Source organism: Lolium perenne, chromosome 2, assembly GCF_019359855.2.
Source record: "Lolium perenne isolate Kyuss_39 chromosome 2, Kyuss_2.0, whole genome shotgun sequence".
Lineage (NCBI taxonomy): Eukaryota > Viridiplantae > Streptophyta > Magnoliopsida > Poales > Poaceae > Lolium > Lolium perenne.
In genome coordinates this window covers 10679196-10749561 of record NC_067245.2, presented here as the reverse complement: position 1 = coordinate 10749561, position 70366 = coordinate 10679196, and the positions used below count along the sequence as shown (strand labels likewise).

The 70366-nt window shown below is 44.2% G+C and overlaps 6 protein-coding genes across 7 annotated transcripts; 5 read left to right on the top strand and 1 right to left on the bottom strand.

The window, feature by feature from the left end:
* Positions 1 to 3647: 3647 nt before the first annotated feature.
* On the top strand, positions 3648 to 6117 carry LOC127331143 (sucrose:sucrose 1-fructosyltransferase). Its single transcript, XM_051357203.2, has 4 exons — positions 3648 to 4011; positions 4127 to 4135; positions 4238 to 5082; positions 5213 to 6117. The coding sequence occupies exons 1-4, from the start codon at positions 3675 to 3677 to the stop codon at positions 5876 to 5878; spliced, it is 1857 nt and encodes a 618-aa protein (XP_051213163.1). The 5' UTR covers positions 3648 to 3674; the 3' UTR covers positions 5879 to 6117.
* Positions 6118 to 13624: 7507 nt separating this feature from the next.
* Positions 13625 to 49517, bottom strand: LOC127331128 (UDP-glucosyltransferase UGT13248). Of its 2 annotated transcripts, XM_051357196.2 has the most exons (14): positions 48774 to 49517; positions 48153 to 48537; positions 47040 to 48050; positions 42768 to 43011; positions 40154 to 40278; positions 39269 to 39304; positions 36992 to 37615; positions 36259 to 36385; positions 32071 to 32848; positions 25936 to 26000; positions 24682 to 25836; positions 24215 to 24440; positions 23980 to 24015; positions 13625 to 14035 (listed from the first exon to the last, which is right to left on the bottom strand). In XM_051357196.2, the coding sequence occupies exons 1-3, from the start codon at positions 49434 to 49436 to the stop codon at positions 47695 to 47697; spliced, it is 1404 nt and encodes a 467-aa protein (XP_051213156.1). In that variant the 5' UTR covers positions 49437 to 49517; the 3' UTR covers positions 13625 to 14035; positions 23980 to 24015; positions 24215 to 24440; positions 24682 to 25836; positions 25936 to 26000; positions 32071 to 32848; positions 36259 to 36385; positions 36992 to 37615; positions 39269 to 39304; positions 40154 to 40278; positions 42768 to 43011; positions 47040 to 47694. The 2 variants fall into 2 exon arrangements, with proteins under 2 accessions (XP_051213156.1, XP_051213157.1); XM_051357197.2 differs by lacking the exons at positions 13625 to 14035; positions 23980 to 24015; positions 24215 to 24440; ... (2 more) ...; positions 32071 to 32848; positions 36259 to 36385 and having other exon boundaries at positions 37142 to 37615; positions 47040 to 47115; positions 47497 to 48050.
* On the top strand, positions 25430 to 30575 carry LOC127331118 (U-box domain-containing protein 33). The gene is made up of 9 exons (XM_051357186.1): positions 25430 to 25793; positions 26431 to 26555; positions 26636 to 26748; positions 27170 to 27274; positions 27406 to 27787; positions 28368 to 28499; positions 28650 to 29120; positions 29230 to 29958; positions 30182 to 30575. The coding sequence occupies exons 1-9, from the start codon at positions 25430 to 25432 to the stop codon at positions 30368 to 30370; spliced, it is 2610 nt and encodes an 869-aa protein (XP_051213146.1). The 3' UTR covers positions 30371 to 30575.
* Positions 31807 to 36632, top strand: LOC127331119 (U-box domain-containing protein 33). The gene is made up of 9 exons (XM_051357188.2): positions 31807 to 32280; positions 33221 to 33342; positions 33440 to 33561; positions 33686 to 33790; positions 33894 to 34083; positions 34269 to 34409; positions 34655 to 35116; positions 35222 to 35989; positions 36218 to 36632. Exons 1-9 carry the CDS (start codon positions 32046 to 32048, stop codon positions 36404 to 36406), a joined length of 2334 nt encoding a protein of 777 aa, XP_051213148.1. The 5' UTR covers positions 31807 to 32045; the 3' UTR covers positions 36407 to 36632.
* On the top strand, positions 37971 to 42204 carry LOC127331120 (U-box domain-containing protein 33). The gene is made up of 10 exons (XM_051357190.2): positions 37971 to 38097; positions 38240 to 38404; positions 38855 to 38976; positions 39254 to 39348; positions 39489 to 39566; positions 39669 to 39786; positions 39899 to 39976; positions 40275 to 40403; positions 40689 to 41021; positions 41402 to 42204. Exons 2-10 carry the CDS (start codon positions 38263 to 38265, stop codon positions 42107 to 42109), a joined length of 1803 nt encoding a protein of 600 aa, XP_051213150.1. The 5' UTR covers positions 37971 to 38097; positions 38240 to 38262; the 3' UTR covers positions 42110 to 42204.
* LOC127328205 (senescence-specific cysteine protease SAG39) lies at positions 45596 to 46755 on the top strand. The gene is made up of 2 exons (XM_051354821.1): positions 45596 to 46037; positions 46169 to 46755. Exons 1-2 carry the CDS (start codon positions 45596 to 45598, stop codon positions 46753 to 46755), a joined length of 1029 nt encoding a protein of 342 aa, XP_051210781.1.
* Positions 49518 to 70366: the final 20849 nt, after the last annotated feature.

Genomic DNA, 70366 nt, shown 5'->3' with positions numbered 1-70366 from the left:
TCTTTGGCTCCTAGGCTGAATGGGCACCAGCCCGGATGACCTATCTTTTCCTTTTTCTTTGGGAACATTATTAAAAATGATCTAATGGGGTTGTTTGAGGATTGGTTTAATGGATCTCTAGATATTTTTAGATTAAATTTTGCTATGATCACCCTCATTCCGAAAGAGGATGATGCAAAAGAAATCAAGAAATTTAAGCCTATTAGTTTGCTGAATTGTATCTTTAAGAGTTTTACCAAGGTGATCACTAATAGGTTTGCTAGGATAATTGATGGGCTTATATCCCATTAACAATATGCCTTTATAAAGGGTAGATTCATTTTCAAAAGTGTAGTTACTGCTCATGGAATTATACATGAAGTATATAGGAATAAAGAGCAGGGTTTAGTGTTTAAAATAGACTATGAAAAAGCATATGACAGGATTTAACCGTGACTTCCTTTATGAAATTTTGGCTCTTAAGAATTTTGGTCCTAGGATTATTTTCTTGATTAAGCAAATCAAAGCAAATCACTCAGGGAGGCTATGTTGGGTTTTACGATGTCACGTTACCTTCTAAAGAAAGCTAACCAGCTCAAGTTTACTTCTATATTTTTGAGGTTTATGATTTTGAGAAATAACCAGGGAAAAAAACGCGTGAACTTACATGAGCAGCTTCCTTGCCATCCACCGCGTGCATTCCTAAGTTGAATAGCACTACTAGTAAAACAAATCGAGTTCATAGTTTTGCTGAGCTCCCTGTCCCAACGAAAAAAAAGGCAGAACAGAACAAAAAATGAACCTGCTTGCGCGGCACTCTGCTGTAGATAAATATCGTAGACCATATATGACTTGATTATCAAGCCTTTACGGTTTCATTTGAAGCATTCCCATTCCCTATATACCTTAGTTTGTGAATCTTAGACTCAAATGACTTGAAAAGTTCATCTTAGTCATGTGTCCACATTTATTTCTTGTGCAAATATGTTTGCATGTAATTGGTGAAAACCTCAACGTAAAAGGTTATCTCGGTGGGATGACTCGGCACACAAGGGCCGGCCAATGCCCTTTCATTATATAGATCAGTATTACAAGGGTTATGTATAAATATGTCAAGGTTTATGCACTAGCCAACGCAACTAAAAGTCCAAACTAATGAAAAGGGCTAAGCAATTTACTTATACACTTCAACACACCACCTCACCTGTGATTGGAAGACAAGTTAACACGTGTAGCGTCAGAGGCAGGCTAAAGAGGCATCTACACACGAGCACACCGAGAGGGTGGCAACAATTTTAAGATAAATTGCGAAAATCTGATTCAAATTCTACATGTACATTCTTTTAAACATGTTTAGTATCAATTGGTGCTGAATAAGAAGGAATACCTAACACCTATATAAGAGTAAAATACATGTTTGCACATCGGTTTACCGGTTTAGTAAAAGTGAAATTCTAAATACATATTGAGATCGAGCTACTACCTCTGGACTTAAAAAATCGGCGCACGCACCTGCCAAAAACGTACATGCACATGCCTCCCTCCGCGTCGATTAAATCCGACCGGAGGGTGTAGAATATTATTTCCAACTATGAGAAAATATCTTTAAATGTTGATCATATTTGATGGATCATATCATTAAGGTGCTCCGTATCGCAAAAAAGATTGTTAGTGCGTAGCGTAAATCTGGCTAACAAAAGGACGACTAATTGAGATATGTTGGTTTACCAGTAAGGATAGACCATATGAAATTCGTTCTTTTCAGGCGTAGCATGTTCTTGCTTTTTATTGATATTTTCAAATATTGCTTCATTTGATATTTTTCTGCTTGACTTATAATTTCCTACCGATTATTCAGTAAAATCACCTATGATGATGCTAACATTTTTCTGGACATTCTTGTTGTTATTACCTCCGTTCTAAAGATTAAGGCTTATACAAATTATTTTTAGAAAGTCAAATTATACTAAGTTTGACCAAGTTTTTTACCAAAAATCATTGACATGCAAAATGTAAAATCATTATCATTAGATAGGTAATGAAATATATTTTCATATGGTATCGACAAAATATCATATTTGCTGTTGATGATAGATTCTTATAAAAGTTTGATCAAATATTATTAGGTTTTACTTTTTAAAAAATATAAGCCTTAAGCTTTGGAACGGAGCTAGTACCTTTTTGTTGAATTTACTATTAACACATAATTCAGCTTAGGTACAATAGCGCTAACATTTTGTGGGATGCTTGATTTTAAGGCTTGGTCGATATGCACTAGTTACACGCGGTTTTTTTTAATAATATGTTTTTTGAACTTTTTTTTCCATATAATATAATTTCAATAATTTTCAAATCTAGGACTCGATTGGCCGACCAGACGCTGATCAGCAATCTGATAGCCGATCAGCCGTGAGGCCTGGTAGCCATCATACAGTATATACAGTATGCATGAAAAGCAACGTGAAGCAATACTGTATGCACCAAACCAGCACCCTGGACGGCAGCCAATCTGCCCAGCGGCGGACCTAGAAGAAAATTCGAGTGGCGGCCAAATATATGAGTGGGGAACCCTTCTTCGCAAATTGAATTATTCAAGGGTTTTTCTTATAAAGCTGTAAATATTTTATAGCAATTCAGATTTAGGCCTTCTTAGTTCCGCCCCCGAGTCTGTCGATCGGCAGCTGGCCGGCCGGCCGTCTGGGCGACCAGGTCCTAGTTTTGATTTTTTTTTAAATCTCGTATTATTTATTTATTTATGAAAATGATGAAAAAAATCGTATTGTTTAAAAAAAAATCGCCTAGTTACACGTGCATGCTTGGAGACTCCATCATATATGTCGCCAGGACCTGTTTTATTGCATTAGCTTTCAAATAAAGACACTTAAATCTACAGACAACACAAATGATTTTATAACCCGTGTAGAAGAATTAGTGGCTTTTATTTATTTATATTTTATAATTTTAATAATATAATAAATCCGAGGACTAGTTTTTTATTTGGATCAAATCTCTCGGATAGCAGTTATTGTAGAGTACTGGTTATCTAGAGGATTCAAAATATCTGTTTTGATCGATCTATTGGCCGGCTAAAAATTAATGTTCACTATTTATTAGTGAAGTATAGATTTTTATTTAGGCATCGATGTTATTTTTCTCTGGCTAGCAGTATTGTGGAAAGATTTATTTGCTTGCAAAGATCTCCCAGGCTAGTACTAGCATTTTTCTGCGGAGCTTCCTAATTGGGGAGTACGTGCCCATTTTTGTTTGAAAATACTATCTCTCTCATCAAACTGTGTATCGTAGAGTACTGTACTTAGCTTAGTACGTGGGACTCACGTGAAGTCGTGGGGTATTGATACGTCGGATCCTATATATCCGTATAAGGCTGGTACTGGATTTGGATATGGATTTCGGCGGGCAGAAAAAAAGAAGCAAAATTGAGACCACGTACCTCTTCGGCAAGGAGATGACGGTTTGAAGACGGTGCGCACTGAACTTAATTGAGCACACATTTTCGATTGGAAAGATATCTGAGCTAGCTAGCATTAATATTGTGCAGCTAGAAGATAAGCCGAGTATTAATATTGCCCAGCTAGAAATCGGTCGGGCCAAGTATATAAATCCCTCGAGATCGACCAACGGAGAAGTCAAACACATTCGTTCTTTGAACAAGTTTCAGAGTCGCGGCCGTCGCGATGGAGCTGCACCACCACCAAACTAGCGGCGCCGTGAGGTGGCGCGTGTGCGCCGCCGTCCTGGGCGCCTCGGCTGTGATCGCGCTTCTCGTCACCCATGCGCTCACAGCTGGGTCCGCCCGGGTGGGTCTGGCCGGCGACGTGCATGTTCCAGTCCGCATCCTGACAGCGACGACGGGGACGGCGAGAGAGGCCGGTGCGTCGCACAAGGCGTCGGGGTGGCAGGGCGCCGCCTCCGGCAAGGACGCGAGCGCGGACAGGTTCCGGTGGAGCAAGGCGGCGCTGCAATGGCAGCGCACCGCGTTCCATTTCCAGCCAAAGAAGAACTATATGAATGGTCGATGTTCATATTCATTCCAAGATTTCAATTCTCTTCAAATTTACTGACTGACTGACATGGTTTTTTGTTTGCCTGTGCGCGGCCGGCGATCTACATACGTGCATGCATGCAGATCCCAACGGTTAGTAGTTCATCGATCGCTAGCTTGCTCCCGCGCGCCTGTGGTCCGGCTTTCTGCTGTCGACTTACTAATAATACACAAACAAACATTGACATTGATCAGGTCCAGTGTACTACCGTGGGCTGTACCACTTCTTCTACCAGTACAATCCAAAGGGCGCCGTGTGGGGCAACATTGCGTGGGGCCACGCAGTGTCCCGGGACCTGGTTCGGTGGCGCCACCTACCACTGGCCATGGTCCCCGACCACTGGTACGACATCAACGGCGTCTTGACAGGCTCCATCACCATCCTCCCCAACGGCACCGTCGTCTTGCTCTACACGGGGAACACCAACACATTGGAGCAAGTCCAGTGCCTCGCTCTCCCTGCAGACCCCACCGACCCCCTCCTTCGTAGCTGGATCAAGCACCCCGCCAACCCCGTCATTTTCCGTCCACCCGGTGTCGGCAAAAAGGATTTCCGTGACCCCACCACCGCATGGTTTGACAAATCCGACCACACATGGCGCACCCTCATCGGCTCCAAGGACGACCACGGCCACGCCGGCATTGCCATCATGTACAAGACGAAAGACTTTGTCAAGTACGAGCGGATCCCTGGGGTAGTCCACCGCGTTGAGGGCACTGGAATGTGGGAGTGTGTCGACTTATACCATGTCGGTGCCGGCAACAACTCATCAGGAGAGCCTTTATATGTGATGAAGGCGAGCATGGATGATGAACGACACGACTACTATGCGTTGGGGACATACAACGCGCCTGCCAACACGTGGACACCGATGGATCCGGAGGCAGATGTGGGTATCGGACTAAGGTACAACTGGGGAAAGTTTTTTGCGTCCACGACGTTCTACGATCCGGTGAAGCGGCGGCGCGTCTTGTGGGGGTATGTCGGTGAGACCGATTCGACGCCTACCGACGCCATCAAGGGATGGTCTTCAGTGCAGGTAATTGGGATACGACACCATTGCTTAACGAAAATATCATTGTGTGATGTCAATGTGCATCCAGATCGAGGGACTTACCGTGCTTGATTTGTTGAGCTAACTAATTCATGGTGCACGATTGTGTGTGTAGGCGATCCCAAGGACGGTGGCGTTGGATGAGAAGACCAGGACCAACCTCATCCAATGGCCTGTGCAGGAGTTTGATACCCTCCGCCACAACGTGAGCTACCACAGCGGCATCACCATCGGTGCCGGCTTCGTCTCACCGCTCCACCTCGGCCAAACCGCTCAGCTCGACATTGAGGCCTCCTTCCGCCTCGACGCTTCCGCTGTCGCCGCCCTCAACGAGGCTGACGTGCTGTACAACTGCAGCACCAGCGGCGGCGCTGCCAACCGCGGCGCCCTTGGTCCCTTTGGTCTCCTCATCCATGCCGACGTTGGCCGAAGGGAGCAAACGGCGGTGTACTTCTACGTATCCAGGGACATGGACTGGGGCCTCCGGACCCACTTCTGCCACGATGAGTCGCGGTCGTCTCTTGCCAGAGACGTCGTGAAGCGGGTGGTGGGCAGCATCGTGCCGTTGCTCGAGGGTGAGGCTTTTTCTGTCAGGGTGCTCGTGGACCATTCGATCGTGGAGAGCTTCGCGATGGGTGGGAGGTTGACGGCGACATCACGGGTGTACCCGACGAAGGCCATCTATGCTGCGGGTGGGGTGTATGTATTCAATAACGCCACCGCCTCCACGGTCACGGTGGAGAAGCTGGTGGTGCACGAGATGGGCTCATCCTCAATATGACATGATATTTATGCTCAGGATTAGTTTTCAAAGGGATTTCATTCTCTGGTGAGTGAAATTTGGTGAGTGAGTAGGAGTGCACACATAATTTGGTGAGTGAGATTTTGTGCTTTGTACTCAAATGATTACTCGATGTGTAAGATGTGGTGACTGGGTTCGAGTAGCTGTTATGGTGTTTCTAGCTTATTGCTTCAGGTATCTAGCCATCATCCTAATATGAGCGTGTTGTTTTGTCCCTATCAATTGTGTCTCTACCACCTAAGACCACAATTTCAACCTAGGGTTTCCCTTTTTAACGTTCCTGCCAGCGTTGCCCTCCTTCGCACATAGAATTCATTTATCTCTAAGGTAGAATTGCACTAGTTATGTGATTATGCTACCATATTTTTCCGTGTTTTTCTTACCGTCATTTGGTTAGAAAATGAACTTATGTTTCATGTCAAAACACCACGTATGCATTTTTGTTGTGATTCGGCTAATACATTATTTTACTAGGTGGGGATTATAAGTTTCATAGTTTTTGGATATTAGAAAATTAGCACCGGTCTTCCGCAAATATTGGGTCCGCAACGTGAGCCTTTCAAACGGTTGGGATCGCTATCATCCATGCCCTAGACAATAGATCCTATCGTTCAAGTTGTGGATGATAAGTTCCTTTTTCGTCTAGGCCTAAGAGCATCTCCACTCGTCTTCCCACAGAGCCCCCCACGGCCACTTTTTTTTTCATCCGGACGGCGAAAAACGGCCCAGTCAGGCCCCCGGTTCCTCGTTTTGGTCCGGATTTGAGCCTATTTTCGTCCGGACTCCCCATGCCATCCTCGGTTTCCCGGGGGTCTCCCGGGGACTCCGGATGAAGCTAAACCAACCGCCCACGCCCACGTGTCTCCTCTTTCGTCCGGATTTCCCGAGCCATCCTCTTTTTCCCCGAGAAACGCCGCTTGGGGAGCACACGACTGGGAAACTACTCCTCCCCACGCCAAATCTTCCTCCAATCCGGACGAAAATTTCGCCGGATTTGGGCGTGGGGAGCGCCAACGAGTGGGGATGCTCTAAGACGGCATGCATATCTCCTGATAAGTTTCTTTTTCGTCTAGGCCATGGACAGGGGCGGAGCCAGGAATTGAGTATAGGGGGGGCGAAGAAAAAAAACTGCACAAGAAGTGTCTCACAAATATATATCAGGTCTTAAGTTAATATTGGTTAATTGATCAAATTATGATAATATAGTCTTTGCATTTGAAACAATGCTACGTTCTATTAGTTTGTAGCTATAAGTTTGTAGCTATAGGTCCACTGGACTTATGGAACAAATCGAAATTCTCACCAATTGTGGAAGTTTTGCTACAGTTTATACACAATCTATACTATCTTTTACTACCTACAATTTACCTCGCAGTTTTTCTTTGGAAAAATAGATAAATTTAACCTTCTATGGAACTTTTAGCTTGGTAATTTCACATATAGGGACAAGATAGTATGTTGTATCACCGATCTATAAAATGATACGGAGTAACTAGCAATATACCTGTGGTATTGTCTCCGGCAGACGGAGCAGCCGCGCCCCGCGCCATCAGCCCATCGCGGTGCCGGAGTTCGGCAAGGCGTCTGACCTACTCCAAGTGGTAGCTGCTGGCTATGCCCTATCGTCCGAGGACGATGGTGATCAAGCAAGCCGAACCAAAAGTCGATGGATGAACGATCATCTAGCGTGTAAGGTAAAGGCTTGCGGCTGGGTCCATCTGAGCCCTCTAGGCTATAGCTAATTCTGTACCTGATGCTTCAATATACTGATCGTAATGGGCTGGTGTTGGCCGGTTGGGCTTTGTCTCGCGTGGGTACAGGAAGACACGCTCTATTCTCCTTGAATAATGGTCGAAAACTGATCGTAATTAACTGCTTCTTGCCATACTTAGAACTATACTGTATACTGAGATTTGTTGAGGGGGCCGAAGGTTGGAGGGTGCTCGCCCCCCCCCCCCCCCCCCCCCACCCCCCCGCGCCCCCGCCCTGGCCATGGATGGTTACTTTCCATCGTCTATGTTAGAGACGACTATGTATTATTTATCATATTGTTTTGTCAAGTATTATTTCTGGAAATTGTAAAAAATATGAAAAATATAAAAGGCCAGGATGAGACGTAATTCTGTAGTGTGCAAAAGGGTCTTTGCACGAATCTCAAAGCATTATTGGACGTTCAGAATAAGCCGGTAACCTGACGTTTTTATAGAGTTCGGTATTCATTTTGGATCGGAGTTTTAGGAGGCCAAAACAGAAGTGATCTCCAAGGACATGCAGCAACAACCATGGATAGCAAACCCTCCGATGATCTGGCCGCCATCTACCCTGGCTGGGTGATGCTCAACCACCACGGCCTGGGCAGGAGGCACTGCTTCCCCGCCGACGCAAACAACACTGTCGCGTCCTGCCTCAGCTCCGCCGGCAAGCGCATCCACGCCTCCTTCCATCTCGCGGCGCCGCCCGGCAACTCCGCCCTGTTTCTCGACTGGCCGGACGTGCGCGACGCCGACCAAGTGCAACGCACTGAGGTCAGCGCCGCCCATGGCGACTCCGTCCTCATCCAGTCCAGGGACTGCACCCATCTCGGTTCATCTGCCCCGTTCGAGTACTTCGTGTACAGGGCAGGAGGCGGCCCGCCGTCCATGTCGCCTCTCCCGCCTTGCTGCCTGCCCATGCCATGGGAGGGAGCCGACTCGCAGCGGAGGTCGCGACTGATGGGCTCGACAGACACAGGCCTCCTGCGCCGCGGGGAGGACGACCTCGTCGTGGCTCAGCTGATCGTTATGTCCGCCTCGGCTGAGTTCTGCGTCCTCCGCTCCGACAGCCTCCCCTTTGTGTGGGAGAGCAAGCGGCCCTCGGTCGTCTACGCCGAGGGCGCCAAAGGGGACGAGCTGAACCAATGGTGGGGGACCGACGCGGTCGTCCCCATCGGCGACCAGTTCCTCTGCTGGGTAGACTACTTCCGCGGCCTTCTGCTCTGTGACATGTTCGACTTGGACAACGAACCCGTGCTCCAGTACGTGCCGCTGCCCCTCGACCCCAACCAAGGACGGGCCCGGCGTGATCTGCAGCAGCCTTTCAAGAACGCCCGAAACATTGGCACCACCACCAGCGGCGCCGTGAGGTTCGTCAGCGTCGACCGCCGCTGCTGCTGCGGCGGGCTCCTAGAGAGCAGCTGCCCGCGCTCCCGTTTCTCCTTCACGCGGTCACCACCTGGACCCTGGGCATGGACAGCATGACGTGGTCCACCGACGGCATGCTCCACTCCGACGAGCTCTGGGCCCTCCCAGGCTACGAGGGCCTCCCGCGCGTCACGCCCGAGTTCCCCGTCCTCAGCATGTACGACGACGCCGCCATCTGCCTCATGGTTCGTCACTATGACGTGGATGCCGACGACATCAGGATATGGATGATCAAGGTCGATGCCAAGAGCAAAACGCTGCTATCCATCGTCCCTTATAACAGTGCGCGCTACAAACCAATGGACGACGACGAAGACGAATCTCAAGATCACTTTGACGGGATCGGCTTCATCCCGAGCGAGGTCTCCAAGTATCTAAATTACAACACCTGCAGAATGCATGCAAACTAGTATAACTAGTTGACTGCCCACTCTCCACCAGGTTACATGTACACCACATTTTTACTTTGGCCAACGTCTTATTTTGTTACATCTCTTCATCTCGTGCACAAATTTTAGTAATCCATGAATATACACGATTAAATTCTTCTTCGGTGAACTCATCATGTAAGCTCTGGATTTAACTTTGGCTCCGTCGTTGGTATTGCGCCATCGTGCCATCGTTGTCTTCATTATCTCCCCATTTCTAAACTTGCCGAGGGCATAGGTGTTTACCATATTTTTTGTGAGATTCTCGTTGTTGTGAGGGTGTGGGAATGTGTACCGTTTCATGTAATGATCCATGATCAACAAAAAAATATGAAATGGAGGAGTACCTTTGTTTATGGTGAGCCGCGCAAGCATCGGAAATATCTGATGTGGGATTTGCTAAAAAAAAATGAAACCTATGCAAAATACTCCATGACTTATGTTGGAAGACTTCAATGAAGTCATGTGGCAATCTGAGCACTTCCCTAGAAGAAAAAGAGGAGAAAAACAAATGGCTGAGTTCAGGGAGATGCTTTGCAATCTCTTTGACCTTGGCTATTCTGGACTTCCTTGGCCTTATGACCACAAACAGGAAGGCCCCAAAAACGTCAGGCTAGATAGAGTTGTTGCATGCCCTGACTAGACCAACGCCTTCCAAGATTTCTTTATAAAGCATCTGGTAAACTCACGTCCTGATCATTGTCCCATTGTCCTTTGCTCTTGAGTTTTGATGAACCGCATAATGTGGCCTCGCAAAATCATTTTTTCAGGTACGAAGATCACTGGGAAAGGGAGTGCTCGCTCCAGGAGGAAATCCAAACCTCTTGGAAAGGTCAACCTCGTGCCAATGATCTGGGTGACATAGTAACCAAGCTCAATTCTGTAAAAGAAAACTTGCAAGACTGGAGCAAGAAGATAGTGGGATTCATCCCTAGAAAAATCAAAAAACAAAGAAGAGGTTTGGAAAGAGCTAGAAGAGGTAGAAGATATCAGAACAAAAACAAAATAAAAAAAGATAGAAAGTGAGTTGGATGAGCTTCTACAAAGAGAAGAGATCTTTTGAAAACAGAGATCCAGGATCATGTGGTTAAAAGAGGGTGATAGAAACACCAACTTTTTTCACAGAAAAGCAACCTGGAGAGCAAAAAACAACATGATTAATAATCTGAAAAGAAAGGATGGTTCCCAGACTCAAGACCAACTCGAGATGGGGGTTCAGCCACAAATGTTTACCAGAAGCTATTCACGGCTGACAACAGTGTCAACCCAAGCGTGATTGTTGATGACTTGCAGAGAAAGGTTACAGCTGAGATAAATAAATCCCTATGTGAAGAAATGACCGAAGATGAAATATCTCATGCTCTCTTCCAGATTGGAGCACAAAAAGCCCCCGGTCCGGATGGTTTTACCAGCCCAATTTTTTCACAAAAATTGGGACATTTTAAAAGATGAAATCGTTTCTGCGGTACGGTCCTTCTTCAAGACCGGTATCATGCCAGAAGGTATCAACAACTCGACGATTGTGCCAATTCCGAAAACCAAGAATCCCTCCAAGCTCAAGGATTTCAAACCTATTAGCTTATGTAATATCTTATACAAAATCATTGCCCAATGCATCATCAATAGACTAATGCCCTGTCAAATTGTGAGTCCGGAACAGAGTGCCTTCATCAAGGGTAGACAAATTGCTGACAATGCCTTGGTGGCCTTTGAATGCATCCATACTATTCAGCACTCAAGAGATAAAAAAAAGGTACCTTTTGTGCCTACAAGCTTGACCTCTCTAAGGCTTACGACAGAGTTGACTGGGCCTTCCTAGAATCTGCTCTGATTAAGCATGGCTTTGATAACCACTGGATCACTAGAGTGATGGCTTGTGTTAAATCAGTTAAGTACTCGGTCAGGATGAATGGAGCTCTGCAACAAACCTTCTCGCCCTTTAGAGGCCTGAGGCAAGGAGATCCCCACTCTTCCTTCCTCTTCTTGTTTGTTGCCGAGGGTTTCTCAAGTTGTTTCAAGAAGGAAATCGAAAGTGTGGGAGACTACATGAACTCAAAATTACCAGAAATGCCCCGGGCATCTCTCATCTTCTATTCGCGGATGATAGCCTCATTTTCTTTGAGGCCACAGCTCAGCAGGCCACTGCTATTAAAGAGACTCTTGATAAGTATGAAAAAGGTACAGGTCAGCTACTGAGCCAGGAGAAATGTTCAATCCTTTTTGGAAATAACTGCCAAGAAAACAACAAATTTTTTTGTCAATAACATCCTTGGAAACCTTTCGGTAAACTTTGAAGAAAAGTACCTGGGACTCCCAGTACCAAATGGAAGAATGAAAAATGGGAAGTTTGAACCAATTAAAGAAAGATACAAGAAAAAACTCAACGATTGGACTGAGAAGTATGCTTTGTGCTGCCAAGGAAGTGCTCATCAAATCAGTGGCTCAAGTCATTCCCCAACATGCCATGAGTCTCTTTAAATTCTCAGTTAGCCTTTGTGAGGATCTAATGAGGATGACCAGAAAATTCTGGTGGGACGATGAAGATGACAAGAAAAACATTCACTGGTCCAGCTGGGACAAGTTGACTCAAAGAAAATCTAAAGGGGAATGGGCTTCAGATATCTTAATTGCTTCAATAAAGCCCTGCTGGCTAAGCGAGCGTGGAGGCTTCTTGACCAACTAGATAGCCTATGTGCCAGGTTACTTAAGGATAAATACTATCCCTTTGGTAAGCTCACGAAGACGGCCTCTATCAAGAATTCCGCGCCTTATTGGCAAGGTATCACTCATGGGCTCAAGCTCCTCAAACAAGGTGTAGTCTGGAGAATTATAAATGGAAAGAAGACAAGGATTTGGAGAGATAATTGGATTCCAAGAGGGCAGCTAAAAATCACTAGAAATCCCACAAAATCAAGACTCGGATGGGTAGGCGATCTCATTGATCAAGAACCCAATGACTGGAATGTTAACCTTGTTAGATCCATTTTTATCCTCATGATGCTAAGGAGATTTTAAAAATAAGAATTCCTAGTATCCTTTGAGAAGACACCTTGGCATGGCATCCTGACAAATATGGTGTCTTCTCGGTTCAGAGTGCCTACCACTTGGCTCTGGAAAGTAAATCAAATTCTTCATCTGCGAGTTCTAGCTCACAACCGACACGAGAGAGGAGGATTTGGGACCTCATTTGGAAATCTAAAGCACCACCTAAGATTAAAAACTTCGGTTGGAAGCTTGCCTCCAAGGGTTTAGCCGTCCAAACAAAGAGATCCAAAATTGTTAAAGGTAATGTCCCTACCTGTAGTATATGCGGTATCGAACCAGAAACTGAATATCATGCGACCATGGTCTGCCCCAAGGCTAGAGCCCTTCGGCTGGACAAAGTCTGGAACCTACCCAAGGAAGAGGATCTTACAGAAACAGGGCCTGAGTCGGCTCTGAATATTCTGGCTAACCAAGATGACAGTATGAGATGCCAAATCTTGTTTCTCTGGTGGAGAGCATGGCACCTTCCAAATAATTCCATTTTTGGTGACGGTAAAGCCAAGATTCACGATTCTGCCTGTTTCATAGAAAATTATTATAACACCACCATGCAACTTAATGTAGGTATGCAGATACCAGACCGGACGGGAAAATCGTTGTTCATTCCTGTGATTGCTTCTGGTGAGAAGAAGGACAAGGTGAACCCTGATGCCTCCTTCATCCATGCAAATGGCACGGCTCATTGGGGAGCCATCGGGAGCCATCGTCAGAGACGACCACGGAAATACAATCTCCTCGGCTTGGAGCCCCATTCCGAGGTGCGCAAACCCTGAAGAAGCCGAAGCAATTGCAGTCCTTGAGGGTCTTCGGTTGGCTTCCGCGTTGGACATCCGTGTTACTTGGAAACTGACTGCAAATCCATCATTGACTCCTGGAATGACAAAAAAATTGGAGATCGCAAGCATGCATCATGATTAACGAGGCAAAACAGGCTGCTCTGTCTTTTCAGAACCTGGAGATTGAGTTCATCCCAAGAACCGCCAAGAACCGCTAACAGTGCCGCTCATCGCCTTGTTGAATTCAGCAGAACTACTAGTTGTAAAGGAGTGTGTTTTAGATCAAGTGTTGAGTGGTTGTAAACAAAACAATATTACTTGAGTAATACAAAACATGTTCAAAAAAAATCTGCATTTTTCCTAATGTTCTTCTTGTCGACCGAAACTGTATCTAGAAGAATACATCCGTATTGGCCGTCACACCATTGGCAAGGCTTACTTCCAAGACATTATCTGTTATATTGTCGAGCTTGTTTCGACGCCTCTCGCCGTGTTTTTTCTTCAGTTTTGTTCCCTCGGTGCCAGTAGTGATCACGTTGCCATTACTGGCACCGTCGTTGCCATCAGTGCCACTAGTTTCTTGCAAAAACTCCAACGCCTGCTTCTGCTTCTTCTTGTATTGCATCTTCTTGTACTACATGTCCTTTTTCTTGCACCGGAGAGTTAGAACACGTCGCATTCTCATTGTGGTCTCCCGACATCTTCGACCTAAAATTGAAGTTCATATAGTTGGTAACATATAAATTAACGGAAAATTTCAGCATGATCTTTGCTAAAAATGGGACATAAGGAGCTAGTAGAAATTTTCCGAAATGGGAATTAATCGACAGTTCAGCAAAACATCAGCAACTCATATCGACACACCACGTAATCATCAATCGCAGCATTACAACACAAGTAGTAAAATTAAGAGAAAATTTTAGCCCGACCTTTCCTAAAAATGGGACATACGGAGTTTGCCAGAAATTTGCCGAAATGGAAATTAATCGACATTTCGGCAAAACATCAGCAACTCATACAACGTAATCATCAATCACAACATTACAACACAAGTAGTAGTAAAATTAACGGAAAACTTTCGGTATGACCTTTGCTAAAAATAGGATATACAGAGTTGCAAGAAATTTGCCAAAATGAAAATTAATCGACATTTTGGCAAAATATCAATAACTCGTATCAATACATACCACACAACCATTTCATCGAGCATGTTAAGGGCGCACATACATACCACACAACCATTTCATCGAGCATGTTAAGGGCGCACTGGATCATACCGGGAGGTGGAGGGGCGAGCGCGGCGTGGGCGGTCGATGTATCGCTCGGGCGCGGGCGTGGTCGGCGACGAGGTCGAGCGGCATCGGCGGAGAGATTGAGATCGAACAACTGTGTGCGCGTGGGGGAAACTGCTTCGGCACGACGATTGAATTTTTTTAAGTGAAAATAATAGCAGCGGACCAAACCAAACGGGCACACACTGCCACTATTTGGCGCCACACAGTCCAAATCTAATAGCCGTGTGCGGGCCCAGCGGCACGCTGTCGACAATAGGGTACTAGCGATAATATTATATTATGTTTTTATGGACACACTTGGAAATCCACTAACTACTAATTCATACCAATATTCAAGGTGCTGCTGGGCCTTCTCCACTGTTGCCTCCGTGGGGGGCATCGTCGTGCAGCTGAGCATCAGCAAACTTGTTTCTTTGTCAGAGCAGGAGCTCGTGGACCGGGACACCTCAGACAACGGAAGCTGGGGGCGGTCTCATGAGACTAACTACCCCTGATGCGGGGTGGCCTTCGGTCACTCCCACACCAAGACCAACAAGTCCCCCAAGTGGACCAATGACGAGAGCCCGAGTTAAAGCTCTTCATGATGAGGTGAACTCGCTCCTTACCACCCTTGATCTCGGTACCCCTTTGGATGGATTACTACCTCATGCCGACGTGCTATGTGTCATTAGGTACAAGGAGCATCAAGATCACGGAGTGGAGGACACACCATGGTCAAAGGGAGGAGAGGAGCGGCTGGACGCGAAGATGGACATGGAGCTGGTCCGGAAGTCGCCCGAAGAGCACAACGAAGAGAAGTTGGCCGGCCGGTCCAGAACCCGGTCTGACCGGCCTCCTGACCGGGCCCCCGGTCCAGAACCCGGTCTGACCGGCCTCCTGACCGGGTCACCCGGTCCCAAACCGGATTTCCCGCTTGTGCCATCCGGGCGCTATCCAGGGGCCCCGGAACCTCGTCCGGTTGCCGCCCGGTCCCAGGCCCGGTCTGGACCGGCCTGCCCGGTCCCAGGCCCGGTCTGACCGGCCTCCTGACCGGCCTGCACGACTTAAGTCGCCAAATCGGCCCGAACTTGTTTCACTTGTACCTTTTCGGCCTGTGACGCCTTGTAAGACTATATAAGCACCCCAGACGTCCCTTTACCTCTTTAGACTTGTTTTGAACTCAAACCTACATTTGAGCTTAGTCTCCCTTGGGTATCATCCCTCTGTAATCAAGGCATCTTAGTTGTTGACTTTGAACTTGTTGAGTGAGATTCTAGTACAAGTTACACTCTCTCCCTCACCAAGCTCTTCCTCTCCAACTCCAATCTCTCACCGGGAATTCTGCCACGTGCCTCTTCCGGGTGATTCTATTGGCGTGGTCCATCGAGCCACGGAGGTAAGCATCGGGTGTATCGGGTTGGTGTGCGTGCGTGAGTCTCGGAGTTCCTCGTGTTCGTCGTGTTCTTCGTTTTCCTCGCGTTCTTCCATCTTCCCCCTTGGTTTCGAAGTCAATCCGCGAGATCGGGCCACACACGGGGTCTTAGACCTCATCATATGGTATCAGCAGCTCTTGGTTACCGCGGATTTGACCTCCCACCCACCCGATTTCGTTCCTAGAAAATTTTCCAAAAAAATCCTCAAAAATAGCCCCAAATTGCCTCTTGACCGATCTGTGATTTGGTTGCGTTTTGAGTGGTTTTGGTCCATGGATCTGGTGTTGTTGTGCTTGATCTACTATTTCCCCAACTTTGAGCCTCCGATTCCATCGTTTCCCTTCGTTTTGGTCGATTTGGTTTTGGTTTGGGGAAGAACAGGAGAGAGAAAGCTCAAGCTCGCGAAATCCGGTTGAGCACCCGGTCAACCAGGCCCACGACCGGCCGAGCCAGCCCAGAACCCGGTCGACCGGGCGGAAACCGGGCAAGCCGGTCCAGGATCCGGTCCGACCGGGCCCCAGACCGGGCGCCTCCTCGCGCCCTCCTTCGACCTCGACTTCCGGCGATCTCCACCACCACCACCATCGCAGGTATAACTTGCAGTTTTCACCTTGTAACCCCTCTTCCTTTTGCGATCTATCCCATCGAGCATTGCTTGTCTAGTGTTGCGAGACATTGCACGTGGCCCCGCATTGTGAGGTGTGTGTGTCGCGTTGAGTAAGGCATCCAAGCAAACACTCGTGTGGCAAGATAGCAAAAGCGAGGCTAACGCTAACATAGTGCGTGAAAAAGCCCCAAAAACACAAAAAGAGTGCGAGTAGCACCATACATCCATACATCCATACATCCATACCGCCATACATACAAAAGTGTCCACGTGCCACCAAAGATACAAACGAGTGCAAGTGCCACCATATACAAAAGAGAAAAAGCTTTTAAGCAAAGAGAGATAGGAGAAGAGAGGCCGCGTGTGAATCTTGTTGTCTCTTCCTTTGCAACCAAAGCTTTGGCTCTCCTTGTGTTAGTGTGACACCGAGCACTTATACATACACTTTTCCGCTCACTTTTGGTTGCACTAACCCCGCTTATCTCGTGTGTGTGTTCCACAACTTTTTCCGTGTTTATAGTGATCTTCACATTGACATTTGGATTTTTGGACCTCACCCACTTTTAACAACATACTCGATCTTGGATTTGTCTTTTGGCTTTCCACAACACTCGCCTAACACCATATTTGCTAGCTTTTGCGTGTGGTTTTGCGTGTGTTCCCGATACACTTGATCTTGCTTTCGGCTTGGTGGATTGCCTCAATACTATCTTACCTTGGTAAGGGTACGAGGTAGTCTCCTTCCACTAACATACACAACATAGTTCTTGTCTTTCCATCATGGATAGGAACGGAGATACCAATAGGGATGAAGAGATCCTCCGCAACACCGAGAGGTTGGCTACTCAACACAACCTATGGACGCAACGACAAGAGTTCAAGGAGCAACTCACCCTCTTCGAGACGCGCATCGATGAGCAATACGATGAGGTGGCTCACAACTTCTCCACCGTGAACCAAGACTTGGCTCTTCTTCGTGAAGCTACGGACAACTTGAATGGCCAAATGGCGGCCAATGATGCCAACATGGAGCGGCGCATGGATAGCCTCGAGCGCGCCATCACCAACTTGGGTCGCCATCGCCGACACCGCTCTACTTCCTCTTCATCAAGCTCGCCACAAGACTATTACTCTCAGGGTGGCCTTTCGTCCTCAAGTTCTTCCTCAAGGCATGAAGACCATCATCGACCTCATCGCTCACAAGCTCGTCATGAAGACTCTCGCTCCAACTCTAGGCGCGGAGAAATCCATCGCCATGCTCGCCCACATGAGCGTCCTCCACAAGACCAAGTCCTACAACAAGATCATCACCAAGCGGATCGCCATGACCACCATGGGCGTGATGGCCATCCCCAAGACCAAGGTCCTCAAGATCAACCTCGGCGAGATCTCCGCCGCCACCCTCGCCATGACCAACGTGGACGAGGAGAACCACAACATGACCAAGATGAGAGACCCAACATTGAGCATCGTCCTCAACCGCGACAAGATCTTCAACCACATCCTCACCGTGAACCAAGTGAAGCAAGCGTTCATCTTCAACGCCAACCCAATGCTATGGTTGGCCGTAGAAGACCTCCTATTCCTCCTCTAGCCGCAAGAGATGAAGGCGCCCCTCCTCGTCGAAGAAACTTGGAGGATGAAGAGAACATGTATGGCAAACTCAAGTTCAACATGCCCAAGTTCAAAGGTGAAGACGACGCCGAAGCCTACCTCTCATGGGCACTCAAGGTGGACAAGATTTTCCGCATCCACAACTACTCCGGTGCCAAGAAAGTGGCTATGGCATCACTCGAGTTTGAAGACTACGCCAACACTTGGTGGGAGCAAGTCCTCACTCTTCGAGAAGAGAAGGGTGAACCTCCAATTGACACTTGGGAAGAGATGAAGAAGGAGATGCACGCTCGTTTTGTCCCAACGCACTACATGACCGACCTCTTCAACAAGCTCCAAAAGTTGAAGCAAGGCACCAAGACCGTTGAGGAGTTCTACAAGGAGATGGAGCTCACTATGATGCGAGCCAACATCCAAGAGTCCGAGGAACAAACCATCGCTCGTTTCTTCAATGGCCTTACTTACCCCATCAAGAGGATCGTCGAGTTCCAACCCTACTCCAACATGGTTGAGTTGGTCCACCAAGCATCGAAGGCCGAGCGCCAAGTGATTGAGGACATCAAGTACTCCAAGGCCAAGACCTACTTCTCCTCCAAGCTCGCTACATCGACTCCTCCTACTACATCAACTCCTCATGCTACAAGTGCCAAGGCCGACGTGTCCTCTACACCATCCAAGAAACCGACTATCCAAAGTCGCATGAAGCAAACAGTCTCCTCCACCGCCTCCTCTAAGGCATCCACGGGACCCTCTAGTGTCACTTGCTTCAAGTGTGGCACCCAAGGTCACAAATCGTTTGAGTGCAAGAACACCAAGGTTATGATCACTATGGAGAATGGTGACATCGAGACACTAGATGAAGAAGAATATGAGGCCCTTGTGCAAGCCGCCGTGGAAAGTGAAGAAGCTTATGAGCAAGAATGTGGAGAAGATCCTCTCTTATGTGAGCATGACCCAAGTCCCTCACTTGTGGTCACAAGGGTGCTAACCACACAACCTCATGCTATGGAAGAACAACGGTGCAACATCTTCCAAACCCGTGCCGGCATTGGTGGCAAGTCAATCAAGGTCATCATAGATGGTGGAAGTTGCCATAACCTTGCAAGCACCGAGTTGTGTGAGAAGCTCAACCTCACTCCCCGCAAGCATCCTCACCCTTACCATATCCAATGGTTGAGTGACAAGGGCAACGTCAAGATACAACATACCGTCACCGTCACTTTCAAGATTGGACCTTATGAGGACACTATCAAGTGTGACGTGGTACCCATGACGGTGTGCCACATGTTGCTTGGCCGCCCTTGGCAATATGACAAAAAGGCTATACATGATGGACTCTCCAACACATACACCTTCAAGGTCAACGACAAGAAGTTCGAGTTGCGCCCGATGACTCCTAGCCAAATCATCGCGGATAATGCGAAGGCTTTAGCGAGGGCACAACTCCGCACCCACCATAGTGAGATGAGAGGAGAGGGAGCGACCCACCACAAAGATAGTGAGCGCCACAAGCCATATATGAGTGAGTCCAAGAGTGTCCTTCTAGCCACCAAGAGTGAGTGGAGAGAACTCCAAGAGAACCCATCCACCATATTGCACTATGTGCTCATATGCAAGGGACCCTCGTCGGCGGCTAACGACTTAACCAACATTCCTCCGTCTTTGTTGTCTCTTTTGCAGGAATTTCAAGACGTCTTCCCCGACGAGCTCCCTCATGGACTACCACCACTCCGAGGCATAGAACACCGTATCGACCTCATACCCGGCGCTCCGCTCCCAAACCGTGCCGCCTACCGCACCAACCCCGAAGAGACCAAGGAGATCCAACGCCAAATTCAAGATCTCCTCGCCAAAGGGTACGTCCGCGAAAGCCTTAGCCCTTGTGCGGTTCCCGTGATTCTTGTGCCTAAACCGGATGAGACGCAACGGATGTGTATGGATTGTCGCCCCATCAATGCCATTACCGTCCGTTACCGCCATCCCATTCCGCGTTTAGATGACATGCTTGATGAACTTAGTGGTGCCACGATTTTCTCTAAAATCGATTTGCGTAGTGGTTACCATCAAATCCGCATGGCTATTGGTGATGAAAGGAAAACGGCATTCAAGACCAAACTCGGTCTCTATGAATGGCTCGTTATGCCTTTTGGTCTTTCCAATGCTCCATCAACGTTCATGCGCCTCATGAATCACATCTTGCGTCCTCTCATTGGCAAGAGCGTGGTTGTCTATTTCGATGATATTCTTATTTATAGCCAAAATCTCGAGGACCATGTGCAACATGTGAGAGAAGTCTTATGCATCTTGCGTCATGAGAAGCTTTATGCAAATCTTCCCAAATGCACTTTTGCCCAAAACAAATTGGTGTTTCTTGGTTTCGTGGTTTCCGCTAATGGGATTGAAGTTGATTCTTCCAAGGTGGAGGCCATCCACAATTGGCCTACCCCTACAAATGTTGGTCAAGTCCGAAGCTTCCATGGACTTGCCGGGTTTTACCGCCGCTTTGTGAAAGATTTTAGCACCATTGCTTGCCCTTTGAATGAACTTACCAAGAAGAATGTTCCGTTTGTTTGGGGCAAGGCCCAACAAAATGCTTTTGATGAGTTGAAGAAACGCCTTACCGAAGCTCCCCTTCTTGTTCTTCCAAATTTTGCAAAAACTTTTGAGATTGAGTGTGATGCAAGTGGGCTTGGTATTGGTGGTGTTCTTATGCAAGAGGGCAAACCCGTGGCATACTATAGTGAGAAGTTGGATGGCGCACGCCTCAACTATCCTATATATGACAAGGAGCTCTACGCTTTGGTTCGTGTTCTTGAAGTTTGGCAACACTATCTTTGGCCAAAAGAGTTTATCATTCATTCCGACCATGAGTCCTTGAAATATTTGAAAAGCCAACACAACTTGAACAAACGACATGCAAAATGGGTCGAGTTCATTGAGTCCTTCCCATATGTGATCAAATACAAGAAGGGCAAGGACAATGTTGTGGCGGATGCTCTTTCCCGCAAAAACACCCTTTTGCTAACTCGTTTGGATTTTCATGTTTTGGGACTTGAAGAGATCAAAGAACTCTATCCTTCCGATTCTTTCTTTGCTCCAATTTTTGAGAAGTGCTCCGTTGAGCGAGGAGTGGATGATTTCTATTTGCATGATGGCTACTCGTTCAAAGCTAACAAGATTTGCATTCCCGAGTCTTCGCTTCGAAAATTGCTTTTGCAAGAGTCACATGGAGGTGGTCTTATGGGACACTTTGGTCGAGAGAAGACATATGCCATGCTCTCAACCCACTACTATTGGCCAAGAATGTACCGCGACGTTGAACGCCTTTGCCGCCGGTGCACCACATGCTTACAAGCTAAGTCTACCTCCAACCCTTATGGCCTTTACACTCCTTTGCCTATTCCACATGCACCATGGACCGATATTAGCATGGATTTTGTTCTAGGATTGCCTCGCACTAAGCATGGTCATGATTCTATATTCGTGGTAGTGGATAGATTCTCTAAGATGGCTCATTTCATACCTTGCCATAAGAGCGACGATGCTTCACACATTGGTTCATTGTTTTTCAGGGAAATTGTCCGCCTACATGGAGTACCGCAAAGCATTGTGTCGGATCGAGACGTCAAGTTCATGAGTTATCTTTGGAAGTCGCTCATGGCGAAGTTTGGAGTGAAGCTCTTGTTCTCATCATCATCGCACCCGCAAACGGACGGCCAAACGGAAGTGGTCAATCGAAGCCTCTCCACCCTCCTACGCATTCTCGTGAAGAAGAACTTGAAGTCATGGGAAGAATGTCTTCCACACGCGGAGTTCGCCTACAACCGCGCCAAGCACTCGACTACATCAAGGAGTCCCTTCATGGTCGTCTACGGGTTTGAGCCGCTCACGGCACTCGACATACTCCCGCTCCCCCTTCATGAGCGGATCAACATGGATTTCGACAAGCGCACCGCCGCCGTGAAGAAACTTCATGAAGAAACAAGAGCTACCATTCAAGAACATGTGCGTCGTCAAGCTACCCGCCTCAACGCCAAGAAGAAGGAACGCATATTTCAAGAAGGCGACCTCGTTTGGATCCACCTCCGGAAGGAAAGATTCCCTCATGAACGCAACTCGAAGCTCAAGCCAAGAGGAGATGGCCCCTTCAAGGTCCTCAAACGCATCAACAACAACGCTTACGTCATCGACATCCCCACCTCCAAGTACTTGGTGACCAACACATTCAACGTTGCGGACTTATCGCCATATCATGAAGATGAGGAGGAACAAGAGTCGAGGACGACTCTTTCCCAAGGGGGGGGAGATGATGCGGGGTGGCCTTCGGTCACTCCCACACCAAGACCAACAAGTCCCCCAAGTGGACCAATGACGAGAGCCCGAGTTAAAGCTCTTCATGATGAGGTGAACTCGCTCCTTACCACCCTTGATCTCGGTACCCCTTTGGATGGATTACTACCTCATGCCGACGTGCTATGTGTCATTAGGTACAAGGAGCATCAAGATCACGGAGTGGAGGACACACCATGGTCAAAGGGAGGAGAGGAGCGGCTGGACGCGAAGATGGACATGGAGCTAGACCGGAAGTCGCCCGAAGAGCACAACGAAGAGAAGTTGGCCGGCCGGTCCAGAACCCGGTCTGACCGGCCTCCTGACCGGGCCCCGGTCCCGTAACCCGGTCCGACCGGCCTCGACCGGTCACCCGGTCCCAAACCGGATTTCCCGCTTGTGCCATCCGGCGCTATCCAGGGCCCCGGAACCTCGTCCGGTGCCGCCCGGTCCCAGGCCCGGTCTGGACCGGCCTGCCCGGTCCCAGGCCCGGTCTGACCGGCCTCCTGACCGGCCTGCACGACTTAAGTCGCCAAATCGGCCCGAACTTGTTTCACTTGTACCTTTTCGGCCCGTGACGCCTTGTAAGACTATATAAGCACCCCAGACGCCCCTTACCTCTTTAGACTTGTTTTGAACTCAAACCTACCTTTGAGCTTAGTCTCCCTTGGGTATCATCCCTCTGTAATCAAGGCATCTTAGTTGTTGACTTTGAACTTGTTGAGTGAGATTCTAGTACAAGTTACTCTCTCTCCCTCACCAAGCTCTTCCTCTCCAACTCCAATCTCTCACCGGGAATTCTGCCACGTGCCTCTTCCGGGTGATTCTATTGGCGTGGTCCATCGAGCCACGGAGGTAAGCATCGGGTGTATCGGATTGGTGTGCGTGCGTGAGTCTCGGAGTTCCTCGTGTTCGTCGTGTTCTTCGTTTTCCTCGCGTTCTTCCATCTTCCCCTTGGTTTCGAAGTCAATCCGCGAGATCGGGCCACACACGGGGTCTTAGACCTCATCAACCCCTACACCGGTACCAACGGAACCTGCAACTCCAGCAGGGCGTCCAGTTCCGCCGCGTCCATCAAGGGGCACGAGGACATGCCAGCCAGCGACTGTGTCTTCAGTGCAGAAGGCAGTGGTGGCACAGCCTGTGTCTATGGCACTCGACGGAGGGGATGACGTCTTCAGGTTCTAGGAGGGTGGTGTGCTATCAGGTGACTGTGGCACGGACCTCGATCACGGAGTAGCAGTATAGGACCAAGTTCTGGGTGATTAAAAACTCGCGGGGCACTTCATGGGGTGAGGATGGGTATATCAGGATGGAGAGGCATGTGTGGCTGGCAAGAAACCTTGCTACCCAACGGCTTGAGTATCTTACTTCCTAGCTTGTTGATCGACTTACCGTTGATGCCTCCATGTGTCTGAAAACATACATCTCCTGTATAATTGTGTAAACATGCAAGTACGTGAATATAACAGTGCGGCAAAATACAGTTAAATATGAATGAATATACCACAAATTTAGAACTTTGAAATTGTATAAGAGGAGTGAACACATGCATTCTTGTATCTTAATTACGAAAGTATTATTCTATAATATTTCGTTTCATGAGAAAAGAAACAAGTACAAAATGCACCTCTCAAGTGTACAAGCAGTGCAGGCATACCCGACAGTTTTGGTCCCTCCTTGCTATCATTCATGAACTAGTTTCCTCTGAACTGCATAATTGCTCAGACTCTGCTTCCAACCAGCCTGAATAAGTTCTTCCTTCCTGATGAGATTGATCTCAGTATGTACAGCAATGAGAGCCTTGACTCGGGCACCTTCAAAAGAAATGAATCCCTCGCAGATATACAAAGCCCCTGCAACATTTTCACCGGTTAATTAGTGACGATGAGGGACAAGGCATAACAACACATAATCGGACATACATCGATTATATACTCAAAGAAACATCGACCTCGATCGGATATCCACATGCAACTAAACAAAGAAAGCAATACGCTAAGCGGTACAAATTTAAAACAGGATGCTTCAGTTCCAGTGTGCCCTAGCCTATGCTGACAACACAAACCAATTAATTAACTAAACAGAGAAGCATACCTCACCGGATATGCTTCTGATTCCATTCCGTCCACCATCTGAAGAAATATTATGTAATCAAGCACCATACAATTACTAGCTAGTCATGGTCCAAAGTCACCCCATTGCATTTCTGATTAGCAGTAGTTAAGGTTACAGCTGTTCGATCAGAGACGTTGACCCCATCTCCCCCAGCAAGTCTTCAGAGATCACCGGGATCATTTCAAGGACAAGGGGCTAGTACATTTGACCATGACAAGCAGCAAAGATACTGGTATATTCCAAGTCTCCAGTTAGCCAGCTGTGCAAGAACAAGCCATGCATTTCTTAGCATTAATAGCTCTGTGTTGACTGAAAGAGATGGCCCAGAGCTAAACAGCTAGTGGACCAGGAAGCTTCTCAGAAGCTGCCATTTCCTGACTCGCACTGAAGGAATGGTGTATTTTTCATCAAAAATTCTGGATAATATCTACAAAGGATGTTAACATACCTCGATTGGAGGCTTCAACTTATTGTTTGTTTCTGCATCACAACCAAATTGACCCTTAGCTGAGAGAGCAAGAGAAAGCAGCCATTTGTTGGTTCCTCCTTGCTTCTGTCCGCCTTGTCGCCTTGGCCACCAACACCAACAAACTCCCAGTCTAAGAGTATTACACTTTTTTTACTTTACTTTTCTCTTTCTCTACACTCAAGAGATTGCTTGCTACTCTCGGAAAAGAGATAGTTTGCCCATTCCTCTCCTGTGGTAGCTAACCATTGTCGCTTCCTCATGGCTGTGGTCAGCAGAGCCCACGCTTCTCTCCCTTCACCATCATCGTCGCCATTGCCGACCTTCTCCCCTAGGTCCCCTCGGCCCGAGGTGGAGAGTATGTTCACGCGTGGAGGGAGCGGGCGGTTGTCGTCCAGTACCAGTGGTAGTAACAGAAGCGCCAGCCTCAGAGAGATCGACGAGGAGGCCACAATCTTGGAGGATGAGGCTGACGACAGCGGCAGAGGTGAGGTGTATGTGGCCGTAGGGAAGGACGTCAAGGACGGCAGATCCAACCTCTTCTGGGCAGCTCGGAATCTCCTGGCCGGTGATCTCAAGCTTGTCCTGCTGCACGTCCACCAGCCTGCCGAGAGAATCATGACCGGTAAAATCAACCAGCTTTGCTTCAGTTTTACTTTATACCTCATCTGCATCAACTCATGGAGAAGAAAGAATTTCTTCTTATTCCTGTTAGCATTTCAACCGTTTTAGAAGTAACTTGCCTATTTGTGGGAAAAGAAACAAACCTTGTTCTTGCTGGATTTGATGCCCGTCTCCATCTTCTTCGCCATCACCTGTGTCACGAGAGAATCTGCAGAGATGATACAAATGAAGTTAGCAGAAAGCAAAAGTAGCCCCCTGTTGCTTTTATTTTATGCAGTAATTGATGTTGATGTCAGACAGTTCAGAAAGCACTCCATTATTTTATTTATTTTAGATGATGGGTAACTTTTCACTACACCACTTTAAGAAACCAAAAACGGAAAACAGAGTTTACGGGGTATGCTTTGTTTTGCATGTAAGGTGCTAAGATGAAAAACCTCAAAAATGGGTCACCAGCATGAAAGATAACATCCACTGAGCGCAGGCAGAGCTACAACAGCATTAAAAATAGGAAAAGAACAGGCGCAACAATCAACCAGTTGGTTTATTTTGTAGACACTCCTTTATTTTCAGTAGGAACTGGAAATATTTGTTTAGTAATCTGTTCTGATTCAACTGTAGCCTTGCCATATGTGCAGGATTATGCAAGGTTTCTGCAAGCCAGCTCGAAGAAAAGGAGCTGAAAGCATATAGAAAGATTGAGAAGGACGATATGAACACACTTTTAAACCAATACATCAGTTTCTGCAGAGTTTCTCTGAAGGTCAGTTAACTAACTGAAGAAGGCTGGATTGAATCGTGAAATCATATTCACTTACGATTTCAAGTCATAAACAAATACAGATGCAAGCTGAAACACTGGTAATCGAGAAGAACAGTCCTGCAACTGGCATTATTGCGCTCATTGACCAGAATCACATTGCAAAGCTTGTTATGGGAACATCTTCCATCTCAATGTATGTCCAAATGCAACATTCCAGCTTTATAGGATTGTTTCATTAACAAAAATAAAAATCCCAATTATTCCCAGATACACTGTTTCTGTATAGAAAATCACCACATGAGTTATATAATTAGATGATCGACTCTTGTAAATGGAAATTTCTGATTTCTTGTGAATGTCTAACAAGTGGAGATAAGAAACTCCACAGACCAATTAGTCAATACCTCTCTTAAAACGCTGCCCTTTGTCATGTCACACAATCTAAAATTTGTCTTTTCTTATGTATCATTTAACTAGCAAATGGCAATCATAAGCTGACACTACACTCCTAATAACAAACTATGGCCTACTTCTCTGTCTAAAGTCTAAAGTAGAAGTCAAACACTCCAATTAATACAATTTATTTATGTTGATTGTGGATCATTCATGAACAGGAAGAGGAAAGTACCAAAATCAAAAGTTGCATCCAGTGTACATCTACAGGCCAAACCATATTGCCAGATCTTCTATATTTGCAAAGAGGCTCTTGCTTGCTCTAGGTATGAATGTCGTGCAGCCCTCAATTCAACTTAACACAAACGCTACATAATAGAGTTTTCATGTTTCAACCCTAGTCAAAATTATTTCCAGCCTGACAAAACTATGGTGACATGGTTCATCATGTTTCTAGGGAGGCCACTCATCTTTCTGCAAAAGTAGAGTCACCCCGAAGCAGCTGCGCGAGCTCTGTCTCGGATCAACCTGAGTTCCCTCCAAGATCCCTATCACTGCCACCAGGGAATCCAGATTTCTTAAGCTCTACAGGTCACCAACCCCTTCAACGACGGTCCAATTCAGTTAGTTATCCCTTGTCTGGAACGATAGCAGACAGTGTGGAAAACATGCCAGCTGCAAGGCGGCAGTCGATTGATATGACAGCAATTGGTTTCTCTCCAAATTCCAGCCAGAAAAGCAGTGCAGGATCCTCATCAGGTCTAAAGGATTTGGACAGTATGGATGATTCACCGGTGCCAGTTTCAGTTGCGAGCTCTAAAGAACATCAACACTCTATGGTAAGCCATATTGGACTGAGCAGAGTTGTCCAAGCAGCCACACCTTTTCGTTTCAATTATAATAATTTTATAGCTGTGTGTACCCTATGGGTCCAGGGCCATGAGAACTATTCTACCAATATATAAATAAACAAAATCTATTATTAGGAAATCAAGTACTGTGCTGTTAAAAATGAATATCCATTATAAACTAGTAACATCTGAAATGTGACATTTGCTTCTGATTATAATAAGGGGTTTACTTTCATGTATTCCATGAGCAACAACTGAGCAATAAAGGAAAACTACATACATACGAACGTAATGGTAGAACTAGGATTCCTCCTAAGTCCTAGCACAAATCTAGAGGAAAGCGGTTGACAATTGATTGCGCTCATGGCTGTAATCACCCTCAACAAGTAGCATCTCTAATGTTTGCCACTGGCACTATGGAAAAATTCCACTTTGTCAAAACTTGAAAGCTTACTGCAGTTCCACTAGGTTGACCAAGCAAGGTATTTTGGTTTTGTCTCAGTTGTTATACTTATTGGACACATGCAGTCATACATATTCAATTCAAAGCAAAAATAATGTTTTACAGGCAGAAATTATCATACAACATGAGGTATTTGAGCAACTGCACCAAGTCCGCAGTGAGTTAGAGCGCTCAAAAAAGGAAGCATCCGAGGGCCGACAGAAAGCCGAGAGGGACCTGTTTGAAGCTTCTATGATGGTATATTATTTGTTATTTGCCCCATACCTTCAGTTATCCATTATTGTTGCTTAATCTACTATATTTCCCCAAACCTTTCTTTTCTAAATACATGGAATTTATGTTACACGGTACATGTGTCTCTCAAGTAAGCAAACTGTTTTGTCGCAGTTCAAAGCACGGGAGAATTCACTCCGCAAAGAAAAAAAAGAACTAGAGGAAAGGCTTGCAAGAGAAAAGGCTCGTCTCGAAAAAGAACACATCCATATATGCAATGAGCTGCAAAAGGCAAATGAGCAAAGGGAAGAACTGGAGAGTAAGCTTCTACAGACAAATTCTGTAATGGAAGAACTCCAACAGTTGCAAGGAGAGCTTCAGCGCGAGAAAGATCATGCTGTTAGACAAGCTGAAGAGATGCGCCAGATAAGCGGTAACACTGTATTTGGCTCTACTGGTGCAGTTGCCTTGACAGAGTTCAGCTACGAAGAGATAAAAGAAGCAACCAACGACTTCAGTGACTCCAAAAAGATTGGGGAAGGTGGATGTGGAAGCGTCTACAAGGGTTTTCTCCGTCATACTACTGTGGCTATAAAGAAATTCAACCGTGAAGGCACAACAGGAGAGAAAGAGTTCAACGACGAGGTAATTTCCCTCATTTCTTAAAACATAAGGTCATTGCATCAGATTAAGATGTACTATCAGATGAGAAAGAATAAAAAGGGGCATCTAAATATTTGACAATATATTGCAGGTAGAAACACTTTGTAGGATGAGGCATCCAAACCTTGTCACTCTGATAGGAGTGTGCCAAGAGGCCAAAGCGTTGGTTTTTGAATTCTTGTCAAATGGAAGCCTGGAGGACTGTCTGCAGTGCAAGCACCAAACGGAGCCACTCTCATGGCGGATGCGCATCAGAATTGCTGCCGACATCTGCACCGGACTTATCTTCCTCCACTCCAACAAACCAAAAGGCATTGCCCATGGTGATCTGAAGCCTGACAATGTCCTTCTTGACACTAGCTTTATTTGCAAACTGGCAGATTTTGGGATCTCCCGTCCTCTGAATCTGACAAACACCACTGTCACCCCTTACCACCGAACAAATCAAATTAAAGGCACCATGGGATACATGGATCCAGGATATATAGCCTCAGGGGAGATCACAGCACAGTATGACGTCTACTCCTTTGGAGTAGTTCTGATGCGATTATTAACTGGCAAGAGCCCCCTAGGCCTTCCGAATGAGGTGGAGGCGGCCTTGAGCAATGACATGTTGCTAGATATAATTGATACTTCTGCAGGGGAATGGCCACCTGAGTACACGGAAACGTTGGCAAGACTAGCACTGAGATGTTGCCGGTATGAGAGAAAGGAGAGGCCTGATCTTGCAAAGGAGGCCTGGAGTGTCCTGCAAGCTATGGTGAACTGTCCAGACGATAAACGCCAGCCACCAACGTTTTTCATCTGCCCAATGACACAGGTCAGTTAACAGATCAAAGAAATGAAGCACTTAAATGGATCATGTGATGCAGTAGGTCACACTAACAGCTAGCTTCTATTTACCTGACTAATAACCTTCAACCTTACAGTTCAGTCACTGCTGTAGTTAACGTTGACTCCACTATAATGTGGTTTTATTCACTTTCAAGTAGGTGGTTAGTGTTATTCACCTTTAGTTTGCTATAACCATGCAATATTTTCAGGAGATCATGAGGGATCCACACATTGCTTCTGACGGATTCACATATGAAGGCGAGGCCATCAAGGACTGGCTTCAAAGGGGCCATAAAATGTCCCCCACGACCTACCTCAGTTTCACTCACCATGAGTTAATACCGAACAATGCCCTCCGTTTTGCGATTCAAGAATGGCAAATGCATCAGCAACCATGATTTTAACCCCTTCCATTTGATTTGTACTATGTCATGCTTGTGAAGTGAACCAAATGGGTTTAAGTTTGTACAGTCTAGAGAACACTTATTTTCTCACTTCAGCAGTTAGTACTCTCTCAATGTTTGGACCCACAAATGAGAGGTGATGTACATGCTTCGAGTCATATGTGTTTGGGATGAACTGACATGGCATATAATTCTCCAAGGATGTGTTCGGTTCTGGAACCGGAGGGGATGGAACGGAACGGTTCCATTCCGAGGTCACGGGACTGTTCCGACCCCGTGTTCGGTTCGGACAAAATTGAGGAACGGAACGGTTCCGTTTTCTGTTCGGTTGGAGGAATTCGGAGCAGAACGGAATAGCCATAATTATACTTAAATTTTGTCTTTTGTCTCAAAACGGGCTAATTTGACTTAAAACTGGCTAATAGAGGAAAACAAAATCAAATCGGAAACTGCGCGCGCCGCCGCCGCCTCCTGCGCGCGCCGCCGCCTCCGCTTGCGAGCGCTGCCTCCTCGCGAGCGCCGCCGCCTGCCTGCGCGAGCGTCGCTGCCTCCGCATGCGAGCGCCACCACCGCCTGCGCGCGCGCCGCCGTCGCCTCCCGCATGCTAATGAAGGTTGGCAGGATTAGTTTGGATCCGTTCCTCGTCGTCCGACCGATTTGGCCGGACAGGTGCATTCCGCATATCTGAGGAATATGCCGTTCCTAGGAACTACTTGGTTCCGTTCCTCCGACCAAACCGAACACAGGAACTCATCCTAGGCACGGAACGGACCGGTTCCGTTCCACCAAATTCTGGAACCGAACGCACCCCAAGAGGACGCACTATTCAAGTTGAATGAAAAGTGATGTGTATTACCCATTTTCCCTCTCGCTTTTGCAAAATTAGAAGTTGCAGCAAACCATTATTATCTCCAAAAAGATTTTAGAATGAATCACAAGCAGATCAATCAGGCGTTAAATGGTTTAGCACTGATGGTCTAGATTAATGTGATCACTTCATAATTTAACTATGAATGTTCTATCTTTAGAGATAGAGATACTAGAGATACTGGTCTGACTTGATGACTCCACTGCACGCAGCCATATAGGAGATGATAGGTACATTATCTGAACTGCCATGTCGGCAGAGACTGTACGCAAAATGGTTTAGCTGCTGTTACCCACCAGCAGTTCAGCCCGGTAAAATTGATGATAACCCCCCCAGTTGGCGCCCCAATCCGCTAGCTTCAACTTTCAGAGTAAGGAGTATATCATAAACTTGCAGATAACAACAAAATCTTTTCTACAATTTCTCTGTAAAGAAGACACGATGATGCAAGCAGGAACCAGGACAATCTTGCCTCACTTGACTCCGAAAGTCGTCCACCGTGAGAAAGGCACAGCTAGCTCCTTCCATGGCGATTACAGTGAGATTACTGGGAAATTCATTCATCCACGCTAATATATTACCATGATACCATCACATCATACATAGCTTAATTAATTCAGCCGTCTGTGTGTGTACAGCTACTCTAACCAGTCAATCTATGCATAAACAAATTCATAATGAGCCAGAGAAAGATCAGATATCTTTTATCAATGTGCAAGTAGGCAGGCATAAAATGGCAAGTCGCGGGGGACGACTCCAAAGCTGAGCTGCGGATTGAGAACGACAGAGAAGCTAGCTGCGATGGACGGCACGGCCGGCGGCTCACCTGCGTCGCCCGCCGGCGAATCGCGGGACACGTCCTCCTCCTCCTTCTCCGGCGGCGGGGAGGGGAAGAAGGTGTACGTGGCGGTGGGGGCGGGGGAGTCCAAGGCCATGGTGCTGTGGGCGCTGCACAGGTTCCCCAGCCAAGACGACGCCACTGCCGCCACCTTCGTGCTGCTCCATGTCTACTCCAAGCCCAGATTCATCCCCATCAGTGCGTCTCCTGTACCATGTCCTCTACTGTTCCGTGGGAAAATTTATTTCTTTTCTTCCCATTCTTTTCTTCCGATTAAAACGGATTTGCTTGCTCTTACTCGGTTACTCCGTACACAAATATATTACTCCCTTAACCCATAATAAGCGTGGAGGCTCCCTCCGATCCATAATAAATAATAAATGTTAGAGCTTTAATTTAAATTTAAATAAAATTGACGAAAATGTTCTAAAAGAAAGTAGGCATATGACGTACAAAAAGCTCACGTCCTTCTTTATCTCTACTAAAGAGAGGATGTTCTAACCATCCAACAGCTATTCCATCCCCATTATCCATTGACCCTGCTCTGAATAATCCCCCTTTTCCCAGATTATTACCAATATAATCATAAAAAGGCTAATTTTTTGAGAATTTTAGGCCAAGCTTCTGATAAACTAAGATTTTCAGCAAAATTATTGCCAACTCTTTGATATATTTCTCGTTAAAAGTGTCCCTGATTCAGTAGGCCCAAATAGTTCAATTGGGGTTGTTGTTGATCCATACCACATAGTTCCAGCAACCACGAAAGCTGCAAAAATACAGCAGCGATATTAGTGGAAAGTACTGCCTTTATGCAACAAAATCAACTCAAATATGATTTTTTAGGAATATCAAATCATATTTGGCCCATTTAGATTTGTTTATTTATTTTTTATTTCTCATGAGAATTTACTTTTCATAGGATCAAACATGAGTTGTGCATGCGGTGAAAAGAAAACAACATGTTAAACTTGAGAAGGAATATGCAATTTATATTTCCTGCAGGCCTCCATGTATACTAAATATGCAGAAAACTCTTTATACAACTGAGGAAGTACACAACAATATCCGAAAATTATAAAACTACAACAGTAGCAAACTATGGATGCAGATGTTCATGTCTCAAATCTTTGTTTTGCAGTGGGCAACAGGATTCCTGCTAGCCAGGTGCAAGAGCAGCAGCTGGTTGCATACAAGAAGATGGAGCTGCAAAAGATCAGTGACATCCTGGATCAGCACCTGCTCTTGTGTGCACAGCAAAAGGTTTTGTTTGCTTCACAGTCACCTCACAGAATGCAAAGCAAAATTAATATGCAATATGCAGAAACATGACAAATTGACCTACATGTAATATTTCTAGGTACAAGCTGAGAAGCTTGTGGTTGAATCAGACGATGTAGCACAGGGGCTAGTGAAGCTCATCTCCGAGCACCGTGTCACCGCGCTCGTCATGGGGGCAGCAGCCAATGAACATTACACAAAGTATGCCACAAATATCTCTAGTGGTCTTTGTCGACGTTTATGGATGATTGCTATAATTGAACACTTGGCGGTTCATTAGTATTACCACAAACAAAAAAGCAACTCATTGTTTCACGAGTTTCAGGAATATGAAGGACCTCAGATCCAAGAAAGCACAAGCTGTACAACAGCGGGCAGATCCTCTCTGCAAAATATGGTACATTTGCAAAGGAACACTCGTTTACCATAGGTGCGGCTGGTTGTCTGCGAATAATCTTCATGCATGTTATTAGGGTTACGTAGCCAGCCCATTTGACATATTTCCCTCCTTTCCTTCGCCTTCTATATTCTAGGAAGGATATTCCCCTTAGAAATGAAGCAATGCAGGAAGATGTGCAAAAGTCTGGTGATCAGCAGCTATCACTGGATAGGACAACCAGCTTATCAGAGACGTGGTGCATTTCAAACACGTGGCTACAAAAGCCAAACATCGCACTGCAGACCGAAAGGGCAAGTCCGTGCAGATCGTACGATAATGAAAATGTAAGCTTGATCTTTTTTTCCAGAACACGCAAAAGGCTTCTGTATCGTTTTCATTAAGATTTGAAAGAGAGGTCATTTGTACGCAAAACAGATTATCATTACATCATGCTAGTTTAACCTCTAGACGAAAACAGTTACATATTCAAAAAGTTCTTGATGTGAAGTTCTTACCTTACCTCATGCAGGAAATTGTTAAAGAATTTGACGAGCCTGAAAATAAATTCCAGTGTATGCTCCGGGAGTTAGATAGTGTATGGAAACAAGCTTATGAAGAAATATGCAGTCGCAGGAAGGCAGAAAGGGAGTTAGTTGAGGCTCTCCAGAAAGTAAGAGTAGCTTAACTTGCATTTGTCATATCAAGTATACTAACATTATAGTTAATTTAGATGTATGGATGCATGAAACCGGGAGCATTATTTGTAAGAAGCTCTTGACTTGTGAAACACCTTCAGAAAATTTACCATCAATAATAAATCTGTGAACAAATTAACAAATGTGGAGCCTTTGTTTTGGATAACTGGCAGCTACATATTTGAATGAAATACTTTCTCACATTTAGTCTGTCAAACAGGCACGAGATTCCGAGAATCTGTACTTTGGAGAAGTTAAGCAAAGGAATGAAATAGAGGAGAAGATGACAACAACAATGGAGGAAGTTGAGAGACTCACTCAAAAAACCGATAAACTTTGTGCAGAACTTCAAGATGAGCGCAAGAAACGATTGGCCCTGGAGAAGAGAACTGCCCACTCAGACCGTATCATCAAGGATTTGATGTTGCAGTGTGACAAAGCTGTAAGAGAGGTAGAAGCACTACATGCAAAGAAAGGAGAGTCTAGTGCAGCCGCAGAGGGGACAATGCACATAACAGAACTATCCTGCTCAGAGATTAGAGAAGCAACCAACAACTTTGACCACTCATTGAAGGTTGGAGAAAGTGTTTACGGCAGTGTGTACAAGGGCTTTCTTCGGCACACACATGTAGCAATAAAGAAGTTGAATCGTGAAAACACACAGTCACAGTTCAATCAAGAGGTTGAATTATTGGTTCTAGTTAACTATTTGCTTTCTTTCATCACATATTTTGCTGGTTCAAATAAATTACTGTGTTGTAAGTTGTTAAATATGCCTACTTTGCAGGTAGAGATTCTCAGCAGGGTGAGGCATCCAAACCTGGTTACTCTTATAGGAGCTTGCAAGGAGGATCAGGCTCTTGTCTACGAATACATGCCCAATGGAAGCTTGGATGACCGCTTGGCTTGCAAGAACAATTCTAAACCTCTTGGATGGCAGTTGCGAACCCGCATCATTTCTGATGTTTGCTCCGCACTGATCTTCCTCCATTCTAATAAACCTCATAGCATTGTTCATAGCGACCTCAAAGCATCTAACATTATTCTTGATGGGCATAATGTAGCAAAGCTCAGTGGTTTCGGTGTGTGCCGTATGTTCACTGATGAGTTCAGGAACACAACCACTCTATATAGGCATACCCACCCAAAGGGATCCTTTGCGTATATTGATCCTGAATATGTTATGACTGGTGATCTGACACCCCAATCTGATGTATACTCTTTCGGAATCGTGCTCCTACGCCTCTTGACTGGAAGACCAGGATTCGGGCTGTTGAAAGATGTGCAACGGGCAGTGGAAAAGGATTGCTTGGTGGCAATATTGGATTCATCTGCTGGGGATTGGCCAGCTATGCAGGCTGAACAATTGGCTCGGGTTGGTCTGAGCTGTTGTGAAATCAGAAGAAAAAATCGCCCTGACCTGCGAACAGAGGTTTGGACTGTACTTGAACCGATTTTGAAATCTACTTCCATTATGCTATGTTCCTTGTCATTTAAATCAGTATCCGAAGACCTTGGTGGCGTGCCATCCTACTTCATCTGTCCAATACTACAGGTGAGTCATAAATTTTACTTGGTGAGTATCATTTTCCTCTACTGTCAGTTGATATGTATGGAGGGATATCTGTAAAATATCTGAAGCATGTTTGATTAACCTTATTTTTACCTGAACTTTTATTTCCAATTATTATTCTGAATCATTTTAGCCAGAGCCAGTTGTTTTTCTTGCATAGACAAGATTTGCAATTTCAGGTCGCTTCACCCTTGCATTTATGCGGTGCAGGATGTAATGAGGGAGCCTCTAATTGCTGCAGATGGTTTTACCTATGAAGCCGAAGCTATAAGGGAGTGGATTGACAGTGGACACCAGACATCACCCATGACAAACCTTGAGCTATTCCACCGTGATCTTTTGCCGAACCATGCCCTCCGTTCTGCAATCCAAGAATGGCTGCAGACAAACGCAAATTAATAAGTTAGCTTTATCGCCAAGGAACATGGGCTACAGGTGTGTAACTCCCTACATAAACCACAAGAAACGGAACACTGCCGCGTGTATTCTGGAAGAGCTACTGGTGCTTTTTTGTTTTGCTTCTTTAGCAAAACTTATATGTAAATGTAATAACTTGGAGCTCCATCAGTGGCATGCTGGACTTTGTACATGGATTTATTAAGAGAAAACTGTTTTTGTGATGATATTTCTGGTACATGTGCACATTGCTCAAGTGAACAATCAATATAGTTATGGTTCTGGCCTCTGAATGTCGAAGTTAGTGAATGGAAGTGCATATCCAAATAGAACCATCAATAATCTACAGGCTACAGCCACATGTGTGAATTACAATGTCAATTTAAATGTTATATCCATTATTGAAGTCTTTTCTAAAAGTCTGGAATGATCAGAAATAACATCTAGATAATGAAAATCAAATCGCAATGTCCTTCCGTCAGTACGCATGCCTCTTTTCTCCTCTTATGAATCACTCAAATCCATAGAGTTGCACAAAACCTTCTCTAAAAGATGTGTGATATACCCAATTTTGTCAAATTCTCTTACCTATGCAAGTCAGTCAACAAATTCAAAAGTTATGGTGTCCTTTCCTCAAACAGCTGACGAAATTACCACTATAATATGATCAGTAACTTGTATAGATTATCTTGACATTGATTTTCCATGGGAGACCAGTTCATCATCTGCGATAGACTATGTCAAGACTGCATTCTTGTGCAATTTCTTCTCGACAAGCACTTCCGTCCAAATGAGTCTTATGGAGATTTCAATGGATACAAGCTGCACCCTCAATCTTCATGTATAGTAGCTCAAGGTATAATGCTGGTATATTCTGGTCAGTACATGCTTACAAAAATCAGGAGATGTCATGGTGTACATTACTATATTGACAGCTTGAGAGCAAGAACTATGTTAGAGCCATCTCCATGGAAAGAACTCTACTGCAAATGTCCAATCGTATCAGAATTACATATCCTGGACAATTTTTCCGCATTTTGAAAGCAACCCTTTGATGGGCACTGCCAGCTAGGCAGATGGGATGACCTGTGATGATCACCATCTAATTGGACAGCTTCATTGCTAAGCATCAAAAGACAATCATCCACGGCAGGCATGTACACTAGCTTCTTGGAAGTAGTGGAAATTTCACAGAAATACCAAGATCTCCATCTGGATTAGATATAAATTAATTATTACTTTACTTCCAACACGCCAAATATGCATACAAAATTAGTGCAACATCTATTTGCTTTTCAAACAGTTAGCGAAACTGAGTTTTTTCCAAGTATGCAGGAAAGGTTTTCAAGCTACAAAAAATCCCATAAATTATTATCTACCTTGTACAGTCAAATGGCTACTGAAAGGATAAACCAGCTCTTCCTGAATTTAAACCAAACTTTTTTCTCATTGGACTACACTTGGGACCCAAAGGAAGACAATCAGTGGAAGACCAAATCCTAGAATCTCCTCTTTAAAACCACAACCAGCATCTGTACTTCCTTCTATGAACTGATACTTCCTAGCAAAAACAAAGGCTTTTACTGCCAAGGCCTCCCAAACAGTTTCAGTTACAAGAAAAAGATACGGCACAAGACGAAGATGAGACTGATATTGATGCCCCTGAGTTGATGAAAAGTGGTGCGGCACATTAGGTATTTTCACAAGCCTTTTAGACCATTTCTAAATATTTTTGCCTTCTCTGTTTGAATGGTGGTGCATGTGTGGATCTGGTTCTGCTGAACAAGATAGCAAAAGCAGAAACCAGATTTGATATTGATTCTTTATTTTATTTAGGGTACATATAGGGAGCAACCAAGATGGATGAAGAAGAGGTTCATATCGCTGTCGGTAAGAATTTCAGAAAGGAGAAGGCTAACATCCTATGGGCTGCTGCAAATTTCCCAACGGCCACCATAGTTCTTGTCAATGTTCACTGGCCATCAAAGTGGATGCCCTTCAGTAAGATTTCTTCAGCCAAAGCTTTTTATCCTTTACATAGCTCTAAGGGTCACCCCTGTTCAATTCATGGCACAGCCATTTAAGTTGTGTTGAATAGAAAGTAATATGCTATACAATCCTATAAACAAGAATCAGAAAATTGTCGCTAGTAGGAGGGTGATATTTTTTACTTCTTGTCATGATTTAATTATTTGTAGCCATCATAGCTTCTACAACCTCCTAATTTTTCTACCAGGCCAGTAAAGGAAATGCCTAATTAATAACTTCCCCGATACGATATAGCCTTTTTCCTGCTATACACAGAGCAGCTGCAGTGGGTAGTAAAAATGTTGTAACTTACTACAAAAAAATAGCTACATTTGATGAACACAAATATTAACAGGATAAAATATAACCTTATTTTTCTCATGATCTGTGTAAATAATTGTCTGTTCATGCCAACAACTGCAGTGGGTAGCAAGGTACCATACAAGTATGCAAATGAAAAGGAGAAGGAGATGCATAGAAGCAGAGAAACAGAAACAATGGTCAGGATGTTATCACGATACAAAAACCTATGTGATTCAAGAGAGGTAATGCCATTCTATCCTAAGATTTTAGTTCATATTGAGATAAATAAGGTTACAGAATTGCTCACCAAGCTTTCTACTTGATACTATTGTTTACTATCATGAATGAGCTCAGAGGTGCAACAAAATAAAGTTATTATTTTATATCAGGTTAACAACTAATCAAACAAACCATGTGGAGAAGGATCGATAAATACTACATTATGTTCTGAATAATAAGGGTAACAAGAAAGTCATTTTACAGAAAACATGTTTCGTAAACAGGCATGTGTCTTTGCAGGTTAGGGCACATTACCTTACACACGATGACATTCTTGCTGGTCTTGTGAACCTAGTAAAGAAGCTCAAAATTAAAAGAATTGTCATTGGTTCGAGGTGAGATCGTAAAGTGAACTGATTCCAAAAAGAAAGCATTTCTGTCTTGGTATATGTTACTCAATGTAACATGAACACACACAAAAAATGAACAATACCTTAGCGAATATAACAATATAACACTAAACCAAATTATGCAGGAATATGTCAAGGCAAGTGGTGCTTCGCAAATGCTGTCAAATTTGGGTGGTGCTCAATGGAAAATACATGTCCACTAGGTAAAGGTTCTCTGAACTCCATAACTGCAGATGAACTACTTTCAGTAATATCTGGATCAAATCCAGTGATTACTTGATGGATGAGATCATTTTTAAGTGCAGCAATGATCATCTGAAGCATACTGGAAGCACTGGATGTGCGGGGAGCTCTGAATTGTTGGCATGTACACATGAGCTGAGCAACAGATCTGATGGCTACACAACACCAGCAAGTGATTTTGTAAGCAACTTTTTAGTAAAGCAATACACACATGGAAACAATAACTGTTTCAGTTTACATGCTTATGACCATGGTTCAGAGTTTCCGTCCTAACTGGTGGTGTATTCTCAAGTATGTCTCATTTCAGGCAGATGAAATCATAGGTGAGGATGGGGTGATTCAAATGGATGGTACTGATCAATTAGCAATGGTATAACTATAACTTGACTTAATTATGTTTTCAAGACAGCTACTACTAGGTCATATGCATTCCAAATTTCTGCCTACCCTTTAAGTTTGCCCACACATAATGAAACAAATATCATTGTATTTGAGTTCACTCTGCGGTTAAGTATGTTTGAACAGACATTATATTTACCACTGTTACCTCAAAGGCAATGCTGATGAAGTATATGTGGTCAGAAGAACATGTATAACTTTCAAAAGATGCAGTTTGTGCTCTTGTGTAAATAACATCAACTTTTGCTCCATTCCGGTATGATCTGCAGGAAGCTGAACAAGAAAAAGAGGAATCAAATGCTTATGTGGAAGTAGAAATTTTTCCCGAAGAGAGTGCCGATCAATCTGATGAGATGCACAGTTGCAGAAATGTTACTCAACAAGCTGCAAAATTGATGGTAAAAGTCGCATGATACAACATTTTCCATAGCCTATTCGATTTGAAATCAAAACTAGTAAAGCTTGTACAGTAAAACATGGCTATGTGAAGATCCTAACTTATGACAATGATAATATGTTCAAAATAAAATTATTAATAAAGAAGATTAGTTGGATACGTGGAGTCAGGAAAACGGAAAAATAAGTGATAAAAATCATGGGACACAATGTTTATGTCACACAACACAGTGCATCACTTAATCTCTTGATTACTTGTTCAATATGCCGCATTTTGTTTTGTACAGGAAGAAATGGAGAAACTCCAAAGCAAATTGAAAGACCTGCAAGATGAGGGCCATACTTATGAAGAGAGCATCTTGTCACCTAGAAAAAGGAATGTTTTGCTGAAGGAGATGACCTTATCAAAAAACAGATGCCCAGAGCTGCAAATTAGAGAACACATTGTGCAGTTCTCCGAGTTGCAAATTGGGAGAGCGACCAATAACTTCTCATCGCAAAATTTGATAGGTGAAGGAGGCTATGGCCCAGTGTACAAAGGAAAACTAGGTGGCGTGCCAGTGGCTATCAAGTTGTTGAGAGCCCGTGGAAGTCAAGGTTTCCCAGAGTTTCAACAGGAGGTAAATATAATAAACTATCATTTAACTGCCTGAGGATGGACATGACATGGCCTAAGAAAAACCATAGGAAGAAGCAAACCTTCATTCCGTAGACAGTAATAAGTAGGTATTTCCATCTGAACTGTAGTATAATTCTGACAGGACCCAGGTTTCTGCATTTCTTGAATGAGAACTTTTTTTACACATTTTAACACCATGTTGATGGATAATCAGCTATCACCCATACAGCCATACTCCTTACATATATCAAACAACTTTAAAAATGTAGCTGAGTAGATGAAACAAGTAACGGGCTTGCATACCTTAGTACTTGGAGAAACATCTCCTGAACTGCATTATCATAAATGGATGAAATGTCAATCGTATTTGGAACTCCCCAGGTTGTAGTGCTGAGCAGAATCGAGCACCCACACATTGTGAGGCTAATCGGTGTATGCCAGGAGTCATGCGCCCTCGTTTACGAGCACCTCGCCAACGGCACGCTCAAGGATGGGCTCTCCAATGGGCTCCCATGGAGAGACCGCATCAGGATCCTCGCCGAGCAGCGTTCCGCGCTGGCACACCTGCACTCCAGCCGCCCCCACGCCATTATCCATGCGGACATGAAGCTGGCGAACATCCTCCTTGACGCCAGGAATGTCAGCCGGCTAGGGGACTTCGGGACGGCGCGCGTGGTGCACATGAAGCCGCTGGATGAGGACACAGTCTGCCGGCGGACGAACCCGATGGGCACGATAGGGTACATGGACCCGGTCTTCTTCATGACGGGCGAGCTCACCACGGAGTCGGACGTGTACGCGTTCGGCGTGGTGATCCTGCAGGTGCTCACGGGGCTGCTCGACCTCAACATCGCCGAGCAGGTGCGGGAGGCGATGAAGATGGATGCCGTGCACAGCCTGCTGGATGCGTCCGCTGGGAGCTGGCCGGAGCTGCAGGTGGAGCGGCTCCTGCGGCTAGCACTGAGGTGCTGCCACATGGAGCGGAAGCGGCGGCCGACCATCACGTCCGACGCCGACTGGAGATCGCTAGAAATCCTGCGGACCATGTCAACTGGGAGTAAATCCCGGAGATGGAGTCTGGGTAGCTGAGGAATCATGCCAGCAAAGGATGCACCAGCAACTTGTTCGGCAGAACGCCAAAAGATAGAAGTATTTCTAGTGCTGTAGTATGTAGTGGCATTTCTCTTGTGAATGGAGTACTATCCATGGATGTACATTAATTAGATCATTTGACTGTATTTCTCCCATTGTAAATTTAGATCATTTAAAATGGAGTGGCCACTAATTAATTATAGGTAGGCGTGCATGGGGCGAGTTTTGGACCTATGAAAGCAATATGTAAATAGTAACTAAATTAGTAATTTCCTATGTATGATCCAACTATAGCATCACAAACTAAATCCAGGTGGTAATCAAGAAATCGGATCAATATAAATGTACCCCCAGTGTCCACTAAAATTAGAGCATCCACATCCTGAGCCAACCTGGAACCCCATATCTTCTACCCTCACCAAATGACACTGCATAAATTCTGCTTCTTACAATAGGTTGGGCATGCATCGGCCATATACGAGGATGCAGGCCACGCAACCACCCGCTACTACAGGACAAGAGAACGTGCAATGCGATGCTTCTTGTCCAGAAGCGCAGATCGATCGGGATTTCCTCGGCGCGACATCGATCGAATACGGCCAGAACGAGAGTGAAAGAGAGGACAGATGGGTGTTTGGTTGAAAATATGCTTTACCTGCCTGGCTCAACTTACGCCGCCGCCGCCATCCTGGGATTCATCGCCGGAAAGGAGAGCGCCGCCGTCGCCGCCGCCGCCGCCACCCCTGTAGAAGAAAGGAGAGCGCCGCCGTGCATCCTACTAACAGGTCCCGCCCACAGGGTCTTGACTCTAAGATGGGCTTTGCATTCTGGACTTCTAACTAACTTGTGGGCCGCTTCTTTTCTGCATCTGCTTCGTTTCCTACGAGAAGTCCACCTGGCTATAAGTGAGTGAGAATTAATTTCCTCTTTTGTTACAAAAGAAATTCACTGGTCTATTAATAATTATCATAGTAAATAAATAAATATATATAGAGAGAGAAAGATCTTTGGAGCACCGAGCGAGCCGAAGACACGCCGTCGTCCACAACCCTCCCTCACCTAAATCGCCACGTGTGCGTTTACGAAAATCTAGCCGCTCAAGATCTCGGGCGTTGTTGTTGTTGTGCTCGCCTCTAGTTCTCAGATCCCACTAGTAATCCAATGATAAGGATCTCGATTTGAAAACCATTATATGAACAAGGGGCTTCTATAGATGAACTAGGGTAAGAAAACCAGGGTTTTAGCTGTAGCTTAATCACTCATACCTATTCCTCCCTTGTCCTCCTCCTCGTCCTCATCACCACTCTTCTTCGGTTACACCCCCACCCCCCTGCATGAGACATGAGTAATTGGGGTACCATGGCTAGGGGAGGTACCGAGACGGACAACTCTGGCACATCACCGAAGTTCTCTCTATGTGGAGGACTACATTGGAAAAGCCAGTGAACATGTTCTTGTCCGAGTGGTTGTACTAAATCTTGGCTATGGCGATGGAAGAGCAAAGAGAGATTGGGATGAAGCATGCAGAGATTTGGGTATGAGGTGTTGGGGGTGGCTTTTATTGGTATGTAGTAGATGGTTTGTGGCTCTATGGCCCAATACCTCCAGCTGAGGGCAAAAAGAAGCAATTAGGCCTTTTATGTTGCATTTTCTACAGAGTTCATCAGGCAACTTCTTCGTACCTCAACACCCAAAGGAAAAGTTGTCTGGACTTGCACAATCCATGTCCTAGCTCTTCTAGCTGTCTCATGTCGAGGTTAGCAACCATACCATAGGACGCGAGTATCACAGAGCTAGGAGCCTGGGTGTCTAGCTAGCCATGACATGCATGGAGAGAAGTGTTTGAGACAAGGTTGAAACCATATAACTTATTCAATGGAAGACGACTGTCATCTAGGTAGAACGATGGCAATGTTGGACCAACAGTCTTTGCACGCCATCGCGACTCCATATAATCAGCCTCCTGCTCAATCCCGAAATATAGATTTTTTTTTGTCTCAAAGGTAAGGGGACACGTCGCCCAGTCAGTACAAAACTCCAACAACTATTGGATCAAAAGAAACATTGATGGTGTTAGAGGAGAGGGTATCAGGAATGTTCTTTAAGCAAGAAACACCCAACAGTCAAGTGTATGAATATGAGAGGAAATGATTCTACGGAGTTGGTTGTAGCAGGGCTGCTGAACGTAGAGGAAATGGTAGGATTCATATGGATACATGATGATTCAATCCCCAAGTGTTCATATGACATAATTAATATCAATACAAATTTTACAAGAATCTCTGCTTTGTTACCCGGGTATAATTTTATTCTCCTGATTGGTCACTGCAATGCATGTAGGACCCAGCTTTTCAGCATGTCATTTGGGCAATCTTTCTTTAGACTTGGTAAATTACATCATGCAGAACCCTTGCAAAATTATAATAATATTTAATCATATACAGAATTCTGTCCATGTAAAAGCATTTTTTTTATGACTGCAGTAACATGATTTGGAAGAGCATGGGTTTGATAGTTTGATAGTTTTCTGTACCTAATTTGATATGGCCTCTTGTAGTGAATGAGGTTGGAATAGCAATGGAAATCGTGCAATTTGTGACGCAACTGCCAAATTTCCAGAGTATATAGCATCCCCTGCTTCCAAACCAACATACAAGTTTCTTTCTCCTGATTAGTCATTGTAACGCATGGAGCCACCAGTATTGCAGCATACCATGTTAGCATACATCTTCAGGTTTAATAAATTCTTTCATATAGTTTCTATCTGTATGATAACATTTTCTGAACTGCAGTTACTTGATCTCCGTACTGCACGGTTTAAGTGTAGCTTTACTTGATTTTTCTCATTTATTGTACTGAACGTTGCTTATGTTCTTATACATTGACCATATATTCTTGACCAAGCCTCATCATCTCTTTTTAAGCCCTACTTACAGAACAGAAAGAGCTTTATTTACATGTAGTTAGCGTTTCACTATAGCAGTTCTCACAAACATATTTTTGCTGAAGAGATGCAGCAGCTATATGGAAAGATAAGGGAAACTGGCAGGCAGATGGAATTACACGGTGGACCTTGCCAAAAGCGTATTGCTGTTGGGACCGACTCAGATTCATTAATTAATCATCAACACTAAGTCTTGCTGCATCAAGGTAATTAAATCGTGTGTTTATTTGACTAGCCTACAAGATTACGTAACTTTTTAGTGGAACTGTATTAAATACTGCTCAGCTCACCCCAAAAGCTAATGCATGTTATTTATTTAACAACTGAACTTCCGATTCACGGCACTCAACAAGTCACTATCTTCCTTATGTCAAAAAAAAGTCACTATCTTCCTAACCCAAAATCTCAGCAGTTTACTATGTCCAACACGTCTCACCTCATCTCATCTATATATAATCAACATTGCCACTCACAAATACCACACAACAAGAGCACCACAGTACCACCTTAACCGCACACTCCAACATACCTCCCCAGCCATGGCTGCTAGTTACTCGGTTAGTTTCATCGTTGCAGCCGTCGCGTGCGCCTGTGTGATTAGCACTCTAGCGGCACGTGACCTCAGCGATGATCGGTCTATGGTTGTGAGGCATGAGCAGTGGATGGCAAAGTATGGGCGCACGTACAGTGACGTGTCTGAGAAAGCACGTCGGTTGGAGGTCTTTAAGGCCAACGTGGCGTTCATAGAGTCAGTGAACGCTAGGAACGACAAGTTCTGGCTTGAGACCAACCAATTCGCAGATATCACCAATGATGAGTTCAGGTCCAAGCACACTGGTTATAAACTGTCGGTGGGTGGTAGCAAGGACCGAAGGATGACAGGGTTTAGGTACGAGAACGTCAGTCTTGATACTCTCCCGACTTCCGTGGACTGGAGAACCAAAGGCGCTGTCACTCCCGTCAAGGACCAAGGGAAATGTGGTAAGCTAAAATTCACATTGTGTTTGAACTCTGCTCAATTTACATTTCAGCTAGATGACTGAATATGAGAGCATGTGTACTGTAGGATATGCTACTGCATTCCCAGATTACTCATTCCTGTTTATATTTAGGGTGTTGCTGGGCATTCTCCACGGTTGCATCCATGGAGGGAATTGTGCAGCTGAGCACCGGCAAACTGATCTCTCTATCAGAACAAGAGCTCGTGGACTGTGACACCTCGGACAATGGATGCGGGGGTGGGCTCATGGACAATGCCTTTGAATTCATCGTGGAGAACGGTGGCCTAAACACCGAGGCCAACTACCCCTACACTGGAACCGACGGCACCTGCAACTCCAACAGGGTGTCCAGCTCCGCTGCGTCCATCAAGGGGCACGAGGACGTGCCAGCCAACGACGAGGCTTCATTGCAGAAGGCGGTGGCGGCACAACCAGTGTCTGTGGCCGTTGACGGAGGAGACAGCCTCTTCCAGTTCTACAAGGGCGGTGTGCTATCAGGTGACTGCGGCACAAACCTCGATCATGGTGTCGCTGCTGTCGGGTATGGTGTGGCTGACGATGGTACCAAGTTCTGGGTGATCAAAAATTCGTGGGGCACGTCATGGGGCGAGGATGGGTATATCAGGCTGGAGAGGGACATTCCAGACAAGCAAGGCATGTGTGGTGTCGCGATGCAACCTTCCTATCCGACGGCTTGATTACCTTGCTTCCTAGCTTGTTGATTGACCCACCTGTTGGCGCCTTTGTGTGTCTGAAAAAATATACCTCCTGCATGATTGTGTAAAAATGCAAGTATGTGTATATATAACAGTGTGGCAATATAGTTACTTATCAATAAATATAAATTTTTAGATCTGTGAAACTATATGTGGAGTGCACAGATGCGTTCTTGTATCTTAATTACTATATTGTGACCATTGAGAAATATTTCATTTCTGGAGAAAAGAGGCAAGTACAAAATCTTATAGCAGTGCATGCATACCGGACACTCTTGGTTGTGTTGTCCCTCCTTCTGGACGCTGCATTCTGGAGGATCCTGACTCATTTCATGTCCGTGTCTGCAAAAATGGGCAAGGATTAACAGGCACAGGTTCTCCAACCTTAAAGTTAAACCTGTTATAGATGAAATATTCAGAGTGAGTTATAGGATGATTCATCTCACCACATTTGTGAATCGTTGTGATTTTTGTAAGAATAATGGTTAATGTTTCCTTACACCTCTATATCTGAGACTTAGTCATATTGCAAGTTGCAGAGTGATTATTAATGCTTCTTAACACATAGCTAAATTTACAGATTTTACAGTATCTCTTGATTGGTTATTGGAACACATGTAGGCATCAGATTTTGAGCATACCATTTGGGTAATCATTCTTTAGCCTTGGTATATTACATCATATATACTTCTATCTATGTAAAAGCATTGTGATTTTTCTGACCTGCAGCAGTTACATGATTAGCAAACCTTCAGTGTATTAATTGAACATTTTTTAGCAACCGAGAACAATCAGTTTGCCAGACAGTAACCTCCTTCTTAAGTCATGCAACATAGGAATGTGGTTTAACTTCAACTCCAAGACAACCAAAATCTATGGAAAATATGTTAACTCTGCGAGGGTTGACTTTAAATCAATCCATCAAGAATGACCATCTTCGTATGATCTTGAATTTGGTAAATACTTGGCCACAAAATCTGTAATATTCTTGTCCGAGCTCCCTCCTTTCTGCATTGAGCTTTTGGCCTTTTGCATCCACTTGGAAGCATTCCTCTTATACTCTTCCCCACCCAATACCTCCTTGATACACCTCTCTATCTCTTCCCTCCTCACCAAGCCTTTTCCATCCCGACGTGCACGCAAGCCAATCCCCCAAGCGCTTTCCACAAACTTTGCGGTTGTCGGTTGGTCTGCCCATTGTGGTATTGCCACCATGGGTACACCAGTGACAATTGCTTCGGTTGTCGAGTTCCATCCACAATGCGTCAAGAAACAACCTACATTATGGAGATTGCAAACCTTACTTTCAGTCCTTGCGAAATGCCACTAACAATTGTTTGCCCTTTTGTTACATATGCAGAAATGAGTTTATATTATACCTGTGGCTCTATGGGCCAATACCTCCAGCTGAGGGCAAAAAGAAACAATTAGGCCTTTCATGTTGCATTTTCCACAAAGTTCATCAGGCAACTTTTCTGCTTCTTCAGACCTCAACACCCAAAGGAAAGCCTTTCCAGAATTGCACAACCCATAGCCTAGCTCTTCTAGTTGTGTGGCATCAAGGTTAGCAACTGTACCATAGGATGCGAGGACCACAGAGCAACAAGCCTGCTTGTCAAGCCATGCCATGCAAGGGGCAGGGTTTGAGACAAGGTTAAAGCCGTAGGATTTATTCAATGGAAGACGATCGTCGTCTAGGTAGAAGGATGGCAATGTAGGGCCGACGGTCTTTGCGCGCCATCTCAATTCCATGTAATCTGCCTCCTGCTCAGTCCAAAAACAAATATATAAGAAAAAGGTCACGAAGTTAGGGAGCAGAGCATTGCTGTGTAGCAAATACCATGTCAAGAATTCATGTTCAGCATCCATGGAGACGTCATATATCCAGAATTTTGAATGCTTAAGCGGATGTGCAATACCAGTCACTCCAGGGTATGTGTATGTCTCTGTTTCTGGGACATGATTTGGACTGATCAAAACAACAAACAGGTGGTGCTCACCTTGGGTTCCAGTTCGCGGAATGAGTTGACGAGCACGTCGTCGGCCTCCTCCAGCCCGTCGAACTGCCCTAGCGCCGAGTCCGTGAACGCCGGGTACCACTCGGGCTTGGCCACGAACGGCGGCACGTCCTCGGGCCCAAGGTCCACGCTGAGCACACCCCGGCGACGCAGCGCGCTCCCGTCCGCCAGCGGCAGGGCCACCCGCCCCGCGCGCGCCTCGCCGTAGACCACGTCCACCGCGGACATCTGCGTCATGAACGCGGCCGCGGCCACGCCGGCATCCCGCGCGACCCGCCGCGCCCACGGCAGGTGCGAGTCGTACACGAGCACCCGCACGTCGGCGGCGAGCAGGAGCCGCGCCAGTGTGTCCGACCCAGCGGCTTCCATCCGGCGCAGGTACTCCGCGGTGTCGGGGCAGGAGGCGATCCCGCCGGCGTCGAAGCCGTCGGAGATGGCGGCCACGGGGAAGGGGCAGTCTGAGGGGGCGGTGGTGGAGAGGACGTGGCGGGTGAGGACGAGGGTGGGGAGGAGGCCGTGGTAGGCTAGGCGGCGGCCGAGCTGCAGCATCGGGTTGGCGTGGCCCTGCATCCCCGGGAACGGCAGCAGCAGCACGCGCCCGCCGCCGCCGCCGCTGACCTGGACGGTGGTGTCGGGGCTATCCATGGCCGTGAACTCAGTCAGCGTCTTCCGCTTCCGGCAGGCCTGGGATTGGAATTAAGTAAGTGATGCGTTAGAGTGGCGCGCAAGTTGTTCACTTTGCGAGTGGAAATGTTCGAATTTGCTTTGACTTCAATCTTCGGCAGTGACAGCTTGCACGATATGGATGCAGGTGACTCCGTCACTCGCGCTATGTCGCGTATAGCAGTCAATGCAATTAGGTGTGCATTGTAGAAAAGGTTTAGGAAAATGTCTATTTTAAACCCTGGATTTGTACAGGTTTGACGCAATAAACCCTAAACTCTAAATTCTTGTCGTTTGCACCCTAAACTACATCTAAATTAAACCCTAGAGCTGTTTGGCGACCAGGAAGGAACGGTACTAATCCCGGCTGAGAATCTCTATTGTGTCAGTGACTAAACGGACCAGCGGGTCAGATTCTTCCTCTTTGTATATTCATCTCTCTCCACCCATTAAAAGAAAGAAAAAACGGGGACAGCCGACATGGGGAGGGAGAAGGGACAGGGGTCGTCGGCATGGGGAGGAACTAAGGTCGCCGGCCTGCGTGCTCTGGTCGGAGGCGTACGGGATGGGGAGGCGGAGATGCAAGGAGAGGTGAAGGAGTTGTGGCGTTGAAGCCGTCACCGACGGTTGGAGGCTCGCATAGTCGCATGCCGTCACTGCCTCCTTTGGTGTGGCCGGCTCGCACGGCCTCGCCGGCTACGGTGGCGTCCCAGCTAGTTCTCGTGTCCGTGCGTTCTGTGCTAGTTGCAATCAAATTGATTGCCTCCTTTCTCATGATGTGCCAGAAGCACTAGCTCGTCCCACTCGGCGATGTGCAAACGGCGCTCCGTCTCGCGGCGGCGGCGCTGTTCCTCCTGTCTAACGATGTACGGCGGCGGCGCGAGATCCTCGGCCTGCTGGCGCGTCCACACGTCATGGAAATTCATCGACGATCGTGGGCGCCCGAGCCACCACGCCACGACGTCGTACGCACGCGCGACCTCATAGGTGCCGAGGCCGATGCGCTCGCCGCCGTCACGTATCTCCGCGTAATACATACCTTTGGGGCACGCGCGGACGCCGCGGTACCCCGTGCTCGAGATGCGGCAGTACCGCGAGCTCGACGCGAGACGAGGCATGGCGGCGGCGGCGGAAGCGGAGCTGCGGCGGCGATATTAGGCGCATATGGGAAAATTTCAGCAACCCGTTGATGACCCACAAGTATAGGGGGTGTATCGTAGTATTTTCGATAAGTAAGAATGTCGATCCCAACGAGGAGCAGAAGGTGTTGACAAGCAGTTTCGGTGAAGGATTCACTGTAGATGCTCACAGACAAGTATTCAGGGGGTTTTGATGCAGCAGTTGAATAAAGTACGAGTAAGTAAAATGCGAGAGTAATAATTGCAGCGAGTGGCCCAATCATTTTTAGCACAAAGGACAAGCCGGTTTGTTTACTTATAATGACCAAACGTTCTTGAGGACACACGGGGATTTAGTCTAGTGCTTTCGCTTCATGTAGCTGATTAATCTTCATTGTTTTGATAAGTGTTGTGTGGGTGAACCTATGCTAATGCACCGCCCTTCCTAGGACTAATACATACTTGTGATTATACCCCTTGCAAGCATCCGCAACTACAAGAAAGTAATTAAGATAAATCTAACCACAGCCTTAAACTCTGAGATCCTGCTATCCCTCCTGCATCGATATACCAACGGGGGTTTAGGTTTCTGTCACTCCGGCAACCCCGCAATTAGCAAACGAGTACAAGATGCATTCCCCTAGGCCCATAAAGGTGAAGTATCATGTAGTCGACATTCACATGACACCACTAGAAGAATAACACCACAACTTAAATATCATAACATTGAATATTACTCAACCATAATTCAGTACTAACATTTAGACTTCACCCATGTCCTCAGGAACTAAACGAACTACTCACGAGACATTATATGGAACATGATCAGAGGTGATATGATGATGAATAACAATCTGAACATAAACCTTGGTTCAATGGTTTCACTCAATAGCATCAATAACAAGTAGAGATCAATACCGGAAGAGTTTCCCCTATCAAACAATCAAGATTCAACCCTAATTGTTACATCGGTGACGAGGTGCAGCGGTGGAGATGGCGGTGATGATGATGGAGATGATGACGATGGTGATGGAGATGATGTCCAGCTCGATGGCGGTGACGATGGCGTCGATTTCCCCCTCCGGGAGGGAATTTCCCCGGCAGATTTCAGCCTGCCGGAGAGCTCTTTTCTCTCTGGTGTTTTCCGCCCCGCAGAGGCGGCTGTGACTCTTCGCGACTCTCCCCATGTCTTAGGTTTTCGGGACGAAGATGTACGCGAAGGAGAGGAGGCCAGAGGGGGCTGTGGGCCCCCTCCTCACAGGGCGGCGCGACCAGGACTTGGGCCGCGCCAGCCTATGAGGTGGGCCCACGGCGGCCCTCCTCGGCTCCTCCTTCTGGCTCCCTTCGTCTTCTGGAAAAATAGGATTTTTCAGATAATTTCTGGCAATTGTTGATCTTCCAAAATATTGCCTTCTGACGACGCTTTTTCCAGCAGAATCCTGGCTCCGGTGCGCGATCCCTCAATAATCATGAAACATGCAAAATAGATGAAATAACATAAGTATCATCTCCAAATATGAAATATATCAATGAATAACAGCAAATTATGATACAAAATAGTGATGCAAAATGGACGTATCAACCCCCCCAAGCTTAGACTTCGCTTGTCCCCAAGCGAAACTGAACTCGGTAAACAGGACCACATGTTTATGGAGTGAAGAGTCGATAAATAAAATACGGACAAGAAGCATCATATTAACTCACACAAGACATTCTAATGAACAACTTCCTCATATAGTTCAACTTGAAACAAGTAAAGAGTAATCACAAATAAAGGTGCACAAGAAATCATAATTGGTAATGGCAAACTTCGTTCTTGGTCAGAGAACAATTAACAGGTTATACTTATTCATCGAGCAGCGCTCTTATGTTAAAGCTTATATGGCACAACTTGCATACTCAATCATGATAATCTCCTCATAATCATTGATAACTTTCAAAGCTATGTTCATTCAGATAAAACTTGTACTAAACGAGGAAGAGTAAAAGACATGATGAAGTGAATCACAATATAGATAGTCTGATCACAACAGCTCAAATGCTTGCTTAAGATGGAGGGAGATAGGTTTACCGACTCAACATAAAGTAAAAGACAGGCCCTTCTCAGAGGGAAGCAGGGATTAAATCATGTGCTAGAGCTTTTTCATTTTTGAAATCATATAAGGAGAATAAAAGTACAGTTTTGAGAGGTGTTTGTTATTGTCAACGAATGGTAGCGGGTTCTCTAACCCCCTTGCCAGACAAACTCTTGAAGAGCGGCTCCCATAAAGTTTTATTTTTGGTTGGCACTCCTTCCAACCTTTGCTTACACAAGCCATGGCTAACCGAATCCTCGGGTGCCTGCCAACAATATCATACCATGAAGGAGTGCCTTTGTATTTTAGTTTTATTTAGATGACACTCCTCCCCACCTTTGCTTTCTCAAGCCACGGCTAATCGAATCCTCGGGTGCCATCCAGCAATCACATATCGTGGAGGAGTGTCTATTTGTAAAATTATGAAAGTTAATTAATTTGGGACTGGGAACCCCATTGCCAGCTCTTTTTGCAAAGTTATTGGATAAGTAGATGAAGCCACTAGTCCATTAGTGAAAGTTGCCCAACAAGATTGAAAGATAAAACACCACATACTTCCTCATGAGCTATAGAACATTGACACAAATAAGAGATAGTAAATTTTGAATTGTTCAAAGGTAGCACATGAAGTATTTACTTGGAATGGCAGGAAATACCATGTAGTAGGTAGTTATGGTGGACACAAATGGCATAGGTTTGGGCTAAAGTATGGATGCACGAGAAGCATTTCCTCTCAGTACAGGTCTTTGGCTAGCAAGGTTAATTAGCAAGCATAAGAGTTGAGGGAAGCAAACAAATATACATGTGATAGAAACAATCATGCATCTTCCTTGTAAGCACAAATAATTTTAACTTCAGAATAATAAGCTATGAGCTAACAAGAAAGGAAGACAATGAAAAAACTACATGTATTTCTCTTTTCTACTTAAATCTCAAAGTGTTGTTGCTATTGACCAATGCTAAGTTTGCCAAAACCAAATAGATTTACTCAATGCTCCCAAAGTGATACCAATACTAATAACAAGATCAATCATATAGTAGAGATTGCAAACTAAAATAAGGTGTGCAATGTGTAAATGATAAGACTTCTCATTAATATTCCATAACGATAACTCACACCAAGGGATACATAGATAACCAACTAAAGGAGAGATACTTCCATACTACAATCCATCTTATATGATAACTTCCCTACTCATGATATGACACTACTTGATAGTAAAAAAATAAAAGATAGTGATGATGTGATACCGCGGCACTCCCCCAAGCTTGGAACAAACCAAGGGGATGCCAATACCGATGATGAATTAATCCTTTGGCGGTGGTGGTGATGAATTCCCATCATCAGACTTCCAAGGAAAAGGCTCTCCATCAACAAACGACATCCTGGTTTCGGGAATCCTGAAACTAGCAGCATAGCTTATGTGTTTGAACCTGTTTTCATACTCACAGTTTTGATTGTGAACATCATAGAGTTGGGCTTGGAGTTTGTTGGTGGTGTCGTGAAGCGAGAGGATGTCGTCCCACAGCTTTGCAGTCTCCTTCTTGTGTCCATCAATAAGTTCAGACACAATCTTGTGGAAGAAATCCACCTCATGCTCAGCCATCTTCTTGTAATTGAAGACCTCTTGTTCTAGCTTCTCCATCCTATCTTCCAGGCTTCCTTCCCCTTTAGGACCCTGAACATCTTTGATCTGCAACTCCCCATCTACGAGCAGCAATTCCTTGGGGTGCATCTTCAACTCGTTCATGTACGGGTTGACGACGTCCTCAAAGAAGCTGTCCTTAGGAGTTCCCGATGAAGACATGATGGATCTAGATCCGGAGCAGAACCTGGTAGAAAACAGCTCGAAACAAAACACGTCGAGAGAACGATATACGGACGTCCAGGGGTCCGGGGGATTATATAGAATAATTTTTTACGGCAAACGGAAAGTACCAGGTCGAACCAGAGTCGGAGAGGGGCGACGAGGCGGCCTCCTCATAGGGCGGCGTGGCCTGGATGGGGCCCGCGCCGGCCTATGGGGGCGCCTCCTCGTGCGTCTCCTCCACTCCGTTTCGATCTCGTAATTTTTCATATTTTCCAAAAACAACAAAACATTGTTCAGAAAGTAAAACGCGAACTTTTTATTACCAGTACTGTTACCTATTCAAAGTCGAACTCTGCAGAACTGTCAATTCGACCTTTGATGAAAGCTTCCGGAGTTACCACTCGAATAACATCAGCATCTTCATTATAAGAATCACCTGAGATATAATGCTTGATTCTTTGTTCATTCACCACTTGTGTGGCATTGCCTTGGAGAGAGCTAATTTTAATTGCTCCTGATCGATACACCTCTTCAATAACATATGGTCCTTCCCATTTTGAGAGTAATTTCCCTGGAAAGAATCTGAGACGAGACCGATACAATAGGACTTTATCCCCAATATTAAATTCTCTTTTGATAATTCTTCTATCATGCCATTTCTTAACTTTCTCTTTAAAGATTTTAGCATTCTCATAAGCTTCGCTTCTCCATTCATCTAGAGAACTCAATTGTAGCAATCTCTTATTACCGGCAAGTTTAGGATATTTATTTAGTTCTCTTACCGCCCAATAAGCTTTGTGCTCTAGTTCTAAAGGTAAATGACAAGCTTTCCCATAGACCATCTTATATGGTGACATACCCATGGGATTTTTATAAGCAGTTCTATAAGCCCACAATGCTTCCTTCAATTTACTAGCCCAATTCTTTCTAGATTTATTAACAGTCTTTTGCAAGATAGATTTAATCTCTCTATTTGATAGTTCTACCTGCCCACTAGTTTGAGGATGATAAGCGGAAGCAATCCTATGATTAATACCATATTTAGCAAGAGTTTTTCTAAAACCACCATGAATAAAATGAGAACCTCCATCAGTCATAAGATATCTAGGAACTCCAAATCTAGGAAAAATAATATCTAAAAGCATTCTTAAAGAAGTCTCACCATCAGCACTTTTTGTGGGTATAGCTTCCACCCATTTAGTAACATAATCAATAGCAACAAGTATATGAGTGTTACCTTCTGAAGTAGGGAAAGGTCCCATGAAGTCAAATCCCCAACAATCGAATGGTTCAATAACAAGAGTATAATTCATAGGCATTTCATTGCGTCTGGAGATATTACCAACCCTTTGACATTCATCACAAGATAAAATAAACTTCCTTGCATCTTTGAAGAGAGTTGGCCAATAAAACCCTGATTGTAGAACCTTTTGCGCGGTTCTATCTCCGGCGTGATGTCCTCCATAAGCACTACCATGACATTTACTCAATATCTCTTGTTGTTCATATTCGGGAACACATATTCGCAGAATACCATCCACTCCTTCTTTATATAAGTGTGGGTCATCCCAAAAATAATGCCTCAAATCATAAAAGAATTTCCTCCTTTGCTGGGCTGAAAAGGTTGGAGGCAAGTACTTGGAAACAATAAAGTTAGCATAATCAGCATACCAAGGGCTATCTCGCGAGCTCACCTTTATTACAGCCAATTGTTCATTTGGAAAACTATCATTAACAGGAACAGGATCATAAGCAATATTTTCCAATCTAGATAAATTATCAGCAACAGGATTATCAGCACCTTTCCTATCTATAATATGCAAATCAAATTCTTGCAACAGAAGCACCCATCTAATAAGCCTTGGCTTAGCATCTTTCTTTTGCATTAGGTATCTAATTGCAGCATGATCAGTATGAATTGTAACTTTTGAATCAGCAATATAGGATCTAAACTTGTCACAAGCAAAGACTACCGCTAACAATTCTTTTTCAGTTGTAGCATAATTTCTTTGAGCAGCATCAAGAGTTTTACTAGCATAATGAATAACATTCAATTTTTTATCTACTCGCTGTCCAAGAACAGCACCTACAGTAAAATCACTAGCATCACACATAATTTCAAAAGGTAAGTTCCAATTAGGAGGTTCAACTATAGGAGCAGCTGTTAAGGCTTTCTTTAGAGTTTCAAAAGCCTCCTTACAATCATCATCAAAAACAAAAGGTACATCTTTTTGAAGAAGATTAGTAAGAGGTTTTGAAATTTTGGAGAAGTCTTTAATAAATCTCCTATAAAATCCAGCATGACCGAGAACACTACGAATACCTTTAACATCCCTAGGATAGGGAATCTTCTCAATTGCTTCAACTTTAGCTCTATCAACTTCAATACCTCTCTCAGAATATTTATGTCCCAATACAATTCCTTCATTAACCATAAAGTGGCATTTCTCCCAATTAAGAACAAGGTTAGTTTCTTCACATCTCTGCAAAACTTTATCAAGGTTCCGCAAGCAATTATCAAAAGAATTCCCATAGACAGAGAAATCATCCATGAATACCTCTACAATACTCTCGCAAAAACCATGAAAATAGTAGACATGCATCTTTGAAAAGTAGCAGGAGCATTACATAAACCAAAAGGCATACGTCTATAAGCATAAGTTCCATAGGGACAAGTGAAAGTGGTTTTCTCTTGATCCTTGGTTTTAACAACAATTTGTGAAAACCCAGAATAACCATCAAGAAAGCAAAAATGAGTATTCTTAGACAACCTTTCTAACATTTGATCAATAAAAGGTAAAGGGTAATGATCTTTCTTAGTAACCTTATTAACTTTTCGATAATCAATGCACATTCTATACCCTACAACTACTCTTTGAGGTATGAGCTCATCATTATCATTAGGCACAACAGTCATTCCTCCTTTCTTAGGAACACAATGTACAGGACTAACCCATCTACTATCAGCAATAGGATATATAATACCAGCTTCAAGAAGTTTTAATACCTAATTCCTTACCACATCCTTCATCTTAGGAATTAGACGACGTTGATGTTCAACAACAGGCTTTGCATCGTCTTCCATATTAATGGCATGTTGGCAAATAGAAGGAGAAATCCCCTTCAAGTCATCAAGAGTGTAGCCAATAGCTCCTCGGTGTTTTTTCAATATTTCCAATAACCTATCTTCCTCAATCTCTGAAAGCTTAGAACTAATAATAACAGGATATATTTTCTTATCATCAATATGAGCATATTTAAGATCATCAGGCAAAAGCTTTAAATCAAAAACAGGATCTTCTTTTGGTGGCAATGTTATACCTAGATCTTCTACCGGTAAATCATGTTTAAGTATAGGTTGACGAAGGAAAATTTCATCAAGCTCATTTCTTTCTTCCCTAAAAACTTCGCTCTCACTATTCTCCAAATGTTGCTGCAAAGGATTATTAGGAGCAAGAGCAATAGATGCACACTGTTCAACTCTAAAATCATTATTAGGCGAATCAGCTTTATAAGGAGTTTTGGCAAATTTAGAGAAATTAAACTCATAAGATTCACCAGCAAATTTAGTCAAAATTTTCTCTTTCTTGCAATCTATAACAGCTCCACAAGTATTTAGAAAAGGTCTACCAAAAATGATAGGACAATACTTACTAGCAGCAGAACCAAGTACCAAAAAGTCAGCAGGATATTTAATCTTACCACATAGAACTTCCACATCTCGAACAATACCAATTGGAGAGATAGTTTCTCTATTAGCCAGCCGAATAACCACATCAATATCTTCAAGTTCACAAGAACCAATTTCGTGCATAATCTCCGTGTAAAGATCATAAGGAATAGCACTAATACTTGCACCAATATCGCATAAACCATAATAGCAATGATCACCAATTCTAACAGAGAGCATAGGAACACTAGCTTTCCTAGACTTATTAGGATGTGAAACAATATTAGAAGCATCTTCACAAAAAATAATATGACCATCTTCCACATTTTCAGTCACAAGATCTTTAACTATTGCAATAGCGGGCTCAACTTTTATTTGTTCTTCAGGTTCTATAGGTTTCTTTTCACTTTTATTAACCGCACTATTTATAACAGAGTACTCCTTCATTTTAGCAGGAAAAGGAGTTTTTTTAATATAAGCTTCAGGAATAACATGATCCAGCTTTCAATTACAACACATTTATTTATAGATGAATCAATTTTATCTTTATACGGTTCATGAAACTTATCAAAATTCTTCTTAGGCAATTCATAATGAGAGGCAAAAGCTTTATAAAGATTTGCAGCAACTTGAGAATCAAGACCATAAGTAGCACTCATATTACGAAATTTATCAGTATCCATAAAAGCTTCAATGCATTTATAATCATAATTTATACCTGATTCTCTATCCTTGTCGTTCTCCCATCCTTCAGTATTCTCCTGGATCCGATTAAGAAGGTCCCTTTTAAACTCTTCTTTGTTGCGTGTAAATGATCCAGAAAAAGAAGTATCCAGCAAGGTCTTGTCTTGAAAAGAAAGTCTTGCATAGAAATTATCAATAATAATATTACCAGGAAGCTCATGAATGGGGCATTTGAGCATTAAAGACTTCAATCTCCCCCAAGCTTGGGCAATACTCTCTCCATCATGAGGCCAAAAATTATATATGCGGTTCCGGTCTTTGTGAATTTCACTTGGAGGATAGAACTTAGAATAAAATCGGGGCACAATATCATTCCATTCAAGAGAATCCCCATCATCCAGTAATTTATACCAATGCGCCGCTTTACCAGACAGCGATATAGAGAATAGTTTCTTCCTCACTTCATCCATAGCAATACCTGCACACTTGAATAAACCGCATAATTCATGTAAGAACAGTAAATGATCTCCAGGATGGACAGTTCCATCCCCTGTATAACGGTTATCCACAACACGTTCAATAATTTTCATAGGTATTTTGTATGGAACATTTTCCTCACCTGGCGCCTTATCCACTACCTTTGCAGTAGTAGTAGATTTTCCAAACAAGCATTCGAGAGAAGATCTCTCCATAATGAATTACATCAGCAGGCAGAAATAAAATCAGCACTAACAGTAAAAGTTTTCCTTACCAATCCCACTTACCAATAGCGCTTCACTCCCCGGCAACGGTGCCAGAAAATAGTCTTGATGACCCACAAGTATAGGGGGTGTATCGTAGTATTTTCGATAAGTAAGAATGTCGATCCCAACGAGGAGCAGAAGGTGTTGACAAGCAGTTTCGGTGAAGGATTCACTGTAGATGCTCACAGACAAGTATTCCGGGGGTTTTGATGCAGCAGTTGAATAAAGTACGAGTAAGTAAAATGCGAGAGTAATAATTGCAGCGAGTGGCCCAATTCTTTTTAGCACAAAGGACAAGCCGGTTTGTTTACTTATAATGACCAAACGCTCTTGAGAACACACGGGGATTTAGTCTAGTGCTTTCGCTTCATGTAGCTGATTAATCTTCATTGTTTTGATAAGTGTTGTGTGGGTGAACCTATGCTAATGCACCGCCCTTCCTAGGACTAATACATACTTGTGATTATACCCCTTGCAAGCATCCGCAACTACAAGAAAGTAATTAAGATAAATCTAACCACAGCCTTAAACTCTGAGATCCTGCTATCCCTCCTGCATCGATATACCAACGGGGGTTTAGGTTTCTGTCACTCCGGCAACCCCGCAATTAGCAAACGAGTACAAGATGCATTCCCCTAGGCCCATAAAGGTGAAGTATCATGTAGTCGACGTTCATATGACATCACTAGAAGAATAACACCACAACTTAAATATTATAACATTGAATATTACTCAACCATAATTCACTACTAACATTTAGACTTCACCCATGTCCTCAAGAACTAAACGAACTACTCACGAGACATCATATGGAACATGATCAGAGGTGATATGATGATGAATAACAATCTGAACATAAACCTTGGTTCAATGGTTTCACTCAATAGCATCAATAACAAGTAGAGATCAATACCGGAAGAGTTTCCCCTATCAAACAATCAAGATTCAACCCTAATTGTTACAGCGGTGACGAGGTGCAGCGGTGGAGATGGCGGTGATGATGATGGAGATGATGATGATGGTGATGGAGATGATGTCCAGCTCGATGGCGGTGACGATGGCGTCGATTTCCCCCTCCGGGAGGGAATTTCCCCGGCAGATTTCAGCCTGCCGGAGAGCTCTTTTCTCTCTGGTGTTTTCCGCCGCGCAGAGGCGCCTGTGACTCTTCGCGACTCTCCCCAGGTCTTAGGTTTTCAGGACGAAGATGTACGCGAAGGAGAGGAGGCCAGAGGGGGCTGTGGGCCCCCTCCTCACAGGGCGGCGCGGCCAGGCCTTGGGCCGCGCCAGCCTATGAGGTGGGCCCACGGCGGCCCTCCTCGGCTCCTCCTGCTCGCTCCCTTCGTCTTCTGGAAAAATATGATTTTTCAGATAATTTCTGGCAATTGTTGATCTTCCAAAATATTGCCTTCTGACGACGCTTTTTCCAGCAGAATCCTGGCTCCGGTGCGCGATCCCTCAATAATCATGAAACATGCAAAATAGATGAAATAACATAAGTATCATCTCCAAATATGAATTATATCAATGAATAACAGAAAATTATGATACCAAATAGTGATGCAAAATGGACGTATCACCCGTGTTCCATCTTTTTTTGGCAGGATAACGCCATTTACCACCTTCCAATTAGAAAATAGTACTGTTCAGCCTTCCCCTGTTGGGCCCAATATTTCACTTTGGGTTGCCAACGGCCATCTACATGGTAATTGCTATCGGCCTACTTGCTCCGGCTGTCGAAGCCCAATAACTACAAATGGGCCTTTCTGCTCATGCAATTTTGGCCCTTTTCTAATGAAACACAAATCCTATGATTGGCACAAAAACATGGAGATTCTACATAAAAGTTGTTTTTATTTATTTTAAATTATTGGGTTCCAATTTTTGAAAATGCTCATGCCCAATATGAAAATCCTTGATCGCTCCATACCCACATGGGTAACGGTATTTTTAGAAATTCATAAAGTGGATTTGAAATTTAAAACATATCCTAATAATTCCATGATTTAATCTATCAATTTGCAAGATCTTGGAGAGAAAGAGTGTGTATTAGTCTGCAGAATCATCAACGTTTCAAAGGCGACAGGGGATCAAAAGAAAAAGGAAGTAGCCAGAAATTAGGGGTCAAAAATAACTCCAAGAAAGGAAACTTTTATTGTTCGTAGAGGATGACATGCGGGACCCATGAGCCAGCAGCTTACTCAACGTTTAAAAGGCAGCATGAGATCGAAAGAAAAAAAAGGCAAGTGACCAAATATTATGAGCCAAAAATAATCCAAGAAATGAAACTTTATTGTACATAGAGGATGACATGCGGGTCCTATTTTGCAGCAGCGGTCTCAACGTTTCAAATGCGGCTTCAGATCAAAAGAAAAAGAAAGTAGCCAGAAATTAGGGGGTAAAAAAACTCCAAAAAAAGAAAGTTAATTGTACAGAGAGGATGACATGCGGGTCCCATGAGTCAGCAACTTACTTAACGTTTCCAAGGCGGCAGGGGATCAAAAGAAAAAGGAAATAGCCAAAAATCTGAGGGTGAAAAAAATCCAAGAAAAGAAACTTTTATAGTACATAGAGGATGACATGCGGGTCCCATGAGCCAGCAGGTTCCTCAACGTTTTCAAAGGCCGCTGGGGATCAAAAGAAAAAGGCAAATAACCAGAAATTAGGGGTAAAAAATAAATACAACAAAGGAAAGGTTTATTGTTCATAGAGGCTGACATGTGGGACCCATGAGCCAGCAGCGTCCTCAATTTCAAAGGCGGCACATGATCGAAAGAAAAAGGCAAGTGACCAAAAATTAGGGGGTAAAAAATCGAAGAAAAGAAACTTTATTGTACATAGAGGATGACATGCGGGTCCCATGAGCCAGCACCTTACTCAACGTTTCAGATGCGGCATGAGATCGAAATAAAAAGGAAAGTGACCAAATATCAGGAGCAAAAAATAATCCAAGAAAGAAAACTTTTATTGTACATAGAGGATGACATATGGATCCCACTAATACAAGCTCTTTCGCTCCAAGATCTTGCAAGTTGATTGTACATAGAGGATGACATGCGGCCCCCATGTGTCAGCAGCTTACTCAACGTTCCCAAGACGGCAGTGGATCAAAAGAAAAAGGAAACAGCCAAAAACCAGAGGGTGAAAAATAAATCCAACAAAGGAAAGTTTTATTGTTCATAGAGGCTGACATCTGGGACCCATAAGCCAGCAGCGTCCTCTATGTTTCGAAGGCGACTAGGGATCGAAAGAAAAAAGGCAAATATCTAAAAATTAGGGGTACAAAATAACTCCAAGAAAGAAAATGTTTATTGTTCATAGAGGCTGACATGTGGGACCCATGAGCCAGCAAAGTCTTCAACGTTTCAAAGGCGGCAGGGGATCAAAAGAAAAAGGAAGTAGCCAGAAATTAGGGGTCAAAAATAACTCCAAGAAAGGAAACTTTTATTGTTCATAGAGGATGACATGCGGGACCCATGCGCCAGCAGCTTCCTCAACGTTTCAAAGGCGGCATGAGATCGAAAGAAAAAGGCAAGTGACCAAATATCAAGACCCGAAAATAATCCAAGAAAAGAAATTTTATTGTACATAGAGGATGACATGCGGGACCCATTTAGCAGCAGCGGTCTCAACGTTTCCAAGGCGGTACGGGATCAAAAGAAAAAGGAAGTAGCCAGAAATCAGAGGGTCAAAAAATCCAAGAAAAAATATATTTCAATTGGGCTACATCTGGCCATCTAGGCTTTCGAACTATCGTGCTGGACGCATTTTGACTCGTACAATTTCAGCCCACACCAAAACATGAAAGTCCTATGTTTCGCAAAAACAAAAAACAAGGAGATTCAACATATAAGTTTGTTTATGTGAAAGTAAATATTTAATTTATCCGTTTGCAAAGCTCAGAGCGAAATACACTGTTTATTGTCTGCAAAATAATCAAGATATCACATGTTTCTTGTACGGGGAGGCTGACATCGGGGACCCATGAGCCAGCAGCGTCGTCAACGTATTAAAGACGGCTGGGGATCGAAAGAAAAAATAAACCAAAAATCAGTTGGTAAAAAATCCAAGAAAATAAACATTTATTGTTCTGAGAGGATGACATGCGGGATCCATGAGGCAGCATCATACTCAACCTTTGCATAAAGAGGATTTTCAGTACGGGGAGGCTGACATTGGGGACCATGAGCCAGCAACGTCATCAACGTTTTAAAGGCGGCAGGAGATCGAAAGAAAAAATAAGCCAAAAATCAGTTGGTAAACAAAATCCAAGAAAATAAACATTTATCTTTCTGAGAGGATGACATGCGGGACCCATGAGGCAGCAGCATCCTCAACTATTTCAAGGCGGCAGGGGATCAAAAGAAAAAAAGGAAATAGCCAGAAATTAAGTAGGGTCAAAATAAAATCCATCAAAAGAAACTTTTATTGTTCATAGAGGATGACATGTGGGACCGACCTGCCAGCTACGTGATACGTCCAAAACGTATCTACTTTGCCGAACACTTTTGCTATTGTTTTGCCTCTAATTTGTGTATTTTAGATACAACTAACATGGACTAACGCTGTTTTCAGCAGAACTGTTCTGGTGTCCCGTTTTTGTGCAGAAATCCAACTTTCAGGAAAATCCTCGGAATTTATGCGAAAGGTCTTATTTTTCCAGAAGACTGACGGAGCCAGAAGGGCAAGCCAGGTGGAGGCCCGAGGGCCCCACACACTAGGGCGGCGCGGCCCAGGAGGGGGGCGCGCGGCCCTAGCGTGTGGCCCCCTCGGCCGGCCTCCGACGCCCTCCTTTGGACTACTTAACGCCTTCGACCTAAAAACGCACGGGGAGAAGTCGAAGTCGCCAGAAACCCTCCAGAACGCCACCACATCGCGAAACTCCATCTCGGGACCAGAAACTCCGTTCTGGCACTCTGCCGGGACGGGGAATTGGAGGAGATCATCGCCATCATCACCACCGACGCCTCTCCATCGACCAACCATGTTTCCCCCATCCATGTGTGAGTAATTCCCCCGTTGTAGGCTGAAGGGGATGGTAGGGATTGGATGAGATTGGTCATGTAATAGCATAAGATTGTTAGGGCATAGTGCCTAGTGTCCGTAATTGGTACTTTGATGATATTGTTGCAACTTGTTATGCTTAATGCTTGTCACTAGGGCCCGAGTGCCATGATCTCAGATCTGAACATGTTATTATTTCATCATGATATGCATTGTTTTATGATCTTACCTGCAAGTTGTATACACATGTCGCTGTTCGGAACCAAAGGCCCCGAAGTACGACTATATATGGAACACATGCCTATGGATTGCTTTGTACTTGGACACCGTTTTATTATTATCTGCAAATGCCCTGCTTTGATTGTTACATGAGTTTGTCTCATCCATGCAACGCCCGTTCATCCATCCCTGTGCCTACAGTATTTTAATCCTGCTGTTTACTAAAATCACTACTGCTGTCTCTGTTACTCTGCTGCTGTTATTTCACTACTGTTACTGCTATAAACTGTTACTACTAATAAACTCTTGCGAGCAAGTCTGTTTCCAGGTGCAGCTGAATTGACAACTCCGCTGTTAAGGCTTTCAAGTATTCTTTGTCTCCCTTGTGTCGAATCAATAAATTGGGTTTTACTTCCCGCGAAGACTGTTGCGATCCCCTATACTTGTGGGTCATCAAGACTATTTTCTGGCGCCGTTGCCGGGGAGCATAACTTTATTTGGAAGTTCACTTGGATTGATATTGTTCGCTGCAAATTCTCCATCATGGGTAAATCTCGCGATCCTAAAGTTGCCATATTACCATCCACTACAAGAAAAGGTACAACTCTGAGTACCTCTGCTGCTCTTGATTCACCATCTGTGATAAGTCAACTTGTTTCACCGCCGCAAGCTTCACTTGCTGGTACTTATGCTGAATCTGAATAATCTTATAATATTGATAATGTTTCTGCTGTGCTTTATGATAGTGATTCATTGGGATCTTTTCTAGATGCTACAATTGCTAGGTCTAGACAAATTGAAAATACTGAAACTCCTAATGTTGTTACACCTGTTAGTTCACCTGAGTCTGTTGATTATTCTAGTGATGATCCTGATGAGGATTATGTGGAGCTTAATGCTGATTTTATTGATAAATGCAATGCTATTACTGATGCAAGAAAAATTAAAAAGTTTCTCGCACAATGTACTGTTAGATATAAGTTATCTCCTGATCCTAAATTTGCCACATCTCACATAAACATTAAGGATAAAGATTATGATTTTTCTCTTGATCTATCTCATATAGCTATTGTTGAGAAAACACCCTTTTGTGGTATTGAAAAAGAAAGTGTTGTAGAACACATGATTGAGCTATCTACTCTGAGGAGCTTGTTTTCTGATGATATCAAGATGCGTACTTATTTTGTTGCTAAAATTTTTCCTTTCTCATTAAAGGATGATGATAAAACTTGGTATAATAATTTGCCTCCTGGTTCTATTAAAAGTCCAACCGATTTGCGTGATGTTTTCTTTCGAAAATACTTTCCTGCTAGTGCTCAACATATTGCTTTGCAGAGAATTTATAATTTTGACCAGGAAGATGGAGAGAAATTGCCTGAAGCTTGGGAAAGATTTTGCTCTCTTATCAGAGCTCGACCTGAACATGATCTGGAAAAGAATGATCTACTTGATATATTTTATAGTGGACTAACCATTGAGTCTGGGGCATATTTGGATAGTTGTGCTGGTTGTTTTTTCAGGAAAAGAACTCCAGACGAAGCTGAGGAATTATTGGCTAAAATAGGCCGGAATCATGATGATTGGACTACACCTGAACCAACTCCGACACTAATATTGAAGAAGAGGGGTTTGATTAAATTAAATAATGAAGATATGAGGGAAGCCAAGAAGTCTCTTAAGGTGAAAGGTATTAAATCCGAAGATGTGAAAAACTTACCTCCCATAGAAGATTTATGCGAGATAATTCCCCCTTCATCCATGATTGAGGTAAACTCCCTTCAACGCTTTACTAGGGAAGATATTCCGTATTCAAAACCTCCTGCTCAATGCTTAGATGAGTTTGATAATTATATTCTTAAGCAAGAAAATTTTAACATGAGAGTAGAGAATCATCTAATGGAAAATTCTCAAGCTATTAGTGAATTGCATGATATTGTGGAGAGAACCTCCAATGATGTTTAGATGATTGTTAAACATTTTCATATGATTCAAACTCAAATTGATCAACTCACTAAAGTGCAAAATGACTTGTTGAAAAATAATACTAAAGAAAAACATGCTTATGAAGTAATGATAGCGTGTATGCACACGTCCGTTGGGAACCCCAAGAGGAAGGTGTGATGCGTATAGAAGCAAGTTTTCCCTCAGTAAGAAACCAAGGTTATCGAACCAGTAGGAGCCAAGAAGCACGTTGAAGGTTGATGGCGGCGGAGTGTAGTGCGGCGCAACACCAGGGATTCCGGCGCCAACGTGGAACCTGCACAACACAACCAAATTACTTTGCCCCAACGTGACAGTGAGGTTGTCAATCTCACCGGCTTGCCGTAACAAAGGATTAGATGTATAGTGTGGAAGATGATTGTTTGCAGAAAACAGTAGAACAAGTATTGCAGTAAATTGTATTCGATGTAAAAGAATGGACCGGCGTCCACAGTTCACTAGAGGTGTCTCTCCCATAAGATAATAGCATGTTGGGTGAACAAATTACAGTTGGGCAATTGACAAATAAAGAGAGCATAACAATGCACGTACATGTTATGATGAGTAGTGTGAGATTTAATTGGGCATTACGACAAAGTACATAGACCGCTATCCAGCATGCATCTATGCCTAAAAAGTCCACCTTCAGGTTATCATCCGAACCCCTTCCAGTATTAAGTTGCAAACAACAGACAATTGCATTAAGTATGGTGCGTAATGTAATCAACAAATACATCCTTAGATATAGAATTGATGTTTTATCCCTAGTGGCAACAGCACATCCACAACCTTAGAGGTTGTCACTCCCAGATTTAATGGAGGCATGAACCCACTATCGAGCATAAGTACTCCCTCTTGGAGTTACAAGCAATGACTTGGCCAGAGCCTCTACTAGCAACGGAGAGCATGCAAGATCATAAACAACACATAGATAGATTGATAATCAACATAGCATAGTATTCATTATTCATCAGATCCCAACAAACGCAACATGTAGCATTACAGATAGATGATCTTGATCATGTTAGGCAGCTCACAAGATCCAACAATGATAGCACAATGAGGAGAAGACGACCATCTAGCTACTGCTATGGACCCATAGTCCAGGGGTGAACTACTCACACATCAATCCGGAGGCGACCATGGCGGTGTAGAGTCCTCCGGGAGATGATTCCCCTCTCCGGCAGGGTGCCGGAGGCGATCTCCTGAATCCCCCGAGATGGGATTGGCGGCGGCGGCGTCTCTGGAAGGTTTTCCGTATCGTGGCTCTCGGTACTGGAACTATCATCGACGAAGGCTTAAGTAGGCGGAAGGGTAGGTCAGGGGGCCTCACGGGGGCCCCACACCACAGGCCGTCGCGGCCAGGGCCTGGGCCGCGCCGCCCTGGTGTGTGGCCACCCCGTGGCCCCACTTCGTCTCTCCCCCGGTCTTCTGGAAGCTTCGTGGAAAAATAGGACCCTGGGCGTTGATTTCGTCCAATTTCGAGAATATTTCCTTACTAGGATTTCTGAAACCAAAAACAGCAGAAAACAACAACTGGCTCTTCGGCATCTCGTTAATAGGTTAGTGCCGGAAAATGCATAATAATGACATATAATTTGTATAAAACATGTGAGTATCATCATAAAAGTAGCATGGAACATAAGAAATTATAGATACGTTTGAGACGTATCAAGCATCCCCAAGCTTAGTTCCTACTCGTCCCGAGTAGGTAAACGATAACAAAGATAATTTCTTAAGTGACAATGTTATCATAATCTTGATCAATACTATTGTAAGCACATGTAATGAATGCAGCGATTCAAAGCAATGGTAAATGTAATGAGTAAACAACTGAATCATGTAGCAAAGACTTTTCATGAATAGTACTTTCAAGACAAGCATCAATAAGTCTTGCATAAGAGTTAACTCATAAAGCAATAGATTCATAGTAAAGGTATTGAAGCAACACAAAGGAAGATTAAGTTTCAGCGGTTGCTTTCAACTTGTAACATGTATATCTCATGGATATTGTCAACATAAAGTAATATAATAAGTGCAATATGCAAGTATGTAGGAATCAATGCACAGTTAACACAAGTGTTTGCTTTTTGAGATAGAAGGAAATGGGTAAACTGACTCAATCAATAAAAGTAGAAGAAAGGCCCTTCGTAGAGGGAAGCATTGAATGCTATATTTGTGCTAGAGCTTTTATTTTGAAAACAAGAAACAATTTTGTCAACGGTAGTAATAAAGCATATGTGTTATGTAAATTATATCCTACAAGTTGCAAGCCTCATGCATAGTATACCAATAGTGCCCGCACCTTGTCCTAATTAGCTTGGATTTACATGGATTATCATAGCATAGCATATGTTTTAACCAAGTGTCACAATGGGGTACCTCTATGCACTTTGTACAAAGGTCTAAGGAGAAAGCTCGCATTGGATTTCTCGCTTTTGATTATTCTCAACTTAGACATCCATACCGGGACAACATAGACAACAGATAGTGGACTCCTCTTTAATGCATAAGCATTCAACAACAGATAATATTCTCATAAGAGATTGAGGTTTGCTGTCCAAACTGAAACTTCCACCATGGATCATGGCTTTAGTTAGCGGCCCAATGTTCTTCTCTAACAATATGTATACTCAAACCATTTGATCATGATAAATCACCCTTACTTCAGACAAGACGAACATGCATAGCAACTCACATGATATTCAACAAAGTGTTGATGGCGTCCCCAGGAACATGGTTATCGCACAACAAGCAACTTATAAGAAATAAGACACATAAGTACATATTCAATACCACGATAGTTTTTAAGCTATTTGTCCCATGATCTATATATTGCAAAGATAAAGAATGGAAATTTTAAAGGTAGCACTCAAGCAATTTACTTTGGAATGGCGGAGAAATACCATGTAGTAGGTAGGTATGGTGGACACAAGTGGCATAGTGTTTGGCTCAAGGATTTTGGATGCATGAGAAGTATTCCCTCTCGATACAAGGTTTAGGCTAGAAAGGTTATTTAAAGCAAACTCAAGTATGAACCGGTGCAGCAAAACTCACATAAAAGACATATTGAAAGCATTATAAGACTCTATACCGTCTTCCTTGTTGTTCGACCCTTACTAGAAAATATCTAGACCTTAGAGAGACCAATTATGCAAATTAAATTTTAGCAAGCTCTATGTATTTCTTCATTAATAGCACTAGTAGGAAAAGCCTCATCAGTGGCGCACCAAAAATGGATTCTGTGGCGCATGGGAGGTGCGCCACAGAAACGTCGCCACAAAAATAAGGTTTCTGTGGCGCACCTGCCCATGCGCCACAGAATTAAGGTTTCTGTGGCGCACTTGTTCTTAGGTGCGCCACAGAAAAGCGTGCGCCACAGAATTGGTTTTTAGTGCGCCATAGAATTTGCTTGTATTATACACGATATTGTGCTGCCTGCTATACACATGTAGTTTATAGACAGCAATACAGATACACAAGTTATATACAGCAACATTCAGATATAATATAAATATCATGTACATTGCACAGATATAACATAGACATCATCATCACATTACTTAGAGCCCGATCGAGATACATATATAGTGGCAAGTGTCAAATGTTTT

Coding starts and splice junctions, on each gene's coding strand:
- LOC127331143 (XM_051357203.2), top strand. CDS start 3,675: ATGGAGCTGCACCACCACCAAACTAGCGGCGCCGTGAGGTGGCGCGTG. Junction 5,083..5,212: donor AGGGATGGTCTTCAGTGCAG/GTAATTGGGATA, acceptor TTGTGTGTGTAG/GCGATCCCAAGGACGGTGGC.
- LOC127331118 (XM_051357186.1), top strand. CDS start 25,430: ATGGCTGTGGTCAGCAGAGCCCACGCTTCTCTCCCTTCACCATCATCG. Junction 26,749..27,169: donor GGAACATCTTCCATCTCAAT/GTATGTCCAAAT, acceptor ATTCATGAACAG/GAAGAGGAAAGTACCAAAAT. Junction 29,959..30,181: donor TCATCTGCCCAATGACACAG/GTCAGTTAACAG, acceptor CAATATTTTCAG/GAGATCATGAGGGATCCACA.
- LOC127331119 (XM_051357188.2), top strand. CDS start 32,046: ATGGACGGCACGGCCGGCGGCTCACCTGCGTCGCCCGCCGGCGAATCG. Junction 34,410..34,654: donor TAGTTGAGGCTCTCCAGAAA/GTAAGAGTAGCT, acceptor TCTGTCAAACAG/GCACGAGATTCCGAGAATCT. Junction 35,117..35,221: donor AGTCACAGTTCAATCAAGAG/GTTGAATTATTG, acceptor CCTACTTTGCAG/GTAGAGATTCTCAGCAGGGT.
- LOC127331120 (XM_051357190.2), top strand. CDS start 38,263: ATGGATGAAGAAGAGGTTCATATCGCTGTCGGTAAGAATTTCAGAAAG. Junction 39,977..40,274: donor GTACTGATCAATTAGCAATG/GTATAACTATAA, acceptor TATGATCTGCAG/GAAGCTGAACAAGAAAAAGA. Junction 40,404..40,688: donor AACAAGCTGCAAAATTGATG/GTAAAAGTCGCA, acceptor TGTTTTGTACAG/GAAGAAATGGAGAAACTCCA.
- LOC127328205 (XM_051354821.1), top strand. CDS start 45,596: ATGGCTGCTAGTTACTCGGTTAGTTTCATCGTTGCAGCCGTCGCGTGC. Junction 46,038..46,168: donor CAAGGACCAAGGGAAATGTG/GTAAGCTAAAAT, acceptor GTTTATATTTAG/GGTGTTGCTGGGCATTCTCC.
- LOC127331128 (XM_051357196.2), bottom strand. CDS start 49,436: ATGGATAGCCCCGACACCACCGTCCAGGTCAGCGGCGGCGGCGGCGGG. Junction 48,538..48,773: donor TCCGCGAACTGGAACCCAAG/GTGAGCACCACC, acceptor TGGACTGAGCAG/GAGGCAGATTACATGGAATT. Junction 48,051..48,152: donor ATTGGCCCATAGAGCCACAG/GTATAATATAAA, acceptor TCCATAATGTAG/GTTGTTTCTTGACGCATTGT.